Source organism: Nelumbo lutea, chromosome 3 (assembly GCF_056320005.1).
Source record: "Nelumbo lutea isolate HS-2025 chromosome 3, American lotus-T2T, whole genome shotgun sequence".
NCBI classification, from domain to species: domain Eukaryota; kingdom Viridiplantae; phylum Streptophyta; class Magnoliopsida; order Proteales; family Nelumbonaceae; genus Nelumbo; species Nelumbo lutea.
In genome coordinates, this window is record NC_142686.1 from 47,206,517 (window position 1) to 47,278,103 (window position 71,587).

The window sequence follows — 71,587 nt, forward strand, 5'->3', positions numbered from 1 at the left end:
TAATATATATCAATTATTAATTAATATTCTAATTTACTTCACATTAAATAACAACATATTAAATATTTACAAATATTTGAAAATATAATATTAAATAGAATCTATAAACTCTACCAATTAAAATTTATACAAAAAATGGTTTTTAATTTTAGAAAAATATAGAAACAAAAATACTAATAATGTAATAATTAAAAATTGCAACATATATAATATAATTTTTAATTTTTAATTGGTATATATATTCTGAAAATTTTAACAAATTTGATATATTTTAAATTGAAATTTTGAAATTATATATTTAATAAATTATTAATTGATATTTTAATTTAAAATCGAAAATTTAACATTTGGTTGATTTTTTTGTTAATGTAAAAAAGTTGGAAATTGTAAAATAAAAAATAATTGATATAATAATTAAAATACAATATGTGCATATTTTGTGTCTTAGACTCTTGATTGATGCATTATCTATAAAATCATATGATATTTATGCATCTTGACATATTAACTGTAATATACTTTTCATATATACATTTCTTAGGTATTATTTGATTTTAAATTTGATGTTATTAATATATTTATGAAATTTATATATATTTTCCTAACATATCCAAATCTTTTGTCCACATCCATATATTTCTGAAGTATACTCGTATCCATATCCAAATTATGCGATAGAATACTCAATACCAATACTTTTAACTTTGGTTGTAACATGTGTTGGTTTTTGAGTGAAAATATCTTTGCCAAAGAAAATACAAAATATAGCAACTAACCAACTTATATAATCACTTAGCACTACAATTTTAGAGCCTACTCTACTTACGGTACGCTTGAGATTTTGAAAAATTGCTTTCCATTCGACTCGTTAAATTGGACGAAAAAGACTCTTTTGTCCTTAGTTATTCTTCGAATTTGGAAAACATGACTTCATTAAACAAATCTTTGATCTTCAAAAAAATCCATCAAACGAATTGGGATGGATTATTTCTCCCGAATCGAACATCGAGTGAAGCTCATTTTACTCATTGAGAGGGAAGGGATGAGAGAGAATCGAATGAAAAAGAAGAGTTTGCTCATTTAGGTCGAGAGTCGAGACTCGAGAGAAAAGAACAATAATGTTGTAATTTTCTGTTGCTGTTTTTTAAAGCTAGGGCTGCAAGTCTGTAACTTGGGCGGGCTCGAGCTGAGAATTTGTCAAAATTTGAAGGTCCTGGACCTGACACTGTCAAATGCTGAAGTTTGTTTTCAATGCAAACTAAATAAAACAAAACCTGACGAAAAATAAAATAAAACCCAAAGCAAAATTACATTAGAATTTGCACTATTCTCACTTGTACAGTTGTACTCCATGGTTTTGTACTGGTGAAATGAAATTGCACTGCAAACAAATGGAACCGGAAGGAAAAATGAAAATGTATAGCATACTAATAAGAACATATTACCGATACCATCCCAGGCTTGGTTTTCTGACTTTCTCCCGTAACCTTATAATTTAGCACCAAACTTCCCAGGTAGTGTGCAGAAAATTTATATCGTCCCAGGTTAAGTTGAGACGCCAAGCATAACAACACTTTTTTTCATACCTGAAACTCTTAACATCCTGTACTCTTTGACAGGAAACTGTAATTATATTTGGACCTCAAATTTGTGACATGGGAGGCCATTACAATCATGGGAGTTGGGACATGTGTGATGGTTCTCAACAGATGCTTGGTTCAGCATCTGGTTTCTTCTTGCCTTCAGGCAATGAATTCCAAATTTTCAGAGCCCCGGTATCTCCCCTTCCTCTAATTCCTCCTCCATGGAAAACATTCCACTGTTATGAAGGGCATCTCTTATTCCTTCCAATTCCATTTCTTCATCAAACTGACCTTCCAGGTCAAGAAATCCATCAGGATTGGCTTGTTCTATGAGGCCTGAGTAAGCATCTCTAAGATCTTGGCTAAAATCAAAATCCACATTCTCTGCAACTCGCAAATCTTTTGAAATGGAATCAAAATAAACATCTTTACCTTCTGCTGTATACTTTCGTAACTCATTCCCCAATAAGGGATTTCCTTCTTGGGGAACTCCTGACAATTTTATTTCGGAAGATTGGTTATCTTCTTCATCAGACCCTCTTTCCTGAACTTGTGCAACATTAGAACTCTGAAAATTTTCCATAGGCTCTTGATTTATATACTTAAGAAGATCGAAAATCTGGGTATCAGAGGACATGCCATCTTCTTCTATTTCCTCTTCCCTGAACAAAACACCTTTTGGGCTTGGTTGATCATTGCTAACAGACTCTGTAACATCTACCTTCTGAAGAGATGGTTCCGAATCTCTAATAATATCAAAATCATAGCTATCTGAAGGTAGAAAAACATGAATAACAGGGTACTCCACAATAGTTATGCCAGCCAACTGTTCTCTTATAGAGGCTTTTATGTCCAACTCACGGAACGGTGACTGAGAACCCTATAGAAAATAAGACATAATAAGATTATGTTCCACATGGAGATGTTCTGATTTAGTATATTTAAAATGTATAAATAATAAAGTATACTCATCTGGCAGATGATGCCAGTGTTTCACTGATGTGTTCTGGACATTCAAAAGGGGGGGGGAGAGGGAACTGGATGAGCCACAATCTGACTCCTTGACTCCCCCAAAGTTGAACCTACTTCAAAAAGGGGAAGCTGAGTCCTAGTAATGAACAACACACAGAACTAATATGCACATACTTCAGCATGGCACCAACTGTGAACTGACTCCTTCCATCAGTTAAGAATTTTAATGAATGATACATAGCACAAACATGAACAGATTTAAGCATGTCATACCTACCTAGGCACAAAACTAATAATAAGTATATTGACATCCACAGCCTAAATGTGAACAAATGAAGAGTAATACCACCATCACTTCCTTTATCAGCATCCATACAAGGATAGTGAAGGATAACAAGAAAGATATATAGAATATCTAGCCAAATATAAAAGAAAAGAAAATGGTAAGGGGGACTTTACAGCCAGACATTTTCTAGGCGGAGCCCACTGAATAGTATATCAAAATTCCTAAACATATGCCATGTATAGTGGTAATGCATTGATGAATAAACCGGAGGTCAATAGAAAAGCTTCTTATTCCTAAAACATAATGGTACCTTTGGATTTATCTGAATGAGGAGCTTAAGGTGTTCCAAAGGCTCCTTGCAAAATGGTTTCAGTTGATGATTCAATGGACCAGATACCAGATGCTTCTCAATTATGGAGAAGAGGTTTGTGTTCTCATCTACTCTGAAATGAGATCAAAAAAGAAAAAAAGAAAAAAAGGGGAAAAAGATCAATTGTGTATTTTTGCACCTGAGATGCTACTGCCACACAGTAGCATGTTAAGCACAAAGGACAAATAAATACATAGAATTAGGACGAATTTGACAATCTTACCTGTGGTCAAGAAGAACAACATTTGTCGAATGAAACCGCCATTCAATTGTCCAGGAAATAGATTCCTTCCTGAAAAATAAAACACAAGAAGCAATTATCTGTGGTACATTTAAAACAAAGTTGCAAGAGTCCTACACAATTGCAACTATCACCAAAAGAAATTAAATTCCCTTAACAAATGCTACAAATGAATGTGGAGTATCAGTACCCATATCACCAAAAAACTGTTTTATCAATGGGGGTAATTGGGACATGCAATAAACTTAACTTCAGATAAAGAATTAGGTCGCATCTTACACAAATTTTCACATAACATGCATACCAAGAGACAGATACACTAGTTCAACAAATACCATTATCACATTCAAGTAAATACAGTAGAGGAACATGGAAATCTGGACTCTACAAGCCTAGAATGCTTGCATAGTACAGACACATTTTATTCTTAAATAATAAATAGAATGACCTTCACCTAAAAGAAACTTATGGAAATTAAAAGAAGTCAAAACTAAACATGTGTCTTACAGGTTACATGCCATGAACGGCTTAGGATTTCATATCTATTTGTAGTTTCACCCTTAGGAGCCATTGTTTGGTGTGAAGGTAAAAATCCTAAGCTGAATGTTGTGAAAACACAGGTTTGAGTCTTGGGAGTGGCCACTTCATGCTAAAAATACTAAAGGGTAAGTTCATATCCACTCCACTCCTCTTAACACCCTGGATAGATGGTATCGGAAATAGGTAATGACTTTTTATTAGTTTTTTTATAGGAAATGTTAACTTTCAATGATGATTTTAAATAAAAAATAAAAATTACAGTTATCACCACCCACAAGAAGGATGGAAAACCAGAACAAAAAACCTTATAAACAAGCCCAAAACAAAGCCTCCCTGATAAGTCCTTGCTTAGCTAAAGCGTCAGCCGTTCCATTTGCAGACCTTCTTACCCATTTAAATTGCACCCTAATCTCCCTTGCTAAGCTAATAATCTCTCCTAGAGGCTGTCTAAGCAACCATTCTCCCAAGTTTCTAGATTGCATCCATTCTATTAAACTTTTTTAGTAGTTTTACCCATACATATTGAACTTATTGATGGATTAAGACTTGGGATTGAACTGAGGCACTGAGCATTATCAGATTTTGAGGAATGTCAAGATGCATTTTTTGCATTTTCTACTGTATCAGGAACAGAATGCAGAGCCCAATATATTGTGCTTTGGGTCTTATTCAGAACTGAAATTGGTTATCTGAAACTTCAGTTCTGAATAGCCAGTAGAACTGGAGAAACTTGATTATAGAAGGTGATTGGCAGGTGGTTATTTCAAGGCAAACAGCAGCAGAAGAAACTGCACATATGTTCTGCTTCATATTAAGAGAAGCTAAATATCTTTAGAGCCACCTAAATTACTCATTCAGGTGGATGCCTAGGTCACCAAATGGGCTGGATGATCCTTAGAAAAAGTGGGGGTGTGAAGGTAAGAAACTTGAATGGGGTTTGCCAAGGCCAGGGAATGATCTATAAATTAAAAAACTAACCCTAAGCTCTAAGAACCCCATATTTGCTACTGTTGTTCATTCAATTTTTCTTAATACAAGATATTTCTAAAAGATAAGAAAATATAATTAAAATTATAAAACCATTTTTTGTACGGAGCAAGAATTTAAGACCCTAACATGGACTTGTTTGGGCTTGCCCCAAGAGGCTTGATACAAAAACACGTTGCAGAATTAATAATGAAAGTAGCTATTTGAAATAATATGATTGGGAAAAACATAAAGAGAGAGAAAGTTTGACATGCTTGAATATATTTCAATTGTTACATTTCATTTTATTTGTGTATTTTTCACTTTGTTAAGTGCTTGAAGACCATTTTAGAGATAGATTAACACTGAGTTGTAAGCTATCACTGTACTCCTTCCAGGGACCAAGAAGCCACATAACGTGATAAAAACCCTCATCTAAAACCCGCTAAACCAAAAACTAAAACCAGAAGCACCAGGCACTTGTATCTCCTAAATTTCTAAAATAACAACATTAAATTGTACACATTAAACCTAAAGACTGATAGCAAGAAACATAACATATTAAAGGGAAAACTATTGCCAAAGCAAGAATAAGCAAATAGACAAGCAAATTGAGAAGCACATTAGAAACTAACCTTTGGTCATATCGTGATTGGTTCTTCTCCCTCCTTGTCATTCCACTTGGGAGAAAAAGAAGCCGCGTACGACGCTTACTTGCCGCATTCCGAAGAAGGTAAAGTCTATAGGGTAGTCTGAAAGAAGGATACCCGACTGACCACCCATTTCGCCGTCTCTGAGAAGCTTCGGCTACTCTTTTTGCTTCCTCAAGAAGATTATAATCTACACAAAAAAATATAAATAAGTAAAAAAAAGTAAAATCAGAGATAAAAGCGAAAAGGGTATTGAATGAACAAGGAAAAAGCAATTGAGGAACAAATAAGCACCAGATATGAGGAGATTATCGTCGAACTTTGAGAGAGGGACGAATTGGGTTCGGTCCCTCTTGCCCGTACAGCTAGTACGCTTCTTGTGAGCTTTGACGCAAGGAAGGCTGCAAGAGCGAAGATGGCAACCCGGGCATCTGTATTTTGATGGATTGCGGCCACACTCTTGGCAGGTAGGAGCCTCCTTAGGGTTTGAAGTAGCTGCTGCTTCTTTCTCCATCACAGGGTTTTAGAGCTTTGTGCATGGAGCGTTCTCCGTTGTGTCCTGGTTGGGGGCTTTAAGTTAACCACTAAAACTCGAAAAGCTTAATCAAAGTATACTTTTTGATGAAAGGTAAAATTGAAATTCTAATAAATTAAGCATTTTGGGCATAACAATACCGGCGTGCGCGTCATGGGTCTTCATTATCTTTTATATATATTAATACAATTGGTGTATTCGTGGCACTCTATTATTTGAATAAATAGAATCTTTTATTATACACGTATAAATTTGCTTTAAATAATTTTAATATATGTATATATATATATATATATAACATGAGAAACAAGTGTTAATATTTTATATCTCTCCACTGGCTCATGATAAACAAGTGTCAGTATTCTCTCTCCTCTTTCCAACTATTTCATCTCACTAGTCTTGCTTTGAGACACTTCTTTCTCTCCCAACTTTTTTGTCAATCTTCTTACTCTCTTTCTCACCACTTCCTCTGAAAATCAGGATTTCCATGGCTTCTTCTTCAAGGTTTCTACTCCTGTTTGGCTTATGTTTAAAGTATTCAAATTTAGGTTGAAGACACGATTTAGTGGTAAACGAACGACTCATAGAAAGTGTTGAACCCTGATAACTTGGGTTACATAAATCTGTATAGTTTGTTCGTAGCTTCTGGGTTGTGTTAACGATGTTTGTATGGGACTGTCTAACAGGTCTACAATTTGGAAATGTTGCTACTGCAAGCGCCCAGCCATTCGATGAATCTTGGGGATGACCTAGAATCGCAACCTCAACCAATTATTGAGCCAGAAGTTGGTTTTGACCAAAGAGCCCAACCCCATCAAGCGATGTTGGGAAACGGGGTCACTGTAAATTTGGAGGAGAAGTTTTGAGGCGCATCTGAAGGCACTGTCTTTAAAACGTTATTTGCCCCCACTAAGTTTCACTGAGTTTGCTGTTAAGTTATAGGCAAATCCGTTCACAGGATACAATAGAGCCTTGAGCAAGAATCTGTAACTAGTAAAGTTGAAGAATCTCAGGGAAAACCTTCTATGAGGCTGTAGCAAACTGGACAAAGAGAGAGAGAGAGAGAGAGAGAGAGAGAGAGAAGGTGGATTTCAAAAATGTATGTTTTTGAAATTTGATTCATACTCATTAAATAGTTTATGAAGAGGTATGAAAAAAAAGGTAGGTGCTGGTTCAGATAAGACACCTTGAATAGTCTCAACTTCAAACATTGTGACTATTTAAAAAGCGATTAATAGTTAATGACTGTTAACTTTGAATTGTGCCTCTTGATCACACCCGATCGTCATGACCGTTGATCTCGTCAACGGTGATCAATGGTCAGCGAAGTACGCCTCATTGCGCCACATACACGCGCGCACATACGTGCATACACGTTGCACGGTATCAAACCCCCATACTCTCCTCTACTATTTATAAAGAGTGTAAATCATCTCCTATTAAAATACTGAAAACAAAGCTTATAATTTTCCAAAGTGGGACAAGTTCAAAATTGGGTTTTGTAAGAGAAAAACTATTTTTTTTTCAATCAAAGTGTGCATGTGCAATTTCTCATGTAATTGACCAATCAAACCCATTGGATTTAATCTCTTATGAGATTAAAATCCAATATCCCCCACATTGATTGATCAATTACATAGTTCTCTCTCAATCCAAACTACTATGACACAGTTATGCATACAAAATGTATTTATCAACTTAAACCTTTTGTTAGTATAGATATCTCAGAGCTTTGTCAAAGTTATTGGTGGTAAGACCTTAAACCAATTATTCTCAAGACAGACCGGAGACACCTATACACACAAAAATGTTCAGTCTCTGCAAAAGTTTCAAGTTTCGCTCAGCATTATTATGGCCATGTGCTTCTTTCCTGTTTTCATGAACAATTCCGAGAGCAAACCCAAACTCTCATGAGAAGCGACACCACTTCTATGTTCAAATAGGTGAAGTTTCACTATGTGTTCTGTTATTTGACACATTTCAGAACTTCATTAAGAGTTTAACTTAACCTCTCATCATAGCGGACAACACCGTTTATGTTGTGATGGAAAATTTCTCAATGTCAGTGCTAACAATCACATTGTTGTAACTTGTTGTTACCGATTAAACCCAATACTGATGGTTTTTCAGTTTAGGTTGGGTTACCATTACAGGTGATTAAGTAAAGGGTTTTAATCCCATCTCTTTGGTTGTCATTCTTACCAATTCTCTAATCAAGCCCATTTGTAAGAGGATTAACCAAGTTTTTACTTAACCTCACATAGGTTATAGTGATGATTCCATCTTGAATAAGTTGCCTAACAAATTCATGTCTCAGACTTATATGTCTGGACTTACCATTGTAGGTACCACTGTAGGCTCTTGACAGGGTTGCCTCATTATCACAGTAAATGGAAATTGGAGGCATAGGACTAGGCTAAAGTTTATATCCAATAATAAATTCATAATTCATTCAACCTCTTTTCCAGCAGCCACTAAGGCTATGAATTCGGATTCCATGGTCGAGTGAAATATACAAGTTTGTCTTTTGGATGCCTAAGAGATCGCACCCCCACCAAGGACAAAAATCCATCTAGAGGTGGACTTGTTATTTCCATTATCGGTAATCTAATTTGCATCAATGTACCATTCTAGTACAACTGGATAATCACAATAAAATAAGCCAAGTTCCAAGGTTCTCTTGAGATACCCAAGAACTCTCCCAATTGTCTTCTAATGCTCCGCACCGGAATTACTTGTAAATCGACTGAGTTTACTTACTGCAAATGCTATATCAGGTATGGTAAAAAGCATAATATACATTAAGTTTCTTATTGCACTAGCATATTCAAGTTGTGCAATTGTTCTACCAGTATTTTCTACTAGCTTTATACTAGAATTACATGGCGTGTTATATTCTTTAAACCCTAAATGCTTAAATTTTTCAAGTACTTTTTCAATATAATGTGATTGGTTTAATGCATAGCCCCTACTATGCTTTTTAACTTTTATTCCCAATATGATATCTATTTCTCCTAAATCTTTCATCTCGAAGACAAAGGATAAGTAGTCTTTAGTTTCATTTATGCCAACCATATTTGTACCCACAATAAGCATATCATCAACATAAAGATACACAATTACTCCATAATTTTCAGTGAATTTTGAGTAGATGCATCTATCAGCACTGTCATGTTTAAAATCAAAAGCTAGAATGCAAGAATCAAATTTCTCATGCCACTGTTTATGTGTTTGTTTTAATCCAAATAGTGATTTAACCGGTTTACAGACTTTCTTCTCATTTCTAAGAAAAACAAATCCTTCTATTTGTTCCATATAAACATCTTCATTTAAATCACTATTTAAGAAAGCAGTTTTAACATCCATTTAGTGAACAGATAAGTGATAAATGGGTGTTAATGCTATGAGTGTTCTAGCCACTGATGCATAGGTGTCAAAGTAATCAATCCCTTCATTTTGACTAAATCCTTTGGCTACCAATCTAGCCTTAAAAGTTTGTATGGTTCCATCAGTGTTGCATATTTTTCTAAACATCCATTTACATTTTATTGGTTTTGATTTTGGATGCAGGTCTAGTAATACCCATGTGTTATTTGACATTATTTAATCAATTTTATCATTTATAGCTTCATTCCAAAAGGAATCATCTCTAAAGGTCATGGCATCACTGTAGGTTTTTGGATCATTTTCAATGTTTAGGATAATGGGTATCTTATTTAAAATCTTCTCTCTATCAGCCTCAACCAAAAATATAATTGACTGAGTAGAGATAAAATCTGAACCTAAGTGTTTATTTGTTCTTTGTCTTTGACTTCTTCTAGGTCCTATTGTAGGTGTTACATTTGTGTCATTTATTCTTTCAGTCTCATTATTATCAACAGGTATTGAGATATGAGTTTATCTTTCAGGTTCTCTGCCATTTTCTGTAGATTCATAACATAATTTATTTTCAATGAATTCAACATCTCTAGTTTCAATTATTATGTTGGATTCCAAGTATAGAAGCCTATAGGCATTGCTATGTTCTGCATATTCAACAAACATATTTATCTTAGCTCTGAGTCTTAATTTAGTTCTTTTAGGATTTGAAACTCTATAATATGCTAAGCACCCCCACACTTTTAGATATACTAAATTAGACTTTTCTTCCTATCCATAATTCATATGGCATTTGTTATTAACTCTATAAGCAATACTGTTATGTAAATGGCAAACTGTTAGGAATGCTTTCCCTCACAGGTTTAAGGGTGCATTAGCTTTTAACAACATGCAGTTTATCATTTCTGTAATTGTTCTATTTTTTCCTTTCAGCCAGGCCATTCTGTTGAGGGGTATAGGGAGCAGAACACTGATGTCTTATTCCAAAATCTTCACAGAAAGAACTAAATTAATTTTTAAAGTATTCAACACCCCTATCACTTCTAAGGATTTTAATTTTCTTTTTTAATTGATTTTCAACATTAGTTTTATACAGTTTAAACATGTCAAATGCTTCATCCTTAGTTCTCATAAGGTAGACATAGGTGTATCTAGAAAAGTCATCTATAAATGTTATGAAGTATCTCTTACCTCATATGGTTAATACACCATTGAGTTCACAGATGTCAGAATGAATTAGTTTTAGAAGTTGATAATTTTCTCAACACCAGGGAAATGTTTCTTAGTCATTTTAGATTTTACGTATATCTCACATTTTTTAGTTGATTCATTGCAAGCAATTATATCAAGTTTGCTCATGTTCCTTATGAATTTAAAATTCAAGTGTATTAATCTATCATGCCATAAAGAGAAAGAATCAACAATATAAGCAGAAACGTTTTCTTCATTAATACTTAATTTGAACATACCATTACAATCATATCCATTTCCAACAAATATCTCATTCTTGTATAGGATTAGTTTGTTGGATTCAAAAACAACTATGAATCTCTTCTTACAGAAAATATTTACTAAGACCAAGTATTTTCTATTGTCAAGAACATCGAGAACATTCAGGAGAGTCAGTGTCTTTCCAATGGTGAAGTTCAACTCTATGCTACATCTTCCAACAACTTTGGCACATGTTTGGTTTCCCATCTATGCCTCTTGGCCATCAGTCACTTCTTCATATGTCTTGAACAAGGACTTGTCCTTGCAAACATGGAATGTGGCGCCTGAATCAAACCACCATCCAGAAGACGATTATGCCATGTTGACTTCAGTAATCATGGCCACTAGATTGTCTTTTACCATGTTTGCAGACTTGGTTACGCCTTTTCAATATCGGTAGATTTGGGCATAATGTCCATTCTTTCCGCAAATATAGCAAGATTCTTTCTTATTGTTGCTCTTCTTGAAGTTCCCATCCTTCTTGTTACTTGTAATGTATGGTTAGTTTTCTTCGATCCATTTTCCAAAAAAATGACCTTAGAGTTCAGTATACCGGCCAGGGTCTTATCCCTACTGTCTCTAATCCGAGACTCTCTTCAATACGAAGGTGTTGCTGAATTTGCTCCAAGGTAAGTTCTTCAGCCTTGTGCAAAAGTTTCTTCCTGTAATCCTTCCAAGAGGGTGAAAGTTTGGCAATGATTGTTCGCACTTGGAAAAATTTAGGAATGATGATGTTAAGGAATCAAATTTTGTTGACTATCACCTGTAGTTCATGAACTTGATCCAGTATGGGTTTATGGTCGTTCATGGTGAAGTCAGAGTATTATGCAAAAGCACACTTTTTCGAAATCCACTTTCTCTCTCTCAGTTCGGTCTGCTACAGTCTCACAGAAGGTTTCTCCGGAGATTCTTCAACTTTGCTGATTGCCGATTTTCGCCCAAGGCTCTGTTGTATTCTGGGAATAGATTTTCTTGTAACCCAACAGCAAACTCAGTGAAACCGAGTAGGGGCAAATAACGTTCTAAAGACAGTGTCTTCAGACACGTCTCAGAGTTTCTCCTCCAAAGTTACATTAACTCCATTTTTCCAACAAATTTTGATGCTTTTGGGGTCACAAAGCTGGTGCTCATGATCATTGAGTACATATTAGCCCAGCCTTGGTTCAGACTCAGGTTTCCGAAACCCCTCAAGAAGCTTATTGGTTTCAATGCCTTCTGGTACTCCCACCACCTGTTTGATGCGAGCGCTTAATTCGTGCCTTCAGGTCTGGCTATAAGACAATGAAGATTTTGAAGGTCATAAAACCCAAGATTATATTATCAATTGCAAGATATTACGATGGAGATTCATTAATTCCTTGCGCATACTTCTGTTCATTTTCAATTCCTCACGTTGCTATCTGTCCAGGATATGTGCTGGCACTCCACATGTCTTAACCCCAAGGATTTGAGTACAGAAGTGGGCAAGATATCTTTGTCAATTGTTCTGTTGTTTCTTCTTTGCAATGGTACACACATAATTGAGCAAAATTCTGTTTGGCTTCTACCATATAAAAATTCTGTAGTTGGTTGAAGTTGTTACTGTTGATCATGCTTTGTTTCTGCTATGTTCTTTCTTCAGGCATCCTTTCCCTATTACACAGCCCCCGGAGATGATTATCTGAGCATTCATATTCGCACATTAGGTGACTAGACATCGCAGCTCAAAGCTGTATTTTCTCAGGTACATGATGCATGATCAATTCGATTGCAACTTAACTCCTCTCTCTCTCTCTCTCAGTCTGTGTGTATGTGTGTTTTAGCAAGCAATTAATAATCTTTCATGTCTAAACACGTGCAGGTGTGTCAATCCTCGACCGAAGACCAGAGTGGGCTTCTGCGAACTGATATTAAAACATGCTCCAACCCCCCAAGGTAAAGTTTTCTTCAGTACTCCATGAGTGTTCTCTATGCTTTAATTTTCAGTTTTAACTCTGAAACTCACATGATGTCTGTTAATCAAGCAGGTTGCCGAGGCTGTTGATCGATGGCCCATATGGAGCCCCAGCACAGGACTACAAAGAATATGATGTCCTGCTCCTTGTTGGGTTGGGGATTGGAGTCACACCACTGATCGAGTGATCAATATAGTTAAAGACGTTTTGAACAACATCAAACAGCAGAACGATGTTGAGGAAGGTGCCGTAGAAGCTGGATCCAAGGCCAGACCATTGAATGTGGTTAACGCACATCACTGTTAACCACACTGGTACATATAAAATTTGTATTTCTCTTAGGAATTATATGTTTAATAAATTTGTATTTCTTAATATATATTTTTCATAGATTAATTGGTTCATTACATTATTGATCCGGATTCGGATTCCACAACTATAATTTCTATTGTTTTTATTATTCTCCCACATACTTGGTATTATTCACGGGCGCCTCTCGCTAGTGTAACGTGATTATCAATGGATAGATTAAGAGCTCTTATGATAATATCAATTGGGCAAGTGGTATCACGTCAAATTCAAACTATTTTTAGGTTATATGGTATTAGATGAATGTATGTTGATTTTTATTATTTTTATTACATTTTATTAGTTTTGTTATTCTTCAATGCACGGACTTTGTTAAGTGACATTTACACAAGAGTTTTAGGAGACTTGTAATTGGGCAAAGCTAAATCCTGTCCATCTTAACATTAATCCTAGGTTATTTATTGTCCAATGAGTTAAAGAAAAAAAAAAAAAAACTAAAAATCTATAAGGAATTAGGGAGAGGGAGTTGCTTTTTATTAAGTTAAATTTAAAATTTATTTTTAAAATTTTAATTAAATTATTTTTATTAATTTGTATTAATTTTAACTAATAGATTTTTTTTCTAAGTTTGCTAACAATTTTTATTCATAGTTTAAAACTAAGTTATTTAATTTATTTTAATTAATAACTTATTTAATAAGTTAATCATGTAAAGTAAGTTGTTGGTTTTTAATTTTCCATTGTTTTTATTTTTTAATTACTTGACATTTTCTTGACAAACAATACTTTTAATATGTTAAAAAATTCTTTTATTTTTAGTGAAATTTTAAAATTTCCATTATTTTATTAGTTAAATAAAAATAAGCTTATAAGTTTTTTGTTATTTTCTGAATTTTTAGAATATTTCCCTTATTTTATTGGTTTTCTATCTAATAATAAAATTGTTAATTTTTTCTGTTATCTTCCATTTTTCTAATTTTCTATTATTTTCTAATTAACAAAATTATTTTTAATTAAAATTTTCATTGTTTACGCTTTCTGTTATCAAAATTGCATAATTGGGTTGAACTAATTAAGATAGCCAGGTCGGATGCTTTTCGAGTATTCAAATTACTCGACCCAACTCTTTGTTTTGATAATTGCATAGCTGGATTAAATTGATCTAACCAGATTGGTCTATTTGATATGAGTTAGTAATCGGAGCTAATTGTTTGTATAGCTTTCGGGTATTCAAATAACTCAACCCATGAACTTCATTTTTTTTTTATGCATAGCGATTTTTGGGGCCTTGGTTAATTTATTCTTCTACTTTCTTCCTCTCTTGGGAAATTAACAAAGTTGGGGAAACGATATATGTAATCCATTAGATATACCACTCAATGCTTAAAAAAATTAAGTTCATCACAATTGAGTTATAAGACAAAGGAGACAATTCATGAACACATAAAATACTTTTAAAAAATTAGCAGTGAAATTTTTATCAAAAAGTTTTCTTAAAATATAGCAGAAAAAATATTCTATTAAAAATTTAATTGTCATTTAAATTATAATTTTAACAAAAACATGTTAATTAATAGTGCTTCTAATATTTATTTAAAGATGTATTTTCTACAAATTTATATAACAGATTTGGCAAGCCAAACCAGATCAACTAAGATTTGTTTGAATCAGTATCTAAATAAATTGGGACAATCACTTTTTGGGTTATGTAATGATCCAACCCATTAAAGTCATCTTCTTGTTACAGTGTTCACTCAATGAACACAATAGTGTTTTGTTGTCAATACAAATAGTGATATGTGGGCCCCAAAATATCACATGGATAAAGACAATTCTTATATCAAAATATTATTTATAATTGTAATCAGATTTATAATTAATTGTTAGGTTTTATTATTTATCTTATTGTATTATTTATTTTTACTTATATTATTTCAATATTTAAGTTTTAGCTTAAACATTAGTATTTTAATAGATTGATGAAAAATTAAGTGCGTGTACATGAAAGGGGGAGAGTATAGAGAAAAATAAAGCGAGATATGAAGAAGGGAAAGAGACATTAGAATTAGATGATTTCTTGGACATGTGAAATAGACTATGATATGTTTTAGGTGTATATATATATATATAGAGAGAGAGAGAGAGAGAGAGAGAGGATTAAGGAGGAAGCACGAAAGTGGAAAGGGAGAAATGAGATGAAGGGTGACGTGGACAACCTTGATTTATATATAATATAGATAGTATAGAATACGTATATGTTTATATTGCAAAAATACCCCTATCTATTATATATTTTTCTCATGATATATGTAACATTATGATGATATGATGTCCAAATGTGCCAATTTAACAAACAAGTGAATTCTATCATATTACATGTTAAAAGTATGATTGTTGATGAAGGAAGATTTGACCCGACCTCGTAATTACGCAACACGTGGCAAAGGCAACAGCTTCGCACAACAGCGCGCCCAAGGCACGAGCACCAAAGGGAGGAACCAGCGGTCCGAACTCCCTACCAGCAGTCCGAACTCCCTACTAAGAGCCCGAACTCCCTACAAGGAGCCCGAACTCTCCCTTAGGCCTGAGGCTCACACAAGGCAACGATTCGAACTGGCCCGCCCCACGGCAGTTCGGGACACTCCCCTATCCGAACTCAAGACATCACCTCACCCACCACTCCAGTACTTCGCCTCCAAAATGCCAAACTGAACAACCGTACCTCGCCTGACACCGAGGGAATTCGTACCCAGGGGCGGCGCACCTGACTGACCTGGGATCTGACGCTTGACAGCCGCACTCAAACGGCCACCTGCCACCGCCATCTGCTACTGCCATCTCCAGTTGCAGAGACGGCTCCGACAAAGAGAGCAGTGGCGGTTCTATCCCAACAGAGGTGATGACACCCGAACTGGCAGGAGCGCAGAGATAATCATACCCGACCTGACAGAAGCCTCGGAGTGAGTGCGCGAAGTGGTTATAAAAGGCTCTCTACCCCCAAGAACAAGGTATGTGAACTTTGCGCCATCTGGTTTTATTTTGCCTTTGAGAGAATACTAACTTGAGCTTCGGAGCAATCTCACCGGGTTCCCCCCGGAGTTCCCTCATCTTCTCCATTTCAGGTTCCCTGTAGCTCCGTTCAGAGGCAAGGCCATCGACAGTTAGGACCGGCCAGATTGCACACCATCAATTCTCAACTATAACTATATCTTATTTGATCATATCTCATGCCATACTCTCAATTAATAATTGGGTGGCTGTAGGTCTTGTTATTATGGATCTTTATCCTACAAGATCTGGTTCAAAATTGATTCTATAGGGTTGAGACCACAATGGCCCTGGAATTGGTACAAACTCTGGTCAAATTGATGAGTGTATTTCCTTTCTACTTGGTTTAAAATGTTGTTGAAGCGTTATAAAGCAGACACGCGATTGCTTGGTTTAAAATCTGGTCAAAATGAAGTGTTCCAAGGAAGGCATCAAGGCATGTTTGGAAATTTGGAATGATAGAAATAATTTCTGTTTCAATGATAAAGAAGCGAATCTAGATGATGTGATTACCTTGATTCACAGGCAAACAACGGAGGGATCTCAGACCTGGATGCTGAGATCCGCAGACTCTTCACCAGATGAAGATCAATCAAGCAGTAGCTATTTTTCTTTTTCATTGCCACCGGGTATAGGGTGTTGAAGGCAAGTATGATCGTAGTGGATAGTGATATCTTCAGTTGATTTGATAAACAGCTTGTTAAACCCGTGTAACTCATGCCAATTGAAAGTAACCTTTTTGCGAGAAGACTCTCATTTCTGCTTGAATTGGCCTATTCAATTCCAATGGATCAAAAATCCAAGAAATGCAAACTCGGCAGCTCATGGTGAAAACCGGATTTGAATCCGAATTCTTTTTAGAAGAACAAGTGTTGCAGCGAAGTAGTAGTTAATTTTTGACCCACTGCCACTGGTCCAAGTGGTTTGAGCAACAGCTATCTGCTTTTCAATTTTCAGTTCCAATTTTGTAAAACTAGGTATGAGTTTTATTGCAATGCATGTGAACTTTTTGCTTCACGGATTTATTAATTCAAAAGTCTAAACAAATAAACGATAGCTGAGTTGCTGGAAGCCTGGAATAGCGCCTAATTTTGAAAATTCAGAACTTGGTGAAAAAATTAACTTCCAAAAATGATTCCTTCTGTGTGAGAGGTTGGGACTTGGGAGTCATGAAAGTGAAAAGCCACCCGTCTCTTATCTCTCACCCGTTCATGGAGCAAATTTTGTTTCAGCAGGCAGCAAACCCAGCCATGTGGCTAGACTAAGCTTACATTTTGCATATTGAAAAAATAGTTAAAGCTCTTAATGACAAACATAACCAAGGATACTAAATCTCCTGTTTCTTTCTTCCAGTCGCTTATTCCTGGTTGAGGATGGAACTTAGGGTCTGTTTGGTTCAGACAGGAATAGGAATGGAAATTGGAATCAGCAAGAATGAGTATTTATTCCGGAGGGTCAGGGAATGACCATTCCCTCAAATGGGGAAATGCCATTCCAGCAGGAATAAGAATGAGATGGAGTGGTATTTCCTTCCCCAGGGAGGGGGAGGGAATAGCCAGCCATTCCCTCAAATGGGGGGAATGCCATTCCACAAGGAATGGGAATGAAATTCCGATTCCACCCAACCAAACAGTTGAAATTGGAATGGTCTGTTCTGATTCCGATTTTAGATCCCTGTTCCCACGAACCAAATGGGCCCTTAATATGCCAATTATGCCACTTCAGACATGGGATTGGTTCCATCAACTCCGAAAAGAGAAGCTAAAGATAGTACCAATCATACTAACCAGATCTTTGTGCACCAAAGATGGATGGTTCACCAGTGGTCATCCTCCTCACTCCCCCGCTAGAAAGGATAAAAAGGAACCTTTTCAAGAGGCTTTCATACATGCAAGCTAGTAAGTGTATATTAGCTTCATGCTGAAAACAAGAGAAGAGAATACAAGAATTTCATGTCAATGTCAAATTCAAACTTTTCCATCTGGTTCCAGAAAAAATTAGAAGTTTCAATTAGAAATGGAACTGATGATCCAGCAACCATGAAAGTCTTACAACAGCATACTCATCCACCTTAAAAAGTTGGAACTGTATAAAAACCTAAAAGCCTCAGAGAAACTGCCTATCCAAGGAAATTCATAATCACCAGATGGAGCACCAAATTGCAGAGCACAAAATCAGCAAATGCACGTTCTGGTGGCAAGTCCTGCAGATGGTGGAAGCAATGTCAACAACTACAAGGGCATGGGATTTAAATGTTAGACGTTACTACCAATTCCTCTTATAAAAGGAGAAGAGTGTCACCTTAAATTCCTTGTTCTCTTTGTTAACTTGAATGCGGAGGCAAACTGCAACAAAACAAACCATTCTCAACCTCCAGTTAAATAAGCATCTATTCCGACAAAAACATCACAGACTACTTCCTTACCAGCAAGGACTGCTGTCCCCACACAAGAAAGGACTCCTGAAAGGAAAGAGTTGAATGGGAAAGATCCAACAATTGCCATGTAAACAACCTGCTCATCATGGAAATGAACATGAAGAATTATTATTAAGACCTGGATGATGCATAGGTAGATAGATGATGCTCGCCAGGAAGCAATCAATTCTCAATCATAGCAATCAAGGCATCATTCAAGAAAATCGAAAGAATCCCAAAAATATTCTCCCCAGAATTTATTGGATACTTCTAAAAATCATCAATACTAATTTAAACTTTATATCCACATTATACTTTTTATCTGCTCATATTTTCTAAATCTGCATTCTGCAAAAGCTTTTGGCAATATAAGAATAGATCAGAAAAACCTTGCAACTGGCATCCAAAAAAAAAAAAACCTTGCAACATGATAAAAATGGGATTATCATGAATGCTTTGTTTCAGCCAAATTTATTTTCCATGAAGAAGAAAAATGGAAAAATATTGTGGAGATGTACAAGAGTAGCCATCTTGTGGACAATTTTGGAGGGAAGGAATTCTAAAGTATTCTTGAACAATCATCAATCTAGTGTTCTGGTCCCTATATATAATATTATGAGAAGATGGACTACGGTGGCAGAGATGTTGGTAAATAAGGGTCAAGGAGCATATACTCAATTCCATGGATCCCTCCCTCCCTACAAACACAAACACACAAAACAAGATAAAGTTGAATTTTAGTAGACTGAATATGGACCTATTTTTTTGCACAAGTATCTTGTCACAGACTTGATTTAATTATAAAAGCAAAGAATTCAGACAAATAGATATCATTTGCAGCATGCATAGTTGCATACAGGAAACAGAGATTAACCCTCCATTTCCTAAGATTCTGGATAGAGGTATCAGTATTATATCCCCTTTAATATGCTTACATCATTCTTTTATTTCCAGTTCCTGAAGCTAAGCATCAATTATGATACTTGTATCTTTCTGAATTTGATTAAATTTCTAATACATACATATTTTTTAGTACTATTTGTTAAAACAAATCACTGTACATATTTTAAAAATGTTAATGCTCTAAAGTATACTCCAGAAGTGCTCATGGAGTATCTGGTGTCATATCAGATACATATATGGTACCAGACACCAGTACCATTTCATATTGCAGGTTCAGTGCCACTACTTGGGTTGCCCCTGGTGGGAGCCTTGTGCAATGTGCTACCCTTTTAAGTATAGTACCACTACTTCTCATTTTTTGGAAGTCTTTGGCAACAACTGATGTCTTCCTCAATCAGTCAAAGATACTTATGAGTCATGAAAAATGGCAACTTAGGAAACTAATCAAAATAGGAAAGGCATTAGGAAGCATTATGCCCTTAACCACCATTTGGGCCATTCAAGGTGAAATGACTGCCAGGATGTTTCAGCAGACATCTTTGCCAGTGAGATAGTTTCAAGGAGGCTAACAGGTTCTATTTTCTTTTGGAAGTTGGAATTATATTCACAAGGATTTCAGGAAGTTTCTCATGCCTCCTACTTTTCTTTGAATCATACATGTGCTTTAATGCCTTCAATATAGCGCGACTTTGTAGCATTTGCGCTTGGAAATCACCTCTCCCCCATTCAGATTCACTTAAATCAAAATCACAGAACATACTGCAATTAGGCCGCATGAAATAATATTTTATATCCAGTCAATGTGAAGGACAGTGGTGGATGTTGTGGATCGAACTTTAAGAACAAGATGGCAGAGAGCTTGAAGATGGTGCCAGGAAAAGACTGGGCTGGAGAAAAGGCTAGAAGTTTTGGAAGAGGGCAGGCGAGTCAAAGTTTCATTTGCAGTGCGGTTCATTGGAGGAAGTTTCTGATTACTTTCTTTCTGAAGATAGCTCTTTGAAGGATCCTCGAAATGTTGGCAATGAGGTTAGAGTTACTGGCAGTGATGGGGAGGCCGCTATCATTACATGTGATTTTGGGGGCTGCAGTGGTTGTGGTAGATGGATTTGGTGATTCTAATGGGTGCCAGAAAAAACAGGAAAGTTGAAAATAAGAGAGAAATCAGCTATGAGGTGGACAGTAGCAGTTGGGTTACTGAGATAAGGGGTGTTGAAGATTCCAAAGAAACTGAAAGGAGATTGGTGTTAGATGGAACCGTTCCTTCAGAGTTAATAGTGGTTTGTGAAGATAACTGTGGGGGAAGAAATGCGTGTTTGGAAGGTGTTGAGGAATTAACTTAAGGGAGGAATTATGTTGAAATCATAATAGGAAAATTGGGTAGGGATTTGGGGAGAAAGAGACCAGAAGTCTGTATGGATGGTGCAGTAAGAGGGGGATAAAATCAAAAGTAAAATCCCTCTGAAGTCAAAGAGATTAAAGGGACCAAGCAATGGTTAGTTCAAGTAACGAAAGTTTTCTCTCAGCTGAAAGATTGTCTCTTTGGAGCAGGTCCTTGCAACAAACTTAAAAGGATGTATAAAAGGAAGAGGGCGAAAATCAAAGCTAAAAATAGTAGTGGTGAAGATGAAGGATCATCACAATAAACCTCTTTGAAGATGGGGGGTTCAGTTCCTATTGAAACACAACCTGGGGAACTAGAAACAGGCAATAGTAAGATTGATTCAGATCAGGATGAAGGTTCAGAGTTGCAAGGCAGTGGTGATGATCAAATTTTGGATCAAGTATGTTGAGAAGAAAATTAGGTTGGAAGTGGAGGTGCAAGCGAGCAAAATTATGGGTCTTTTTTCTTGGGAACAGAAGAATTTGCAAAAAAGCTTTCACGTAATTGGAGAAGGGAAGGGATGATAAGGACAGTGAACAAGGAGTTTGAGGAAAGGGGAAGAAATTAGGGCTGGTTCTTCTAAACGAGTTGGAGGTATGTTGTTTGGGCAAGAATTGAGGGGTTGGGGTGGGTTGAACTGGGTTTCCTTTTTTTGTTGTAATTGGCTTAGATTTTGTGGTCGGTTTTAAGGGGTTTGACGGCGATCTTGGGCGATTACTCATCACCTGGCGATGTATGTTGCTTATCCTTTTTAATAATTTTTGAAATGTAGATGAAATGTAGATGTGGACTTGTAATTGACCCTCCAGATTAGGGATATGGTTCAGCCAAATCTAACATTCTTGTCAAGAGCTCATTTTAGTACCACAAAAGCGTAATATCACTAATGTTAATCATACATTCACAAAATAAAGAAAAAAATGAACCAGAGCTTGCAATATATTAAACAAAGAAATAAAAATGTACCAAGCAACCATAATTACTAAACATTTACCATAAATTCATAAAAAAATACCAAAAAAATATCTCTTAACATAACTAGAAAGCGTAGGTTGAAGGGAGGTTTAAGGATGTTATCGATCTAGTATTGGACATTTGGATTATAAGCACATTGGCATTTCAAAGTTCAAACATCATAGGAAAAGAATAAATTATCAAAAATTAACCAACTAAATATACAGAATTACAGATACGGATAGATACGAACACTTCAATTAAGTGTGGAAACATCAGTGTAGCAGATTCAATGTCTATACAGAGAGAAGACAAGGATACCTGAATCAACGCTGTGAAAATCGCAAACATCACGTAGAGATCGATGATCTGCAATAAAACGGCTTAGGTTAGATCTTGATGCTGACTTTCTTACACATGGACGCCCAGAGAGAGAGAGAGAGAGAGAGAGAGACCTTGAGATTTGTAGGAGTAGCAGCGTAAGCCGAGCGAAGAGACTGGAAGAGAGCTTGAGTATCCTTGGATGTCGACCTCGCCATTATTTTCTTCTCAGGTTAATGGTTTTGCTTCGACAACGACGACGATACAAAGACCCCTCGCCTTTGCTGGTTGGACCTAAGCGAGAAGTTCTTATTTCGTTCTTGTGCAACTGATGGGCCGGTTGGCTGAGTCAACCCTCGAGTCTCGAGCTCTGCCACGATGGAAGCGAGAAGCATCAAATTTGAGGGTCATTTCAGTAAATTCACAACAATCGAAAACCATCTACCCTCCCACCATAACACTTTCGGCCTTCATGGATGTGTCCTCGCTTCTCAGCTGCGAAGTACAGAGTCACAGACAACAAATGTCTTCTCTTTCGTCCTTCACTGCCGTTTCCAAACCTCCAGCCTTGCTCAAGAGATTTTCTGTTCCGACTCGTTCGAGTTCGTCTTGTCGATATTCTTCTATGAATCGGTCAGTGTTCTTTTTTCTCCCTTTCCATCATTTTTTTTTTCATTTTCTTGTTTTAATCTCTCACCATCGACTGTTCCCCTAAAACGTTGTTGTGGCTATTGCTAATGTTGGCATTTCTTTTTCTTCCTTTTTGGGTCTTCTTTCCTTTAATTAGAAAATTTCCCTGAATTCTGGTGTTCAGTAAGTTTTTCCCTCGGTATAGAATAGTTATTGATGGTCAAGTTACTGGTTTCGAATCAGGTTTTTTTTAATAGAAAAGTGTCATTGGTGGTTTTAGAACTTAGGTTCATAGAAACAAGCTCGATGTTTCACAGTTTTAGAGTGAGACAATACTGATTGAGAACCTTTCACTGAAAAAGTAATAAATAGCAGTAAAAAAGAGGCACAATCTACAAGGTTATTAAAAAGAATGTGCATTTTTTGTTCTTCAAATAGCTAGATCCTCGCTGAATTGTTATATGGTTACCGTTAATATTATTAGTCACTAAAGCTTCTTTGGAGAACAACTCCATTTTTTGGTAGACAATCAGCAACACATTACCATATGTGCCTTGAGTTAGGTAATCTTCCTCTAAGCGGAGAACAATTCTTCTGGTAAGAACATTTGGTACAATTTTACAATTATAACAATTCAGTTAAAAAGGCCATTGCCTAATGTTGGTCCCCGCTATCTAGGGGCTTGGGAGAGTGGATATGGAAGTAACCTTTGGCATATTTTTTTTGCACAAAGTGGTCTCTCTCAGACTCTAAACTGCGTTTCCATGCTTGCTAGCCTGACAGTTTACCATTACACCAAGTAATGGCCCCTAAATACAACCATTCAATTGGCATACACAAAAAAAAAAAAAAATGAATAAGAACATTTATTTGCAGAAAAGAGGAAAAATAATGCGGAGTTGGATTTTCTAGTGCTATTTGGAGTTGGATTTTCTCTTTGTTTGGGTGCAGGTGGAATCTGACCATGTATTTTTTGATAGATAGAATATCTTGACCATGTTGGGATCAGTTCAGCTGAAATTGTTGGTGGTTGCTTGCCCATTTCACTTATTGTTCCTTTTTTTAATATGTATATTGTTATAAAACTGAAAAGGATGGTAACTTTGATGCTTCCTTGCTAAAATGTATTCCACTTCTGTCATATAGCTTGTGTAGGTTCAGTGTAAGCTGCAATTATGCTGGGCCATACATAAATGAGGACTATGCAGCTGCACCAATAGATGTTGTGGCTGATGTGAAGACCGAACGGGTTTGCACTAAATAGAACCATTTCAAATTTCACTTATTTTATTTTATTTTCTATAAAAAAATCACTTATTTTACCAATATGTCGTTCATTTTATCCATCTTAGCAAATCTGAAACCTCACTATGAAGTTCTCCTTAGTAGATTGCTGTTTTGGGAGGAAGTGGTTTTGTTGGTTCTGCAATATGCAAAGCTGCAGTATCCAAGGGCATAGAAGTTGTAAGCCTAAGCAGGTACATGGAAAGCTTTGTATGGAAGTTATATGTTTCTTATCCAGATTGTTTTCTTCATTTACTCAAGTACTAAATTACAGGTCAGGGCGGCCTTCTTACTCAGATTCATGGGTCAACCAGGTCTCATGGATGGCAGGCATGTTCCTGTTCTTTAATTTTAACTTGAAAGTGGAACTTAAATATGTTGTGTTATAAGCTCTCGGTTTTAAAATTCGGTAACATTATAAATGAATAGATGCTCTCCTCTCAAAAATTTCACAGTACAAATTTATTTTTTCAACAAATTGATAGAACAAATTATAAATTAATTATAAATCGATAGAACAACTTATAAATTATAAATTAATAATTTATAATTTATTATAAAATTTCCTTTTACTTATCAACAAAAAAAAAATTATAAATCATAGCATCAGATGAGATGTATATTCTGAAAGTTGAGCATAGTTTATTTGTCTTTTTAAATTTGGCATGCATAAAGTTAGAAAGTATTCAATGGAAAACTCTTGAGTGGAGACAGATATCCTTAGATTCTTTCTCACTTTTCTGTTACATTCTCCTTGACTTTTAAGAAAGAAGAGTCTAATAAACCAGTGGGCCCTGTGAGGAGTCTTCTCACACAGTTTGAAATGGATAGGAGACTCTCTTCTGGTAGGGATAAATTGATCTTTTATAGCTCTTGTAGACCATCCTCAGGGTCCAAATTTAAGCAGTTCAATACTGCTGTAGGACAATTCTGGGCATGTCATATTCCATGGTGGGTTTTTTTCTGTGGCCCTCCTCAACCCCCAAAACTAGTTCAGAACTTGGTGAAGGGTTGGTGCTCAGTGTGGATGGGGAGAAATCCCAGGTAGAAGAGAAGATGCATTAGGCAGAAGTATGGCATATTTGGAAAATTTATGCCTTCTTCTATGCAGGGAAAGGATTTGGCCTTGTCTCCCAGCCATTGTTGGGCTTTGTGAATTTGTGAATCTAATGTCTACAGGGAGTCACCATTGGAAATGTTTCTCTAGAGTCTAGAGCCAATCAGGTGATAGGTTCCTGAGTAAATCGTTTAGTGAAGAGGCATCTGGTTAATTGCAGCTGGTTCTTTTGGAGAATTAAGCTGTTCAAGATTGTACACGTTTGAGAAAGAGGTAAAGGTTAACAATATAAAATAAATGAAAATACAGTAAATATCTCATAGAAATAGGAAGTTTTGTGAAGAACTAGTGAAATGTCACTGCATTAAGCATTTTTTTTCTTTAATAAGTAACAGTTATATTTCATTAATAGAAAACCACCACACATCATCGCAGTAAGTATCATCAGCCATCAATATATCACTTTAAAGTTGCAAAACAAAATTTCAGAATTAACAATTCACATAAATTGTACAACATTGACATAAACAAGTGTGTCATCTTATATTCCAATGAATTGAATGCATTAAAAGAAAACGAAACTATGGTGCCTCAACTTCTACTTCAAGTTATTGCATTTTATCATAATATTACAATAAAGGGGTCATTAATTGGTGTAGTGGTAAAATCTCTGGCTAGCAAACATGAGAATGGGGGTTCGAGTCTGAGAGCTGCCACTTTGTGGCAAAAAAAAAAGTGCTAAAGGTTAGGACTGTGTCCAGTCTATCCCTCCCAAGACCACAGATAACTGGGACCAACATATTGAGTAATTACAATAAATGAATTTGGAGGGCTTTCATCCTTTGTATTTTATTAGTGTATAATTGGGAACATGATAAAACGGTGCCCTCACTTCTGCGTATAATATTTTTTTTATAAAAAGCTAGCTTAAAAGGTAAGAGCAATTAAGATGTATGCTTCCTGCATAAAGCACAATAGAGGCATATGCCTAAGTGTCTCCATGCCTCCACCATCTGCCTTCAGCACCTTTTAAAACATTGGGGACAATCTGAGGTCTTTTATTGAGTTGTCAAGAATGCAGTGTAAGAGATTTTCATGGTGTCTTATATGACAATAGGAAGGAAGCTGAGAAATTTGGCCTGCTCCAATCTCTATTAACCATGACTCAAGGGATTTAGCTTCAAAAGTTTTAAGAGATGTAAAATCTATCACATGAGAAATGTCTTTTTCCTGGTCAGCTCATTGGCTTGGAGGTTGGTTAGTCTTATGATTGGTTCCTCTAAGCACAGACTGAAGAGCGTGTGGAAATGCACAAGAACAACAATATTTTGGAGTATTGTAAGTTTGTAGGGAGAGGAAGTCTAGATTCTTCAACCATAGAAAATATAGTCAACATCATTATTGATTTGGTCATAGTAAGAGTAATTAATTGAATATCCACAAGGAAGAATTTCAAGGGTATTTTCATGGGTTCAATTCTGAGGGGGTGGCAAGTGGTGGTTGATCATACCCACAAAAAAAGGTAATCCAAGCATGGGAAGTTTGGAACTTGGGAGGCTTTGGCTAGTGGAGTGACTAAAATGAATTTTGCTAGGTGAGTATCACTATCTGACTGAAGCTTGGGATTCTTTGGATGGTTTGAATGTTAACTTAGTTTGGATTCCTAGGGAACACAATCATACTGCAGATGGCCTAGCTAAATTTGGTGTGTATTTGGAGCATCTGTATAGCGACAAGCTTCCTCCTTTGTAACTTGTAGGGGTTCCCCCTGCTTTGTATATCTCCTCTTGTCCCCCCCCCCTCCCCCCTCTCTTAATAAATTCTGGTTAAATTTTCTCAAAAAAATTTTTTGCTAGGTGTTATATAGGAAATTAAGGTCCAGCGGTATAAGAAGTATTCTTAGAGGCCACTCTAGCAATACCATTGTTAGGTACTGCCTAACTTAGGGACTCTTTCGAGGGAGCCTGCCTCCTGAATGCGAGAGAGAGAGAGAGAGAGAGAGAGAGAGAGAGAGAGAGATTGTATTCCCAAATCGATAAATCCCCTCCTAGCTTCCTTTCCTTATTTATATACTGCTGTTACAATTTTGTTATACCTGCCTCTCCACTTGTCCAGTTTGTTAGTTAGTTTGTTCTAGTGGTTGGCTGTTAGTTACATTCTTTAAAGGCTGGCATGGCCTTTTCTTGTACACTTGTATTCCCTTTATTTGTGTCTCAACAGTCCCTCCTCCCTTGAAAGCGACCTTGCCCTCAAGGTCAAGATGTGGAAATCTATTCTGTAAATCCAAGTAAGTTCCCAAGTTGCATCCTCAATTGGGAGACCTGACCATACCACCAATGTCTCTGGTTCGATGTGATTCCCTTTGCGTATCCACCTGAAATCTCTTCCTTAGGTTCTTGGAAGATCACTGAGAACTTCTGAAGTAGCTGTTGTAGTTGTGTGCGGCCTTCTTTGGATCTGCTTCCTTGGGCTAGAATGGGGTCGTTCCAGTGGGGGTCTATCTGCATTAATATGATGTGGGCTGGATCTGCTGCCTGTTTCCTTAGGGAGGCGAGACTAATGGGTCCTGGACCCTTGGACAACTGCCCTTGAATATGCACCTGTGAGCTGCCCACTTGAAAATCCATGGTGAGGCGGGCCCAATCACATATCACCGGCCCTAGTCGCCTTAACCATTGGACTCCGAGAACTACATCTGCTCCACTGATTTCCAGGGGGGTGCAGATCTACCTCGAACTCATGTCCTTGTATCTTCATCTTTAATTCTGTGCACGTACTGTGGCACACCAGGTTGCTCCCATTAGCTTCGTGCACTTGGAAGGTTGTACATGGTTGGACCGGAATCCCTAGTTGCCTGACCAATGTTTGGGTAATGAAATTGAGAGTGCTGCCACTGTCTATCAGAGCTGACACATGGTGCCCTTGTACCAGTCCGGTTACTCTCATAGTTTGAGAAGAAGCAAGACCAGTCAAGGCTTGCAGGGATACTTCTGGGTATTCCTTTGTCCATTTCCCCCATTCTTGGTTGTCCATTGGCTCTTCAATGTCTGTTGATTGCTCGACATATTCAGTTTCAGGTTGAAGGAAGAAAACTTGAGGGATCTTACAGCGATGGCCCGACCCGAATTTGTATCCACATGCATAACAAAGGCCCTTTTCCCGTCGGGCTTGCATCTCAGCCCAGGTTAACCTCTTGGCTGAGCCGGGGCTTGAACCAGAGTTGGCGTCCTTGCCTGTGATTCCCACTTCTGATCTGGGCTCCGGTTTACCCAAGATACTTGGTTCTGGGTTTGGTATACCTAGTATGATCGCAGCTCCCAAAGGTTGATTAATCCTTCTTGCCCGATTCAGTTTGTCTTCATGTAGTTGAGCTAATGCTGCTGCTTCAAGAACGGTGGTGGGCTGCATGGCTTTTACCTCTAGCTGCAATTCTTCCCTGAGTCCAACAAAATTGTCGACAAGCGCGTTTTCTGGCCAGCCTTGCATGCACACAGCTAATCTTTCGAACGCCATTTGATAATCTTGGACGGAGCTGGTCTGTCATAGCTTAGCGAGGCTTTCATCATAGTTCTCAAAGGCCGAGACTCCAAATCGCATAGTTAAGGCGTCGGTGAAGTTTGCCCATGTGGCTCTTGGGTGTCGTCGCTGGTACCACTGGTACCAGATAATCGCCTCTCCTTCCAGGTGTGCAGAAGCTAATGGGACGCGATCAGGTCCCTGTGTGTCGTTGTTATGGATGCATTCATCGGGAAGACGTACCGTTGCCACCGACAGCAACAGGCACCTGACCCACCGCCAGCAGCAGCAGCGATTCAATGATTCCCATCCTACCCAGTTCGGCAACAACAGCCTTATCTAGATTAGATTAGATCATCTTGCTTGTTCTTATCTTATTGTTCTTATCTTATTCTATTGCTCTTATCTTATCTTGTTAGTAGCTTATCAGATTAGGATTAGCTTATCTTATCCTTAGCAAGATAGAATTGGAAGTCTCCCTATTCAGCAAGGAGACTCCCTTTGATTAGGACTCTTGTAATCTCCTATTTAAGGAGACCCCATTATTGAATGAGGATATTGAATATTCAGTTTAAGAAGTGAGTTAGGAGACTTGGTGATCTCTTGGACAAATCACCCTTTAGGACGCCAAGATAGGTTCGGTCAGGAAGGGGAGGAACAAGGGAAAACAGGAGCTTTTCTCAGTGGACCGACCCGTGACGCGATCCTATTCCCGGGCCCATAACAGTCGTGGTAATCGAAGTATCTTTCTGTTCGCAGAAGCCAGGATGTGGGATCTCCCCCTGCGAAGATGGGAAACTCGATTCTTGCTGTTCTTGATCCGCTTCGATGACTGGTGTCACTGTGCTCTTCTTGATTTGACGCAGGTGGTGCCTGTGCCAGTCATTCAAGCAAGGATGCGAAGCGTTCTTTGATTTCTTTGACGTCAGCCGATATTCTTTGCATTTCTCCTTCCATGTTGTTGACTCTGTTCTCCATTGCGAATGACCTTGTACTTGACATCTTGGCTTTGATACCAACTTATTAGGTACTGCCTAACTCAGGGACACTTTCGAGGGAGCTTGCCTCTTGAGAGAGAGAGAGAGAGAGAGAGAGAGAGAGAGAGAGAGAGAGAGAGAGAGAGAGAGAGATTGTATTCCCAAATCAATAAATCCCCTTCTAGCTTCCTTTCCTTATTTATATACTACTGTTACAATTCTGTTATACCCGCCTCTCCACTTGTCCAGTTTGTTGGTTAGTTTGTTCTAGTGGTTGGCTGTTAGTTACATTCTTTAAAGGCTGGCGCGTGGCCTTTTCTTGTACACTTGTATTCCCTTTATTTGTGTCTCAACAACCATCATGAGCTTTTTGGGGCCAGTTGGGGAAGGCAATTCTTTGAGGTCTGAAATTTTGTTACTACTAGAGAGTCCAAGCTGGTCTAGTTCTCAGGTTGGACTGGGTTGATTATAGAAAAAACCTGTTTTGTTCTTAACGAATTTTCTTTTTACTATAAGAAAAAAGAGATTGTCATGTTGCTGGTGGTGGATGCCGTGATTATCTATGGTCCCACAGGTTTCTCATTTGAGATGCTAGAGCTTTAGCTTCTAGGGTGAACAGCTTGTTCAGGTGGGCCCTTAGATCAGTCAACTCTAGCTCACTATAGCAAGGGGAGGAGTAAGGTCTGAAATCTGAATTGGCATGTGTGTCAGTGTGTGTAGGAGGATTGCTCCAGACCTAGAGGTGCAGCAAGGAGACTAAGCTGTACTATTTTATATTATGTTTTGTTTTATTGTGTTTTTAACTATATATGGGACGACCTTGTGCTGTGTTTAGTGCAATGGTAAAACCTTGGGGTAACAAGAATGAGAATACGGGTTTGAGTCTGAGAATGGCAACTGTGTGCCCCAAATCCCATGGATCTATAAATTTGCTAAGCAATTCAGATTCCACAGCTTGGAATTGGAAGGGGACTCTCAGGTGGTCATTTCATGGATCTATACACACTTTTTGGGAAATACAAAGCATAACAAGGGAGCTGAATGTTGTCTTTAAATGGGTGAGAAGATCAGAAAATGGGATTGTGGATGTTTTGGCTAAACAAGGGACAGCTAGGCACCAAGTGTTTTGGGCAAAATTATAAATTATAAAGTTGTCTTTGGGGTGGAGAAAATCCCTACCTAATTTTAATACTTGAACTTGATATTAATGAAATCTCTTTTAACTGATAAAAAAAGCGACTATGTGAGCGAAAAAGGCTAAAAGTCCATCCATATCTTTTATATGCCTCCGAAGGACCTGGATAGCCTGGGCCATCACTGGGTAATAGCCAGTTGGCTTTGTTAAAATATTCTCTCAAAGGGCCATAAAAGCAATCATGGTCCTTTTTGTGTCCCTTTAAGAGATGGTGTAAAAAGAAGATAAAAAAAAAAAAAAAACAAGTTAGGAGTTCTAGAAGTGTTTCGGGTGGGCATCTAGTGGTTATCAAGATAGTTTTGGTGGTGGGGTGGTTATTTGTTTTTCTCACTTTTGTTGTTGTTGTTGTTGTTGTTTTTTTTTTTTTTTTGATTCACATCTGCATCCAAGTTATTTGTTTTTTTTAAGTGATAATTATCTGATCTCTTTAATCTAGTTTTACATGCTTAGTAGTTCCTCTAAATCTTGTGTTATTTGTGCAGGAGACGTCTTCTATGCAAAGTGGGATGAAGTATTGGTTGGAGCTACTGCAGTTGTTTCAACACTTGGAGGTTTTGGAAGTGAGGAGCAAATGAAAAAGATAAATGGAGAGGCTAATATCTTGGCAGTAGGTGCTGCAAAGGATTTTGGTAAGGACTTATCCAGGTTCTGTTTTCCTATTAGATATGCTATTCATAATTTCATACAGGAAAAGAGGTTTTTCAGAAAGTTGGAACGTAGCCAGCTCAATGTTGGTATTAGTGCCAATTTCCAACAAAAAAGGCCATTACTCAATGTTGGTCCAGCTATCTGAGTCTTGGAAGGGGTTGACTGGATACAGACCTAACCTTTGGCAAGCTTTTTTTTCACAAAGCAGCTGCTCTCAGACAAAATCTCACTGCCCACTTGTCAGCTTGAGATTTTACTATTACACCAAAGAATGGCCCCTTGGTGCTACACAACCAATGCTTTATCAATTCATTGACTAATCTATTTGACTACTATTCTTTTCTTCATAGATTCATGGCGCCTGCATCTTCAAATCTCCTAATGTAGGGCAGCCAACAGAAGCCCAATCTCTTCTTAAGAATATCACCTTCCTTGACAAGTCCCATTGGTCAAATTGCCTGATGTTTGATTCCCTGAGTAATTATGAGACTAGTAAATGTGCACATGCGTTGCACATGGAAATTTTAAGTTATAATAACGATTATTATTATTAATATTTTATTAAATTTTGTTATACCATTTTCATCATTAATAAAACACTTTTTACATAACATGCTTATTTTCATTTAGTATAATGAATATATAATATTAGAGATATGCCCAATTCTTTTTATTTTTCTGTATTTTTATATTTTATTTACTTTTATTTTTTATTATTTAATTATGATATTAATGATTAATCCATTTGTTCCAAATGGTTGAATTGCTTATCCACCACCACGAGGGAAGAAAATGGCTTTGTTTTCAAATTACTTTTCAAAATATTTATTTTTATACTATTGAAATTAATATTGTGGATTTAATTAGTAGAATTTAATGATGAGAAGATATATGTTAAATCTAGGATTTAATGAGAAAACATACCTTAGATATGAGACTTGATGAGAGAGAGAATAGGAAAATAGTTTTATTTCCAATTGGTTTTAAATTTTATATTCTATTTCCATCATTAATAAAAATATTCTGTATTTATCATACTTACTCTTGTTTAATATGATGAATATATGATGATAAAGATGTTTCCAAATTTTCTTTAATTTTTATTTTTTTTTTCATTTTATTTATTTTTGAAATTTTATTATTTAATTTTGTCAATATATATTCCATTTCTATTATTAATAAAAATATTTTGTATTTATCATACTTATTCTTGTTTAATATGAAGAATTTATGATGTTAAAGATGTTCCCAAAATTTTCTTTACTTCCTATAATTCTTTTCATTTTATCTATTTTTTAAAATTTTATTATTTAATTACGACAACAAGGATAGGCCAATTTGACCCAAAATGGTTTAATTTCTTACCACCACCTAGATGAAAGCATTGTTTTTTTCTAGGCTCATTTTGAAACTATAAGTTTTTATTTTATTGGAATTATTATGTATGGATTTAATTAGTGGAATTAAATTAGAAAATGTACTAATTTAATTAGTGGAATTTACTAATAATAAGAAACAAAAATGCCTAAAATATATGATTCAATGAGGTTAAATGGGAGTTAATACCTTAAATGCAGGATTTAACGAGATGAAATTAAATGCACCTTAAATGCGGGATTTAATGGGCATAATCAGGTTAGAGTCATGGAGGTGCGGAAGACTGGGAAGTGGAAGGAAAGGGTGGAAGTGCTTCGTACAAGTCTAGTAGGAAGAATTGTAGGTACAAAGGTGGAAATGAAGGGGTTTGAGAAATGAGCAATGTTAGAATGGGGAAGAGAGAAGGTTTTGGGGGTGAGAAAGCTCAACGCAGAACTGTTGCTAATTATGTTCAAGAATAGAAACTTCTCAGAGCAGGTTTTGAAGGAGGAGAGAACAAAGGAAAGAAATTTCGATTTAAGACTGGGATGGTGGACACCAGCAGCCGGAGAGGTGAAGAAAAGGAGGGGAGTGACGTGGATAAGCATAGTGGGGATACCTCTTCATGCGTGGTGTATAACAACATTTGAGGAAATAGCAGCAACATGTGGAAACCTGATTAGGTTTGATGACAGAAACAGGAAATGGGAGAAAGTAGATGTGGCAAGGATTTTGGTGGAAGTGGAAGATGTGAGTGAAATTCCTCAAGCTCTTAGACTGGTATTTGCAGGAGAAAGCTACGAGCTGAGACTGTGTGTGGAAGGAATGGACAGAACGTTTAGTGGGATAATAGAGCAACAAGAGGCAAATAGTTTCCAGGAAGAACGGAGGAAGGAGGATGAATCAGGGAGGAAGAAGAAAGAAGAGAGCTCAATCGGTGGTGCAGAGGAGAGGATGGAGAAGAAGGGGAAGTTTAAGAGACGAACAGAAGAGGAAGAAGATGCTGAGCTGGAAAAGGCAATGAAAGGAAGGCTACAAATGGACGGTGGGGATGAGAGAAGAATTGAAAAAAAGAAACGGGTGGGAGTCGATGGGTCAGGGGATAAAATAGGAATTACATCAAAAGAAAAGGGGTAGAAACTAGAGAGAGAGGAACCGGTGCCAGCCGGTAAGTTAAAGAAGTTTAACAGTCTAAATAGGTTGGCGGTTAATCTTAAAGCAAAGGCGAGATTTAAAAAGAAGGGACTAAAGAGGGGCATTTCTGGAAAAAGATACATTCGGCTGGATGAGAAGAAGTTCGATTGTCTGAGAACAGATCGACTGCTCACAGAGGGAAAAGAAGAGGAGAACTGATATGGGTAGTGATGAGATATGATAATGGAAGAGAGAAAAGAGGACAAGGAGGTGAAGAAGACAAGAGAGGGCCACCAAGAAGGGGGGAGGAGCTCCAATCCCAGAAGACAGAGGCAGCGGAAAAAGCCCACAGTGCGGGGAGAAAAGATGGAGGAGTAGGAGAGAAAAAAGTAGATGATGGATGTCTTGATCAGGCGAGCTGTAGAGAGTGTGAACTGCATAAAGAAAAGGGACATAATAGGGAGGAAAAATTTAATGACGGACAAGGAGAAGTGACGGAGTTGCAGGGGAGTTCCTTCGAACAGGGAGAGGAGCATATCTCTTCTCCAAAGAATATTTTTCGGAGGAAGGAGGGAAGGTAAGAAGAAAAACCGTGACTCCCGTGACTCTATCTATACTGATTCGACTCCAAGATCCAAGGAAGTGAGTCAATACTTCGTACTGGACACTCCTCTACTATAAGGGTTAAATAAGGAGATTAGTGAGGGTGAAGAGAGTTTAAAAGGAGGAGAAAGGGAGAAAACAAAGGCAAATAGAAGACAGAGAGCAGGGGAGGAAGGGGGAGAATCTCAAAACAAGGTTTATAATAGGATAAGGAGACAATCGGGTCTACTACAGAGTCAGGAAGAGGGGAAAGGAATGAAGTTAACAAAATAAGGGAGGTGGAAGGAAAGGAGGTAACTGTGTACTCTCCTCAAATTGTTCGAAATGATTCAGAGGTAATACAAGGTGGGAAGGTAAATATAGAAAAGTTGGTAGAGAGGGAGGTTCAGATTGGGAAATCACTTGGGTTAGTCTTCTGGGGAGGGGAAGGTTTTGCCAAAATAGCGTTCGAGAAATTCGAGCAGAAGAAGAAAGAAGAGAAAGAGAGAAAAAGAGAAATCCTAGAGAAAAACAAGGGGTGGAACGAGGAAGAGGAAGAAGAGGAAATTTTGGATGAGAACAAGTAAAGAGGAGTAGGATAGTTGGGGGAGGGAGAGGGATGAAGATTCTCAGTTGGAATGTGAGAGGTTTGAGGGATGGAAAAGATGGAAAGTGGTAAGAAATCTAATTAGAAACATCAAACCAGATGTGGTATTGTTGCAGGAAACAAAACTGGAAAGTTTTGACTTGAGGTTGAAGCTGGATATTTGGGGAGAGGAGGGTGCAGAATGGGTGGATCTACAAGCTTCGGGATTGGCAGGAGGGGTTGTCATAATTTGGAGCTCAGAAGTCTCCAAAGTTGGTTTATTGGAAATTTTCTGGAATTCATTTGAGTTACAGCCTTGTAATGTTCTCAGTATAATGTTCTGGACATGTAATTGAAGTATGTTCTCGATGTTGTTGGTGTGTCATCTAGACAACCAATGTGATCGGATGTAACCTTTTCTTTTAATAAATTTTCTTTCTTATTGATTCTTCAAAAAAAACTTAAATGCACTGAATAATAGTATTCAAATTACATTTTCTGCCCTCACAATAAAGAGGGACCATATATTTAAAAAAGGGGGATATTTTAGTCAAGAAAATTTTCAGAAATCTTATACCCTGTTCGAACTTGTTATAGTAGTATACACTAGGACACACAATGTTGTATTTTCTTGATAGCATCAACCGTCGATTATACTTTCTGTGTATAATACTTGAAAGATATCAAAAGTCATGTTCTTTATATTCTTCAATGCAGGAATTCCCAAATTCATCTTGATCTCTGTGCATGATTATAATCTACCATCATTTCTACTTTCATCTGGGTACTTCACTGGAAAGAGAAAAGCAGAATCAGAAGTTCTTTCCAAATACCCAAATTCTGGTAACCCCATCTTGATGGTCTCAGACTCAGTCCTCCATCTATTTTTTCTTTCTTCACCACACGTTACTGTGTTTTTGGCTTTTGCTGTTTGTTGCCATGGGTTCTCAAATTCAAAGATTCTGCAGGTGTGGTGTTAAGACCAGGTTTCATATATGGGAGACGGAAAGTTGATGGCCTTGAGATTCCACTTGATCTGATAGGGGAACCAGTGGAGAGAATTCTTCGTGCAACTGAAAATTTTACAAAGCCATTGAATTCTCTTCCAGCATCTGATATTTTCTTGGCCCCACCCGTGAGTGTTGACGATGTTGCCCTTGCTGTGATAAATGCAGTAGTAGATGATGACTTCTTTGGCGTCTTCACAATTGAACAAATCAAGGAAGCTGCAGCTAAAGTCAGGGTGTGATTACTAGAATCAAACATTGTTAGAACAGTTTCACTTGAGAAACACCAAACTGTACACTGCCTTAGATTTTGAAAACCCATGTCTGAGATATTATCAAAAAAAAAAAAAAAAGGTGTGGGATCTCCAGTACAGTCCCCTAAAGGTTGTTGTATGGATGCCCTCTTCAGCTATGAAAAATTTCCTTGTATGATGATATTCTCAAGGTAATTCTGAAAATATACAAGGTGATTTTGACTGTTGGAAGAAAAGTACCTTGTCTTGCCCCTTCAAACATTTTTTTTTATCAATCAGAGGAACTTGGAAATTGGAATCCAAAATCAGGCCGGGGTGGGATGGCATACGAAAGATTTCATGCTGGACAACAAATTTGTTACTTCCAGCCTACCCTGCTGAAAATCAGGGGGGCTGCAAACTGATCAAATCGGATCAGATCTCATCAATCAGATTTATGTCGATTTATGTCGATTTATGTATGATTCGTATCGAATTCAGATTTTCACCTATTATACCGAAAACACTTGGAACCAATTAACCTATATCATAAAAATGACAACCAAGCAGGTGGTTGTTTATCAAATTCAGGATTTTGATTGGTCAAAGCCCTTTCAGTTATGCCTTTTTGGTAGCAAAGATTTTTTTATAAATAAATTAAATTAAAAATGATTAAAATATTATATAATTAATAAAATGAACTTGAAATAACTTTGACATTATATTTAATGAACAAAACTAATTAAAATTTGCTTATATTAAAATTGAGCCTATGAAAATTTATTAAAAACACAACACAAATCAATATGTATAAAAGGACCCAGCTCAGGAGAGCACCTCTTCACTGTCATAGACCCTTCTAATTCTTTTTATTTTTCTGAATTTTTAAATGATAGAAATAACTCAAAGATATTGGTAACTCAATTGTCTTTAATTATAAGAGACTTTAGGAGTTCAGCTGTCATTAATTGAAATGTCTATTAAATATCTATTAATTTAATTTGGAATTAATTCTACTCTATTTATAATATTATAAATTTTATTTAATATAAAAACTAAATACAAATATTAATATAAGATTAGGTGCCTAATAATATTAAAAATAAATAAAATTAATTAACTTGTCTGACTCATTCCTAACCAAAATGGTCTATATTATTACTAACTCAATCCAAATTTAATTTTATATTGATCTTACACCCTACAATTTAACATAGCATTGATCTATATTGCATATATATAAAAAAAAAAGATTGGGTCCATGTTAAAATTCAACCTTCGTGGAGCATGGTGAGTCAATGGTTCAATCATCTCAGCCTGACATCATAACTATATATATATATATATATATATACCGGACTCAAATTTAATTTAGTTGTGCTTTATTGTGTTTAAAATAAAAAATAAAAGATTAATTAGATTTTAACTTATACATATAATATAAATTTATATAAATATTAAATATTGAATTTATTAATTATAAAATTTAATTAATTATATATAATATCTATTTAAATACATAATTATATCATATACAAACAAAACTTACAGAAAAATTGTTAATATCTATGATATTATTTATTAACCATATTAAACAAACAAAAAAAGAGATTTAATGTTTAATCTATGACCTATTGATTGGGTCTAAAGGTTTGATGGTTCAACCAAATGGACCACTAGGTCATTGATTAAGTAAGTTTAAGAGGCAAATACCTCTACTCAAGCTTATATTTGTCATCAGTTGAAACATTTTGTTTGATGTTTGAGCTTAATTAGTTTTAAAATCTGAAAAAGAGATATGTATTATCAATTAGGGACTCCTCTTGAAATAAGTTAATATTTTCTATGTAGGCTCAAAATGGAAGGAATACAAATACAAATATGTAGAGTGCAAAACCTATATTTTACATTATTTTTGTATGTATTTGTACGGTACATATTAGCATTTGTACTCTTTCCAAAGAGAGCAATAGTAAATTTTGTTATGTATTTCTACCATTACCATTCTCCAGCCTTGTTAACCCTCACCCTCTAAACCCTATTAAAGCTTCCAAAAGACCACCTATTACTATTAACTATACCAAAAACCCCTTCAAAATATTCCTACAAAGATTTTTTTTTTTCAAGAGATTCCTACAAGGGAATCATGTGCAAAACTCACTTTCTCACCTTGAAGCCCAAAAATATTGCATAAAAATACTGCATTTTTCCATGTTTGAACTGGGCCGTTTAAGAAAATTATATGGGCTCCAATTAAAGACAAAACCATAGCAATGATGTCGTCAACCCATTACAGAATGTCCACAAAAAAAAAAAAAAAAACAGCTATAGATTTTTTTGGTATGAATCAGCCATAAATTCAATAATTTGATTGTTGACTCAAGGACCAAGGCATGCCCCTTTTTCCATGACATAATGTCTTGTGACATTAATATACATAATCCAGCCCCACAACAAAAGTCTTTAAATAAGTAAATTACCAAAACCTCTCCTGAAGTTTAGTAATTGCAATTATTTTCCCTGATTTTTTAATACAGCAAGTAGACTCCCTTTAGTATGCTCTTTTAAAAAGAAGGTATGAAAATTTTTAAAATACTCATGTAGTTACTATTGAGGCTTGTTTTTATGGGAAAAAACAATACAAACTTTATGAACAACAAAAGCAAAGAGAATTTAAAGTTGCAGCTTTACTTTGGAGTGATTGTTATGAAGGGAAAATTTGAAAAATAAATCAATTTCAGAAAAGAGACCAAAGGGTTTGGGATAGTGATTCATATGAAGAGAAATTTTGGAAAATAAACATTTTTGTTAAAAGTAACTATATGGGTATTTTGGAAAATTTCATGCATTTTTTTAGAAGATTCTACATAGGGGGTCTATTTGTAACGATGCCAGAAAGTTTAGAGGAGGCGATTACAATTACCAAACTTCAGGGGAGGTTTCAGAAATTTACCCTATTTAAAAAGAACTAAAAAAAAAAAGACAATTAATCAATATACCATATTTTCTCCATCAAACTCGTTTTCAATTTAATGGCTTTATTTAAACCCAATTTGACATTGAAATATCTTGAGATATCAAAAGGAGAAATCTGATGTCGACACCACAAGAGAAATGGCATATAGTAAAGAAAAATGGGTTCCTTCAACCCAACCAACAGGCCAACACTGACTTAATGTCTATCAACTGATTTATTTGGTTGATGAATTGTAATTTCCCTATTCCATTGTAAAATTGCAATTTCCCTACTTTCTTCACGATCAAGAAACAAACCCCATTTGAACAATGGTGATCCGTTATTTTTATGATCAAATGTACCAAGACTGACCTATAAAAACAGGTAGGGCTAGCCCTCCTTTTTGAGAGTATTCAATTTTTATCTTATTGCGGTGGTGTTTGTGTGGTGGTTAATACTTTGTGGTATGGTTGAAAATTTGGACCTCACTTTTTTCAAAAGTTAAGGCTAGCTTTTTTCAAAAGTGAAGCCTATTTGATGTTGTTATATATATTCTGTTGATAGGTTTTTTACCATTAGTGGAAAAGCATATGCGAAAGTAAGAATTAATCATATATGATATATTGTATTTATATTTAATTTTTATGATTTACACAAAGCTTAAGACAAGTATTCACTTGATATATTACTAGTGTAATATGTGTATTATGCACATGAACAATATATGGTACTTTGATTTTCCAGTCATCACCATGGATCTTTGGTTAAGCCATTGGCTAGGTAACTTGCCTTGTGATACTAGTAATGTTGATTGTGGGTCAAGTAGCTTGCCATGCGGGCGTTATTACATAATAGGTGCAAAACAATGAATGTTTCATCTAAATTTTGAGTACACATTGGATCATCCATAACATCTTATGTTTATATTAATTAAAACTATTTGGTAGTTGGGATTTGAGAAATGAGAACATTTGAATTCCTAGTATTCAAAAAATTGGAGTTTTTGTGTATTTGAGATTTGAGAACATCCAAATTCCTAGTATTCAAAAAAATGGTGGACTTTTGTGTTTCAATATTTGCACCGGTGACATATAACTTTTTATTCTTGTATATATATTTGGGATAAGTGGACTGCAATCCACCTCAGAAATATGAAATTGCAGCCCCCTCCTAGTCTACTAGTAGTCCCCCCTATAAACCGCATCCTGCTCGTGAATTTGACATTAATCCACGGGCAGGATTCAGTCCACCCCTAAAAATCTTAGCTCCACCCTAGGTGTGGACTGAACTATAAAAACCCCTATATATTTTGGTCACCAGTTTCACTGTGGTGAAACATGAACTGCCATGGATGCCCCTTTGTTTTGGCTCTATGGGAGGCTACATGACAGGGAGTAGTTCATCCCCCCAACCCTAGTGCAAGTGAGATTCAATCCCAAGTCTCTGCTACAATCAAATGGAGACATTACCAACTAACTAGTTGGCATTTTTCGCATGGACACCCCTTGGAGTTTTATTCTTTTCATCATAATATTCATCCTTAGCCTAAAACAACACAAATTAGAAAACCCAAAACTGCTACAAGATCTTACTAATCTTTAAGCTCTTTTTAAGTCAACTAAAAACAAACTACTATTTATATCAAATTAATGTTTTGAACATTTCAAGCTCAAAACAGAAGGGGAGAGTTCTATTCTTTTGCATTAAATGCTCAAGTGAAGAAACTTGATGCTCTTTTGTTTATTCTCTCCAACTATAATAAGTAATTTTACCTTGTCCATCTTGTATTTTTTCCATCTCTTGGTTATTTGTTAGTTTTTAATATTATTGATTACAAATTCTGTTGCTGATTATTATTATTTTTTTCTACCTTTTAATGTCTATTGTTTGTTTCTACCAATTTGTTCCCACCTCCACCTTAGATCCATTATAAAGTACTTGGGTATATTACATGCATGAAGTTTAATCTATTCCTACCTCCTCCTTGTATTGACCCTATTTCTTTTCCAAAGCAATGGAAATTCAAGCCATGTTTTTTTTTTCATTTTTTTTTATTTTGATAATAAAGCCATTGAACTAGAACTTTTATAGAAGAATTCACATATTATATACTAGTGTAAGAGCACATTGCTATGCATATGTGCAAGTAAAGGGTAAGGATATAAATTGGCATTATACTTAAAGAGTTGGGCTACTTTTTATTCATCCAAGTGTCTAGGTGGTCTTCATTCAAGGACTTACAATTATTAAGGCTGTGTTTGGAAGCGATACAAATAAGTGAGAATGCAAATATGTAGAGTGTAAAACGGTTCATATAAATTGTAAAATTGAGTTAGTTTTGCATTGACAAATTTATCTTTACCAAACAGACTTTCAGCTGTAATAGATGCAAACATGAATTCCAATAAAACATATGTTTTTTTTTTTTTATCAAATGCCCAATTGAATACACATTTACTTCTTTTTTATTGATGTACTTTTACATCTTATTGTCAATATAAAGATGCATTGATCTGTCATTTGTCAATGCATAAATGTAATGTTGCCAAACACAAGTACAAATGAACCAGAGTGCAAATTTACCCTAAGCTGGATTTATATTCCATTTGCATCATTTCCAAACACAGACTAAATGGGGCATTATTATTTAAATTATGCATGGACAATTTAGGGTCAAAGTACTCTCCTCTAAATATCGATCTGCATGCTTATGATAATTTCTGGATGGTTAAAGCCAAAAGCTCACCAATCCATTACTAGGTCAACCATGCTTAAATGCCACAACTACTCTCATAGATGGGTAATTGGCAATGGATGATCAGTTAATCGGTATACGGATGGACCCATAGCTTCCATTTGGAGAGGCACCAGCCTTGATGTGTGATTCCTAGGGGTGCAACTTGGGCAGGCCCAGCCCGAGCCCGAACTAGCCCAACCCGGAATTTTACACGGGCTAGACTTGGTCCCAAGAAGTCGGTTTTTTTATTTTTCGGTTTGGGCTCAGGCCTAGCCCTTAGGTAGCCTGAACCTGGCCCAATTATATACATTTTATACATATATATGTATATATATGTAAATGTTGTATACATATTTGTATATATAACATTTGTATAGATATTTTGCATATATATATAACATTTGTATAGATATTTTGCATACATATTTACATAAACACACACACACACACATATATATACATGCATTTGTATATCTATAATTTTAGAGTGGGTTCATTGACCAACCCGAGCCCGGCCCGAGCCCGAGCCCAACATGAGTGCATCAAATTACAGGACAGGCTGGACTCGGATTGGAAAAATCGGGCTTGACCTCGGGCTCGGGCCTTGAGCCCAAATTTTAGGGCCAGGCCTAGGTTGACCATAAACCCAGCCCAACTTGCCCGATTGCACCCTAGTGATTCCCCTCCATGTTTTATGAACAAAGTGGAAGCAACTATGGCTCTATCTAGCTTTCAATTTGTGTTGAAAGTTGGAATGATTACTTCTGTAATTCTGTTATTATTGAAGGAGACTCTCATGTTGTTATCAAGAGTTTTGTTGGAGTCAAATTTTGCTTCTCCTTGCGTAAGTACTCTTATTGTGTAGATCGGAAGCTACTAATGGTTGCTCTCCCTCACCGTTTACTCCATTGGGTCCCTAGGGAGTGCAAAAAATTTGTTCATGTTCTATCCAAGAAAGCGTTTTGTATACCTAGAATGTGCACCTAGGGTCTAGACCCACAGTTCTTGTCTCAAACTTTATTACACAATGTATCGAGTAGTTTATGAATGAATTGAGGTTGTGCATCCTATATAGCTAGGAGCCTTATTTTCCTTCGAGAAAAATTAACTTTTATGATTTGTGCCAAAACCAAATAAGTATCGACTTTATAGTAGTTAGGTATTATATATATATGTGTGTGTGCGCGTATATTATACTGTATAAACATCCTATTGTGGGATTAGAAATGATCACTCCTAAGACCATATTTGGTTTGATAGAAAATATGAGAAAAATAGAAAATTATGGAAAGTTGAATTGTGGTCTATGATAAGGATTCTGTTCTATTTTTGTGCTTGGTGATTGGTCTCAAAATGCACTCACTGTTCACATTGCCTTTTGAGATTCTCTAGAAAAAAAAGATGCATGACTTGATAGTACCTTACTCCTACTTATTCAAATGGTTTCTTCATTATTCTGTCTTATTGGAAGGTCTGTATTCAAGGATTATAAATGGACCTAAAGACTTGGTCAGGTTACACCAACCCAGAAATTAATTAGTCATACACAATGTTGTTAGATATGAACATAAACCCACCTTCTTCATTGGGTCATGTGTCAAGTTATCCAACAATTTAGTTAAATTCTTCAACTTAACTAAAAAAATAAAAAAAAAATGTAGATTATCTCTTAAAGATTTTTTATATCAAAATAAGTTTAAAAATAAATGTTATGGGTTTAACATCGATTTAAACATGTACACAAGTTAGGCTTGAGTCAACATTTTTAAGAACCAAGTAACCTAAAAACTATTTTGGCTATTTGTATCCTTGTTGTTAAGTGCGGTCTATTCCAAACTTCAAGCTTGCATTCCGTAGTTTTTGCATTCGTGATAGAGGAAGGGCTATGATTGATAAATGGAGTACCTACATAGAGGAGACCAGATCCACTCCTCATACCACATTGCAATTGAACATCGTGAATATCTCCGTATTTGTATGTTGTTATTCATGGAGATTCAGAGATCTTCCCAATGCATTGGTGAAATGTGCTATGAGGAACAGTCTATAAAGAGTATATCCGCCCCCTCCACCCACCTTCGCCTCCGCTTCCGCCTTTGGCAACGTTGCCAGAGGTGGTGGTGGTGGTTTCTCTGTCCAATACCACCACCTTTGTCTCCGCCTCCGCCTTCGACAATATTACCGGAAATGGGTAGAGATAGAGGTGGTGGTGGCGGCGGGGGCGGGCAGAGGAATGACCACCAGTGCCGCTGCTTCCACTTCTGCCTCTGACCACCTTCGGCAACGTTGCCGGATGCGGAGGCAGTGGCGGGCGGCAACAGATGGTCATGGTGAGCGACGGTGGACGACGAATCTAGTGAATAAATGGCAAGAAAAAGAAGATGGACATTGTTTTTATCCTTTATTGATATTTAACTTATTTTTAATTTTTTTAAATATATTACTTTTATTGATATTGAACCGCAAAAGTTGCCCTTATGAGGTATCCCGTATCATCATGTCGTCATCAGATGCATTGCCACGTGGTATTTGACAGAAAGAAAACGGAAAAAGAATTAGAAACCCTAGAATATACACAGTAATATCACTTATTGCGGCTCGAACGAATCCTAGCCGTCGGATTCTTCTCCGATCAACACGATGAGGCGGCTGCCTATGCTCTTTCTTTCTTTTGCCGCAAGAAATGACGCGTGGTCCACGCCTCGCCTGCCGACTCACGAGAGCCGTTAGCACCTTCGGCTATTAACGGCGTCAACCCCATTCACTGTTTTCGTTTTCGCGAAAGAGAGGGTTTCAGAGTTTTGGACGAGCCGGATTCCCCCCCTTCTCATGAAAATCATCGAATACCAGTTTTAATGTGCTAACAGGTGAGATTATATGGGCTTTTAGTATATTTTTAATCGGAAGTCTTACTTTACTCTGAGAATTTTAAGCGTTTTTGCCCCTTTTTTTCCTGATTATCCGGCCTGGATTTCATGTATTTTTCCTATCATCTTTTGAATTTGACTTCACATTTTTTCTCAAATACTTTTTGCACTTTTTATTTGGATCAGTGTTATTATTTTCGTTTCAGTTTGTATTTCTAAAATTGATCGAATGCCAGTTTAGTTTTCTACCTTCTTTTTTGTTTTGTGTTATCCTACCGATCTGATTAGTTTCCTTTTGTCTTACATTTAAATTTTCAGAAGTTTACTTAATTTTCGTTTTTCCCCTTATTTTTATATAAATATTGGTTACTGGGATCGGATGAAGTTCCCTTAGTTTAATCGTGGTTCTATCAGGAAGATAGTCTGTATTATGGATTGAATAGTTAAGATAATTTTAACATATAGTTTCTGATGGCCGGATTAATATAGTTATTTTTTTTCCTGAAAAGGCTGGATTTTTCTGAGCCCAAAGAGCAGGGTAATAGTTTTTTCTATTTAATTATTTATCATTCTTCTTTTTTGATAGTAATCTGCACTCTTATCCTGAACAATCCTTATTTTATTTATTCGTAGAGGTTTTCGCTTTGTTCTGAATTCTGTTTAGGAACAAAACTATTCGGGTATATAGGATAAAAGAGGATGCTTTATCCTTGGTGACTTTATTTGACGCCAGGGAACAGAATACTTGTACAGAATGGCCACTAATAGCAGAATTCGGTATGTTCTTATACTTTATGAACGAGTTTTTGTTAAGACTCTGCAATGATGGACGACGTGTGATTTTTGTGTATCTATCTCGTAAAGTGAACACGGTTGAACAATTATTCGAGTATGTTTTGGTTGAAATGTCTGTTCAAATTACATGCAAGTCCTGCTCAGAGTCACTGGGAACACGAGAACAAGGTTCAAGTCATTCAGTAACATGTGCAACATCCGATACAATTTTTAGAAGCTAACTTGGTTGTAGTTGGGTGAGGTCACTTGTAACTGATAACAAGTTTGAACCTTGTATACGTACTCCCATGAATGTGGGAATCCCTTCCCTGGTGATATGTTTCCATTTTTTCCTTTCTTTCTTTCTCCTTTTTTTTTTTTTTGTGTGTGTGTGTGTTGTGTGAATTTGAAGCTTATTACAACATATTTTTTTCTCCCTCTTTGTCAACATGACTCATGCACGGTAATTTTTATTGGTTTTGGAACTAGCTTCATTTCTTACTGGATGATACTTTGTGTTTATCATGTGATATTGTATCTTTCTCAATACATATTACAACCTTTATTTACCTTTTGTCCTAGTATTAAATTCTAACCCTCTTGGTTAACGTCCAAAAATATTTGTTGCTGGAGTATGTGTGCTACTTTCTTAACTATTTTCATTTTTACTATTTATAGAAAAACTATTTACTAGATGCCATTTTGTATTTATCATGTAGTATTTTTCTTTCCTACTCATATGTGAACTTTCTTCTTGTTTTAGTGTTCAATTCATACTCTTGGTTATCCTTCAAGATCGACTCTTGCTTGAGTAGATGCTATTACTTTATCTCTGTTCTCTTCTCCCTGCAGACACTCTCTTTTATATTTGTAAAAGAAAAATGTTATTTTCTGATTGATAATTCCTTTTTCTTGAGTCATTATAAACTAGATACCAAGGAATGAACAGTTTTCTTGAGTGATATTTGGGGGACTAAAGCATCCTGATTGGATAGATTAGTGGCTTCTACTTTTCCTATTTTCAACAGTTCTTTCATCTATCCATTAGGCCAAATACATTGAAGACCAAAGGGTTTTGATCACCTTATTAGATTGATTATTAATATGTAGAAGAGTTGGACAAGCAGGATTTGTCTCTGTTGAAGCTTACCTGATTTTGCTTTTAATTGTCTAAAAATTAAATGAAGTAGGTTTGATTGTGGTTCATAACATCCCAATATATTGTACTATTCCAAATTTCCCATTAGGGTCAGTTTGGAAAGAGTACAAATACAAATGTGTACAGTGCAAATACATACAAAATAATGGTTTTTGCACTCTACATATTTGTATTTGTACTCCTTTCAAACTGAGCCTTAGGTTCAGTTAGGAAGGAGTACAAATACAAATATGTAGTGCAAACCATGTATTGTGTATTATTTTGTATGTATTTGCACTGTACATAGTTGTATTTGTACTCTTTCCAAACTGAGCCTCATTGTCAAATGGGAATATGAAAACTACTTGGAGTTAGAAAATTCCAAATATCATATATATAACCTCAAGTTTCGTGTTGATGCTTTTTTATATTGCAAATAACACTGTACATATTCTTTTGACTGCTAGCAGTAGCAGAGTAGCAGTTAATATGTAATCATGAAACATGTAGTTAGCTTTTATTAGCACCTAAATAAATATTCTATTCTCATAAATAATGCAAAATGATTTATTCCAGTATTTCATATATATATATATATATATATATATATATAGAGAAAAAGGTAAAGTATTATATTAAAACTGAACAAAACATATACAAGGCCCTATGCAATAAGTTACTGAGTAGGGAACATTAACCTCTTTGTACAGCACCTATTCTGTGCTCATAGATATAAGAAGATAAGAAATATCAATAAAAGATTTGTAAGGTGTATCCTTGAAGTATTCTCCTCCAAAATCCTTTCATTGCTGTATCTTTAGTACTATATTTATTCTCAAAAAGCCCCCCATTTCTCTCTGTCCAGATTGACCAAATTACTGCTGGTGGCACTACTCCCCATATGATTTCCCCCTTCTGGACAGACCTCTCTGTTGCCAAGGGCCAACCCCATAGAGCCTTCAGGTCCTTCTAGAAGCATAGCTGAATCTCAAGAGACTCAAAGATTTCACCCATAACTTTCTTGAAAATTTGCAGTGGATAAAGTTAAGCTATTTGTAAGTTTGCAAGTGTTTTAGAAAGAGAAAAATGACATATAGGCAAATTGACAAAGAAGTGGTCATTCCTAGCCACAAAACTCAAAACAATGAGGTTAAAGATAAAAAATTAAAGGGAAGAGACTTCTACACTTGGATTATTGATGCATTTTTTGTTTCAATGATATTTCTGTACATGCAGATCAAAAACATTACTTATGTAACCAAAAGCATAAAAGTGGTAGAATTACAGCAGTGTGAGACATATGAAGGTATTGTAGAACACGCTGGATTGTACTACTGTGGTACTGCCATACTTAAAATTAGTATGGAATACACAATTAGAAATCATTGTTTTTGGAACAATTAGTAAATGAATTGCCAGATAGGACACGAATCAAGTTAGTTATTCTTTTTTTTTTTGTTTTGAATCAGGTAAAGAAGAATCAAGTTAGTTATTCTTACCAAAAAAGAAGGATCAAGTTAGAAATAATTTGTTAGCTATAATACCTGAATTGTTGTACAAGGGAAAAGTTTTCATTCCTTGAATGAAGGACGTAAGGTTGCATGTCCTTCTGAGTATCCCAGTGATGGACATGTAATCAATATTGTATTAAGCCTTTTATTTATTTATTTATTTATGTATTTATTCAGGCTGATGTTCAACCTGATTATGCATCCATCAGTGGAATGCTTGGAAGGACGCAAGCATTTCCTTAATTGAAGGAGCAAAGTAAGCTCCTGTACAAGGGTGTGGTATCATGTCATATACTTCATTTTTTAGCATAAATTTCACATCCTACACCTTGTTCAACTGTGCCATATATTATTGTTAACAATTTGACCATGGTATGACCCTTGATAAAGTGTAATGGCGAAAGGGGATTTGTGTGGTAGTTAGGCGAGGCTTTATATTATTGGCTTTTAGAGCTTTCATCTTAAGGAGATACCATGTTGTTAACCTTACAATTTACTACAGGATTTATTAATTTTTATGTGAATAGCAAGGGTTTCAGTTAGTGTCTTACTTTAAATCCTTTGTCTGGAAAGAATGGACTAGATTTTGATAAATTCTCATTAATTTGTTATTCTATATGTGAATCTTATGAATCATTCAATTCATGCTAATGATGCTATTAAGATGAATTGACTGGGAATTAGTTGTGTTTTATTAAATGTTTCATTTTCCTTTTCTCCCCAAAGTTCTTTAAAGGTTTTTTATTTTTAAAGTGTATTTCAAAGCTTCTCTTTATGTCTTATTTGAAGATACTGAAGCGATTTATGGTTTTTGACTGGAACGTGAGAAAAATCGTTATATCTTCTTTATTTTCTAAGTAATATAGTTGTGGATTTTCTTTCATTCTAAAACAATGGAGGACAAATTGGATGAATTCATTTTTTAGGGGAGATTATGCTTGAGGGAAAACTATGCTGCATGTGACTCTTGTTTGTTTATTTGAAGAACTGCCTGTGTATGAATATGAATATTGTGGGGGAACATTTTACATGGAGTTTTTTAGTATGAAAAATGATGTTTCGCACTTGACATATGGATGAAGACACGTGTGAAAATTCTGTGTTTAATATGGTCTCGAAGCGGTGGGAGTGAAAGTATTTTCTATTTCTTGTGTTTAATATGTGTTTTTTAGTTGAATCTTATTATTTGCACACTTCTTGCTATTTGCGGAAATTGACTAGCATTTGGTTGTGTATCATATAAAATGCTTCATATTTTCTGTCAAGTTCTTTTCTGATTTTGCACTTAAATTTTTTTTTTGTACTTTTATTGAACTGACTGAAGGGATTTGGGGATTTTAAGTCTGTGAATCCTACTTCATAAAATTCTTGATATCTTTTCCATTTTTAACTGGAAAGTGGTTCCAACGGTTTCTTTGTTGTTCTACATCAGTGGAGGGCAAAATGGATATGGATTTTTAGGCTCTTTGTTGTTCTACATCAGTGGAGGGCAAAATGGATATGGATTTTTAGGTATATTGATTGATTGCATGCTTTGGAAGAGAGTTCATATATGTATTAAAGGAGGCCTGGATTTTGCTGATCTTTTAATTTCCTTAATTATTGCTTTAGGCTTGCCTTTTCTTTTAGGGAAAATACAAGGGATAAATAGGTTGCATAGGATGTTATCGTTAATTTGTCTGAAGAGCTACATTTATATGATTATTGTGGATAAATATGTTGCGTAGGGATAAATGTGAATGAGCACTCACTCAAAGGACACAGAAAAAAGTGTTTTCTTTTTGATAAATTTCTTTGAAGACATGAAAATCTTAATATATATGATTGGATTTACATGCAGTATTATCAAAATGTTAATTAATCGGCTGCTGAGTTGGTTGAGGGCATGATTGACTGTGCCACTAACTAGTTGTTCAATACTCATGATGCAGTCACCTGGGAAGCTGGGGCAACTAAGTATTTACTAGGTTGACTAGTCTATTAACAACTAGTCAACTTAGGCAACCACAAAGCTAGTCTAAACCTGTTTTTGCTTTGTTTATCTTTATTACTAAAATAACATATTATAGTTTTTCTTTCAAGTTTTCTTCTAGTGAAATATGTGCTGACATGGAGTTGCCACAGACAAGGGTACATCAAATAGTCAAGGTTGATGTGACTCTTTATTTGAAAAACAAAGGGTGTAGATTAAATGTTCTATACCATTCTTTTGTTTCATTTTTGCAGTCCATATTAATTGCATCAATATATTAAATATCTGAATTTTTGTCGATCAACAATGGTTAGGCACTGAAAAGCCATTGTATCAATAATAGAGGCCAAGACAACTAATCATTGTTTCATTGCCTTGATGACATTGTCTACATTTTGATTTGATATTGAACTTTGTGAAATAATTATTCTGCTATATATATATATATATTGATCAGTCTGGTTATTATTATTGCTTTCTGGCACTCTAATTTTGTGGTTGCCACAGTGCCGCTAATCTGATACTATATCAGGGCACTAGCTATTGCGTACATTCCTTGTGTCTTAACGTGATCACCCTGCATTTTGTCTTGGTTTAGGTTTTCGCAAGGCTGATTCTTGTTTGATTTTAACTTCCTGTTCTACTGGTTATTGTTTTAAGATGCTTTATATAAGGAAATATATATAGAGGATTAGAGGTCTTATCTGATTGCCACCACTTTTCCAGAACCTGCTTATTATCTTCCCTGGCATGGTCTCTTTGAAGTGCACAAAAGAAATAAGGGTGTTGTAAACTGTTGTACCATTTAAACTTTTGGAGTCAAATCCGTGGTTAAGGATTGGTGTTGTAGATAACAATGGAAGCAAAGAACGCAAAGGAGTTGGATAATGGGCGTAAAATTATAGTTGATCTCAAGAGAAAGTGGGCATCCCGGTGTGCAGCAGCACACTTTACTGGAGCTGCTCAAGTGAAAACCTTTGGATCACCATCTAACAAGCTTGCCAAGCGGGCAGGATTAAATGGAGGCAAAAGCAAGAACCAATGCAGGTCTTTCAAGAAATCTTTACTGAGGAACTACTTGAATTTTATGAAGAGTGAATCACCAAAACGCATAATGTTTTATCAGAATGATGAGTGGATTGATTTTTCAAATGAGTATCTTGGGTTGGTTAGGGCAGGTTTCCAGGCAAAGAAAGTTGCTATTGAAGTAGAGTTCAATGGCCGTCATTCACTTTTTGATTTTTGTCACATGATTGAGGTTGATCTCAGAACAGGCGCTCGGAGGCCAATTGCATGGATTGATGAAGTAGGGGGCTGTTTCTTTCCTGAACGTTTTTCTGAGGATGAGGAGTTATATCAATGTTTTAAACCTGATTTGGGGAATGATCAAATACTTCTGTATCCGGAGCCCAATGGTACCCGTGAAATCAAGTTGCAATTGGAAATAGAAATAAAAGGGGCTGAAAGTTCAAGTCTAGATGAAGTTAGTGAAGAATCAAATACTTGTGTGAAGCGGCGTAAAATTGAGGGATCTGCTTTCAAGCATTTTGAGCTGGAACAACATGGTAGTAATGTAAAATCAGATGAAAAAGTTGAGTGTTTTGGAGAAAATCAACAAACAAATGAAACTTTTCTTTCTCAACATCATATATGTGAATCCGTGGGTGAAAAGCTGACACATGATGCTGTGCAGCACATGTTTCTTACAGGTAGGATTTGTTCATTAGTTGGGGCCAATGACATAGTTGATATTTATCGTGGCTCAAGTAATTTGTCAGAAGCTCGGTTTGAGCTTTTCCTAAAGCAAGTGGAAATAACGAAAAAATATCGAAGTGATGCAAATGTTCGATATGCTTGGCTTGGCTGCTCTAGAGAAGTGGTATCTAAGATCTTGGTGCATGGAATTGGGATCAGTGGACTGCCTAAGCCTAATCCTTCACATGGAGTTGGTGTTCATCTCACACCATCAAACTGTTCCCATATCAGGTGATACTTGGTTTTATGGCTATAATTATATTTGTGCTTGCAAATGTCTATTATAATATTAATATGCACTATTATTGGAAAACTGAAAAAAATGAAAATTAGGTAACCTTTCAAGATTTCAAGTAGAATTTTAAGGGTACAATTACATGATATTTCAATATATTTGGGCATTAACAGCCTTCTGTTTTCGGGATAATTTCCATAATGAGGAATGCTACGGTGGATTTTGTTGTTGTATTCCCTTTGACCTATGGGTTATCTGTTGTGGACCCAGGCTAGGGATTTTTTTTGTGGGTTGAGGGGTGTAATATATAATGTTAATATGTTTGACAAAGTTGTAAATAGATTTGGCTTTAAGAAGATGACTAATGGTTTTCTTTGATTAGTTACTTTTTTGTTTTTAATCACCATTCTATATCTTGTCTTTTTCCTGGTAATCTGCTTGTTGAGAAGGATTAACATTTTGTTTACCTTACAGTGCAAATTATTGTGATGTTGACGAAAATGGAATACGGCATATGGTGTTGTGTCGTGTTATTATGGGAAACATGGAACTCATTCATCCCGGATCTGAGCAATTCTATCCTAGTAGTGAAAACTTCGATAGTGGTATAGATGATTTCCAGAATCCAAGTTATTATGTTGTGTGGAATATGAATGTGAACACCCACATTTATCCGGAATGTGTTATAAGTTTCAGGGTGCCTCCTAGTGCAAAAGGTGATTCTTTTTCCCATATATTTAATATGTTTCATCATGGAATATGTTTTCTGAAATTGAAACTCTTTTTGAAATTTAAGAAACTGTATCATATTGGCTTACAAATGACCTACCAACTCATTTTTTATTGTTGGAAGAGTATGTTCTTCAAAAGTTGATGGGGACAAATCAATTAATATAATTTCTTTCTCAGAGTTTGTAAGGTAAAATAGCAAGTTAATTAGTTGGGAGGAAAGGATCCAGACGAGCATGAGAAATACTTCATTGCTAATTTCTTTTTCTTTTAGAGAGAAGATGCACAAATTTGACCTATTTGTGTAGTTTGTTGGTCTTATATGTGGGCTATGCTTTTTTCAAGAGATGATGTACTTGTTGAACTGTTTGGATTGATGAGTTGGTGGACCATGTGTACTGTAAACATTGTAGAATTGCTATAATTTCTTTTCTCGTTTGGTTTTAGTGATTAATTGGTTCTATTATGTAAGATTTAGTTGCTAGTATGTTTTAATGTTCTCACAGGGCATGCATTTGGAAATGAAAGCAAGTTTGATGTGTCTGGTATAACGAATTCTACTTGTCAAGTTCAACCACAACTGGATTCCTCTCCTATTGATTCTGTAAGCTTCTTTCTGTCTTTATGTATATATTCATGTTTATTTTTTTATTTGTATGTATTTATGCATTCATGCCAATAGACTGTATCCATGATATAGTTTGTCTGTTTTATCATTTTATGTCTGGGCTTTGCTAAGGCTAATTGCAAAATGGGATAATTATTAAATACCATGGATCCTTGAGCCAAATTGGCTCTACCGATCATCCCCTTGCTAGTCAGTATCCTGTGCAGACCAGAGTTGTTTTCATGTGGATAAAAAACATCACATCTCTCTCTCTCTCTCTCTCTCTCCCCTCTCTTCTCTCTCTCTCTTTCTTGTGTGTGTGTATGTGTGTTTTGAGTATATGTGGTTATGTAGATGGGAATGTATTACTAAAATCTATGATGTTGGAGGCGGTCATTCTCTTTTATTATTCAGCACACAAGATCTGCATTGTGGGATCCTTGAGGGTCTGCATTCAATGTGTACATTAGCAGAGATATTGTGCTGCAAGGATTAGCCTGGTCTATGAATTCTATGCATCCGATCTTACCATAATTTTCATATTCTGGGCCAAAGGTTACCTTTCTGTGGAGCAAATAGGGCCCACATCTTGGGGTTTGTGGTTCACCAGTCAGTCTACTGACTGAAACTGACCAAGATTCCTGTCATTCAATCTCACATAGTTTGCATTAGTTTGTGGGTAGGATTGTTTGATTGTGACAACCTTATTGTTGGTTGTTATTGAAACCGCTGATGTATGACATGCCTATGATTGCTTGTGTACAAAGCTCCCCTGCTTTCCAACTTTTTCATGTATCTTAGCTAATGTAACAGGGATGTGATCTTTGTCCTGTCTTTCAAGCTTATTAATGTTGTTGTGTGTGAGATTTTTTTTTTTCAAATTTATTTGTAACATTCACCTGCTACTCAGGTTGGGCCATGTAATATGCTTCCAGATTTGGTGAATCAATCTCATGGGAAAGCGTCTGTGCTTGGTCCATGTGTTGCAAAGACTCCTCAATCACCATGGATGCCTTTCCCTTTGTTGTTTGAGGCTATTTCCAGTAAAGTGCCTCCTAAAGATATGGCATTAGTTAACAAGAAATATGATCAATTCAAGGTATGTTCTGTAAAGATGTAGATTGGTCCTTCCCCTGCCTACCAAAAAAAAAAAGAAAGGAAAAAAGATTTATCCTACTTCCAGTTTTTTAGCTCTAATGTTTTTCTGATTTTCCTAATTTTTATCCTTTTTTATATGTTTTATCAGCACAAGGAGATTAGTCGGGATGATTTTGTTAAAAAGTTGAGATTGATAGTTGGGGACACACTGCTGAGGTCTACGATAACAAGTCTTCAGTGCAAGGTAATCTTGTTTTATTTGTTTGGAGTGTATTTGTTACATGACGGATACTAGCTCTTCTGTCCTCACCATTTTTCACCTGAAAAATGCATTTAATTTAATAGTCTCTGTCAGGGCTTTAACTTGTTACTATGTATAAATGGATTTTCTGAGACATTAATGTAGGCAGTTGGGTCAATATATATTTTTTTGATAAATAGTTGGGTCAATAATTAGTTGGTGTATTTGACACCTTGTTGGTTTAAAAAGGTTTTGATCAACTGTCTGGAAAAGAAACAAGAAGCTGTTTTTTTTTTCTTGTCATAGTACTATGTCTTTCCGGCAGCATAGACTGGAAATTTTTTTTCTGAGTTTGACTATGATGCCATAAAGACATGATACCAGAAAAACTTACAACCAATCAATCAGCATCAGTGATTTAAAAGGCGCGCCTAGGCGCACAGGCGAGGCGCATTTTGGGGTATGCGCCTCGCCCAGGTCCTAGGCACACCTCTTTCAAAAGGCGCGCACCTGGTGCACCTAGGCGTGCACCTCAGCCCAGCCCAGCCGAAGCTCCGAGAACCCCCTATTTGCTTATGTTCATTCATTCATTGCAATAAAATATCTTCTTAAAGGCAATGAAAGTTGTAAAATCATTATTTTTTATGTGAGAAATAAAAATATCAGACAGACCCTAACATAGACTTGTTCGGGTTTGCCTCGAGGGGCATGCTACAAAGGCAACTCATAGAATCAAGAATGCAGTATGTTTTACATCACATTAACTACTTGAAGCAATGCAATTTAGGAAAAAAAAAAAGAGATTGTGGGTTTTACATGCTTGAAAATGCTTTATATGTTTGCTTTTATTTTTAAATTTTCATTTGAATATACTTTACATGTTATGCTTATGTATTATAAATTTAGATAATAGGTTTTTTAATTCATTTATTTTAAAATTTAAGTTTATACTTTTATTAACATTATGTTTAATATTTTTAAAACTTTTTGCATTTTCTTAAAATTTTTTGGCATTTTTTTGGAAATTTCTGACTTTTTTTTTTATTTTTTAGCTTTTTTTTTTTTGTAATTTGGCACCTTTCTTAAAAAGGCGCGCACCTCACCTTACGCCTTGCGCCTTGGGTGCAAATTGGCCCTTGCGCTTTTTTTGCGCCTTGTGCTCTTAAAACACTGATCAGCATCATATAAGTTCTAACTAATCAGGTGGGTTTTCATCAAAATTCATGGAGGGTTTTGATTGGTCAAAGCCTTTCTGGTATATGACAGAACAGTCACATCTTATCTTAGGACATTTCAGCAAAAATCTGGTGCCTGGTATTCCCCCAACTAAAGAATCCCTGTTAATCTTTGACCTAGCCAGTGTATTGCATTTGCAGACTGAGGAGACCATCTGAATTAACTATTTGGATTGTCTTAATTCTGCTTTGTTTTATCAAAGTTTTGTATCTCCTGGGTATTTGTTATTGTCTCAACCAGCTTAATTTGACTTGGCAATCTTCAATCATAATTTCTGTTCACCCTTGTGAGATTACAAACTTAAAACCCTGCAATATAGCTTCAAACCATTTAGTGCTTAATGACTTAGTCATCAAATTCTTAGCTTCTTTAAGGGGGTAACCATCACCATGTTCCATAGGAAACTCAAGGTCCTACACAGACTAGCTTCGCCTTCAATATGTGAAAGAAACTAGAGTTCTGACAGGCTCTTATCTGCATGATTCTAGCTTACTCTAGGAAACTGTAGTAACTTTTCCTGTATGATGGACATTCGAATCTAACTCTAGGATATACTTCATCTAACAAGATATTTCAAAAGCCACATTAAAATTAAGTTATTTTTAAAATGCCAGTTATGTGCCAAAAAAAAAAAAAAGCTATGCCTGCCAGTTATTTTGCCATCCACTTTCATTTATCCCTCTCTCTCTCTCTCTTGTGTTGTTTCCTCTATCTTCAGATATCTGATATCCTGATTCTATCCAATTCAGATCAGGCACCAACAACCAGTCTCAACAGCCTTTGCAGTTTGTCCATTGGGAACATCTCTCCTGTCCTCTATGGTGATATGTTCCCAATGTACAGCTGCAATGGCTGTTGGAACCCTTGTTGGGACTAGGTCTTGATTCTACCATTCTACCTATCAGTGTTTCAGCAATATGTATGCCAGTTTTTCCCTCATGCTGAGCCATTGTTTCCCAATATGATTTTCATTTCCCCCCCTGGTCCTTGGCATTTTCTGCATGCTTTTCTTGTTTGTAACAATGTAGCTGCAGCGTATATCAAAACTTGACTGTTCTTTGTTTATTTTAGGGTTCTTCAAAATTTTCTCCACTAAATTCTTTCCTTTGTATTTGCAGCTAGCTTCCAAACCCGTCTGTAAATCAGAATCTGCTGACCACGGGCAGGGATTTATCAAACCTTAAATGTGCAGTATACATTTCTACATCTAATTTGTGGCAGTAGGCTATTTGCACAGGGATTGGTACATGTAAAAAGAGTTCTGCTGCTACTTTTGTATGCCACATAGGGAATGTGTCGACATGAAAGTTCTAAATAACATCGTGAAATCTAGTTTTTCGATAAGTTCAAGATTTAGGTCAATGGAATTGTTACTTGTTTCACATACTTTTTTGTTGATGATAGTATTTTGCTCGGCAGGTTCTGTTTTGCTTCATATATGGTGTTATGTCCTTTTTTGCCCTTTTCTCCTCTCCCTCCTTTTTTTTTTTTTTCCTTTGGTGTGGGGAGAGGTATGAATAACAGAAAAACATTGATATTTGGTTAAGATCTTTTGTTTTTGGAGCAGAGGGCTAATATCCCTGGTGATGTACTTATTTTCTTTTTCCATGTAAATCCTAGTACTATCCCTGTTATGATTCTACTTCATTTATCCTGATTTTAAAGAAACAAGTGACTACCAGAATAGGTGCATTTGCACTACACAGGATGAATCTTGCCTTCAAGATACACTTGGTCTGTATTAGGTTACCAAACCTTTTGACATCTAGAGTGCATAGAATTATCTGTCCATGTTTGGACCCTTTTGATTGCATGAGGTGACTTCTATCCAATTTAATCTCATATTGATGATGTGCTATTGGATGGTCGCTTCAAGTATGACACTCTGTTACTGTCTCAATTTGGAAGGGGAGTACAAATACAAATATGTAGAGTGCAAAACTATGTCTTTTGTATCATTTTGTATGTATTTGTACTGTACATGTATTTATACTCCTTCCAAACTGAGCCTTAATGGCGTTGTGGCTTGGATGTAGCCTCCTTATCGTGTATATTTTTGACAAGCACTTATTTGAATTAATAAACCCATTGTTGTTGGTAGATAAGCTGTCTCACTTTCTTGGAGTCGCATTAGGAAGTCAAAAAGCCAATATGATGCTTGAACACGTTCAATGATTCAGTATATTGTATTATTTATTGCCTTTTGTGAATAGGAAAAGGAAAACAACTGGAGGTCATTCAACCAACGCCCTCTCAAGGAAGCGTATAATTGACAATGTTGATTTAATTTAATGTTTTTTTTGAAGGCAGGAAAGGTGATAGTTGAGGTGGATCTGCCGCCTATATTGATTTTTTTTTTTGGGTTCTTTGATTCTTTCAACAGCAGTCTTTGTTGAATGATTTGACTGCACTTTGAGTTTTGAATGGTTCAAGAGGGATTAACTTGACTTTTAAGTTGTATTGATGTTGATAATGTTGAGAAAACCTCTTAGGTGGTTTACCGAAGTTTCTTGTAACGTTTAAATGTTTCTGTAATTGGGTTTCTGCTTTACAGGCGTTTTGAGAAGCTTTTTAAAGGGAGCAGGAGGGAATGAGGGATCCTTTTCGTAAAGGGCTTGAGGTATTGTAGTTAATGCCGTACTTAAATTGTAGCTGTTCAGTTTGGTCCAGTCTCGTACCGTCGGACGAGTTTGTAAATTGTAAATTTGTAACAACTAATATGCGTAACAAACACACTAAAAAAGAAGAAAACATGCGTAGCAATGGGCGAATACGCTCAGTCAGAAGTACGTATTAACAATAACTGATAAACAAACAGTAAGAGTAGAATTATCTTGTCGATCAAGATGCTATCATGATCTATCAAGATCCAGACTATATATCATGCATTTATCACATGCCCATATATTCATGGGCGGTGTGGTTTGGTAGCTCGTTTTGAGTAAAATGTACCATTATCATGTGGCACTTGTGGAAGGCCTGCTGCAAAATAGCAACCCAGGGAAAGGATGTGGATGCCCATACAACTATTACCAATACCCATTCACAGATTGAAGAATTAGAAGCTCACATTGGTATAGTTAATGCACACCCTATTACAGCTTCTGTACCTACTTTTTGGAGCTGGTGTTGTGATTTGGAACCATTTTGGCGACTTGTACTAATGAAGGCCTATCCATGTGTTCTTAATGAATTTCCCCTTGAGACCGGATCTGCTTCTCACACGGTGCCTCACACCGATCTCACCGGCGCATCCCAGTGTATTGGGAACACCTCCCATACTTGTGTGTTATTATTTAGGGAGATGTGTTTTGTATCAAGGTCATGTAGGGTTATTCTCTACATGGTTCAGTGTTTTTCTACCGTTTACACAGTTTGTAATGGAAAAAATGTTATTCGCACCCGATAACATTGAAAAATGTGCACATAACCCAGTATTTTAATAAATTTTAAGGTGATGGGTTATGTGCACATAACCCAGTATTTTGCTTTGATATCAAACATGGCTTTATGCGTGAAGCAAAGTTAATATATCGTACCCTTCTTTGAAGGAAAGGGCAGAATATCAGTGCCGCAAAGTGAATACTGCATTATAATCAATAGATGGGATTGCAAGGTTCAAAGTATCGATATAGGGTGTATCGGCCAGTGTCTGCCCTTTTTCCTTACTTTCAGTTCTCTTTTTGGTTTTGGTTCAAAGGGGCCGGTTTACTTTCAGGCCCTGACCTGATACAATCCCTGTAGGGGCGTATCGGGAAGGGCATGATATGATACGTATCGGCCAATAGGGGTCAACATGTAATGATTTTTTGAACCTCGTTGCAAGTGGAGTTGCTTGATCTGAAGAGTATCAATTACATCAAAATTGGGTTGGGGGTTTTAAGCTCATTTAAATTTCAACAAATTCCCAACCCAATTTGGCCTAAGTTGCACCCCTAGATATAGGTACCATACCAACCTAAGAAAGGTAAGAATTATATGCATATTAGATGTAACATGAACCTTATCTTTCACGCGGGTTAGGTTGGGCTTAGGCTATATAAATTACCATAGGTGTAAAATCAAACACAGGCCTGGCCTGACCTGATTCATGATCACCTCTAAATTTAATTAGTTAAACAAAAGAATGTATATGGGCATAATGGGTAATTTTCTCATAAAATATTTATTAAGCTTGACTGGCCAATAAGGGATTGTTTGGTTATGTAAAATATTTAAATTCTTAGTTGACGATTTCTATTAATGATCACTAATGGTGATCAAATGGAAGGTGATTTTTGGACAAAAACTCGTTGACAGGGCGCTCTGGAGGTTGAGAAGTCATACTGAGATTAAAAAATAGTGTTTTGTTTTGTTCTTTTTTTGTTTTTTTTTTTTTTTGCTTCCAGCTATAAGTGTCTTTTTTTTTTTTAACCTTTCAAAGCTTTCATAATAATGAGAATGCTTCTATTGCTCGTGTTAGAAGAAATTACAATAGCTACGTTGCTTAATAACTGCCACATGATGGTGTAATCAGACTTTATATGCAAATTGTTCATACATAAAATAATCTCGCTCTTATGGCAATAAGATATGGTTAGACTCCAGAAGCATCAAGCTTCAAATTTTCAAACATCACACACCTCATTAGTTTCCCAACTCAAATAGAAAACTCACTCACAAGGCATCCAAACTGTAGAGAGCGTTAGATGTAACAGAGCTACATGCCTTGATAAAACCTACGACCAAGCCCACACACGCACAAACAAGCCTATGCACACCACACACACGTTATAAAGCTTACGTAGCTTATACTTGCATATGTGGATATCAAGTGATTAAAAGATAAATATTTCATTATCTTAATTTATAAAGAAGTAGTGGGGATTCGTGTGATGCCCATGCTTTCAAAAGGAGTTACGGGTACAGCTTAAGTAGGCTCTGATCCAATTCAATCAAAGATTTTGCATAGGTTGGGCTTGAGTTTTCAATTTTAAGCTGGGCTTAAACCAAAAAACTCAGGCCTAACCTAAGTTCAGGTTCGGTTTGAGTAGCCCAAGTCCGATTTGACCAATTTGAATTTGCCCAACATTTTGTGATATGCATATATATATACATGTTATCAATCTATTCTACCTAGAAATTGGGCTGTAAATCTCAACATGCCCAATTCGAACCATAGCTCAAGATGTTGCGTTAAAGATTGGGTTAGGCAGAGAAAAATTATTGATAATTTACTAATATACAACAAAAATAGAATGACAATACTTACTGATAATTTACTAACCCTAGGCCCGAACTACTAACGTAGGCCCAACCCGAGTTTACCTAACATCTTGGGTTGGACTTGGGCATGGGCGTATTGAGCTTTATAGCCCATTACATGTAGAACATATTAATAAAAGGGAGAATGACCAATCAGCCCAGATCAGAATTTTATAGCCCCATAGTACAGGGAGAATGCATGATGACCGTGAATTGATGCCAAATTCACGGGTAGGATGTGGTTTATAGGGGGGAGAGGGCTAGTAAGGGGGTGCTGGAATTCAGAATTCTGCATCGGGTGTATCCGTACTTCGTCGTTAATAAAATTGGGTTGGTCGAGCTTAAAGTACTCGAGGCCTCAACCCAAACCCCTGAGTTTAGGTTAGCCTTAAGTTTTTGGGGTTTTTGCTGTTCAGTCCACCCCCAGAAATCTTAGCTCCACCATACAGGTGAGATCAATCTTGACTATGGATCGATGCCAAATCCAGGATGCAGTTTATAGGGAGGCTACTAGTAGACTAGGAGGGGGTTGTAATTTAAAAGTTTCGAGGTGGAGTGTAGTCTACTTATCCCTAAGTTTTTTTTTGGCCTAAACCTAATTTGAAATTAAAAAACTCAAGCCCAACTTGTGCAAAAGCTTGGGTTGAATTGGATCGGGCTCGAGTTAGGCCCACACAACCCAAGGTACACCCCTAGCTCCTTTTGCCTCAAATTCTTTTGACAAAACTCCTGCATCGTAGGGTCCCCCCTAGTAATTAATAGCACTAATTTTAATTTATAGTTACTAATAGTAATATTAATTACTAAGAATAGTAATATTTTATGATATTTTTTAATTATTCACAAAATAGTTAATAATTATTTTTAAATTTTATAATTAATATTTAAAAAATATTAATAAATTTGTAATTATAGTTAATGATTCTTGATGAATCGATTTTTGTTGATGTATCAATCTTTTGGCTAAGTACCTCGTCATTTGGTTTGCTTCCAAGTGGTCGATGACTCAGGTCGAAGTGGAGAACTTTGGCTGTCGAGCTGAGTCAAGTTGGGCAGGCTAGGTGGCGAGCTGACTATAATGTTGAACTGCCAATGAGGTGTCGAGCTGACCAGGTGGCGAGCTATCTGTGAGGTGCTGGGCTAACTAGGTGCCGAGCTACTTGTAAGGTGCTGGGTTGACCAGGTGCCGAGCTGCTTGGTGGCGAGCTGAATTGATGAGATTCATTGCTCTTTAGAGACCTGCAAGGAACCAAATGTCAAAGGACTTGAGGTGGCTAACCAGGCAAGGTCGTTCCAATGCTTAAGTCAGTACTCTCATAGTAGACTGCGAGCTAAAAATCACGAAGTCTGAGAGCTACAACTTGCTTACTTGCCTCCTTGCCTCCCCTTTGTCATTGGGGTTGGTGCCTTTATAAAGGCATTGTTTGGCGTGGGCTTCACGCACCATATCCGAGATTTTCGCGAGGTTGTCTAAGTGGTTCGAGATTCCTAGAGGTAACCGCCATGCACATTGACCACCCTCCGAATCGTTCGGCATGTGGGCCAACTTCTAAGGATCGTGGGAGTGTTTGGATATGCATGCCGAATTTGTCGCCGAGCATGTCTCCCAGGCCGCCAGGTCGGAACATGTGCCAGACCGATAGGTCGGTGCCTGTGCTAGGCTGCCAGGTGGGACACCATTAACTTGGCTAAGGCAAATTGTTGCCAAAGTGGTTTTGGGTGTTACCTAGTTGTTCCGAGGTGCCATGTGTCACAATGTCATTGGAGGGCAAAATCCACCCTCATCAATTCTCAATTATGATTTAGTAAATTTTATAATTCTTAATTTATAAAAATACTAATATTATTAATGGTAATAATAGTTAATTTAATTATTCATGAAAACAATCATTAACTTTTAAATTTTGATATTAATAAAATAATTAATTATTATTGGTAATTAATTAGTTTGTTGGTAATATATCACTAATTAATTAATCATGAATTATTAATATATCACTGATATTCATTACTAGAAATAGTAATATATTTTGGAAGCTTTTAATAAATCGTGGATATAAATAATAGATTTTAAGTGAATTTTGGTATTTTTCAATTAATCCTGAAAAGAATTAATTAATTTTGGTAAAGTATTAGTAAATTGTTGACAATATTAATAATTAACCGCAAAAATATTATTAAAATGAAAATTATTAATTATTAAAAATAGTAATATTGTTTGAGAATGTTTAATTAATCAAAAAAATAATTAATTTATTTTGGTATGAGTTATAATAAAATAAAATAAAATTATTAATTATAAACAGTAGGTAATTCAAGTAAGTGGGTTATTGGGTTGGATTAATGAAAGCCAAACCATACTTGATCCAATAAACCACATCACTTTATTGAATTGGATAGGAAAGAGAGAGAAAGAGCGTGCACGAGAGAGAGAGAGAGAGAGAGAGAGAGAGAGAGAGAGAGAGAGATGTCTTAGTTAGAAGTGGGAAAGTGGGGATTAGCTAAGAGTATAAAAAAGTTGGTTATGAGCAATATTTTAGGAATGAGGAGAGGTTTTAGGAATTAGGGCTTTAGGAGAGAGGGGATAAAGAGAGATTTTAGGTTATTAAGAAGATGTTTCAATAGGATGTGAATGCTCTTAAGGGGGGAGGGGGGGCAGAGAGAGAGAGAGAGAGAGCTAATTAAGGAGAGTAGTTATTTGGGTAGAGAGAGTGAGCTAGGTGTAGACATTAAAATTTTCAGGCTACCTCCCATAAACTTAAATTTGCTTGTGGGCCTTAGTATGCGTCCTTCTTTTTGGACCATACCCCATACTCTCAAATAGGTGCATGGACCTTAACATTTTGGGCTTTGCTGTTATAAATCCATTGCATGAAGGAATGGTCCATGTGGGACCCACTTTGGAGTCAGACAAATTAAAATTCAAATGTGAATTACAAAGCTTTCTAATTTATGGAAATAATCCAACTAGAAACCATCTCAAGTCCCAAAGATGGAAATCTAGTTAATAATTAAAGAGAGAATAATTGATCAAAAATCATTCTCTCCATAAGTGGAAAATTGCCAATTTCCTTCTTTATAGAAGATAACTAGAACCAATCAAATCTTTAGTCAATCAAGGCATATCTTCCCATAGATGGAAATTATCCAATGATTGAAGAGAGAATAATGGATGGTAAATTATTCTCTCCAACAATGGTAATAATTACAACCTTTCACTCTCCAAAAAAGTAAAGAGAACTAATCAAGTTCTTAATTAAGGGGATTGAGAGATATGACTAGGAAACCTATAAATATGGGTTCCCATCAAGAGGGATGGGACTTTTAGAGTCAAGAAAAAACTAAGTGAAGTTAGAAAGCTCTTGGGAAGAAGGAAGCACATACACCGTCTTCTTGAAAGCAAAGCAACAACACTCTTGAAGTCTTGCAAAATCCTTCTCTTGATCAAGCTTTCAAAGTTCAATTGAAGGAAGCCATATTCATCACTGTTTGAAGTACGGGAGCACGTCATCCGACCTATGGCTTCAACTCAAATCCCAATCTTCAAGTTATGAGAAGCACTATCGAGAGAATCATAGGTTTTATCCCTTTTGTAGAAGTTTCAAATTCAAAGGTTTTGTATTCCATTTATTTTAAATATATACAAAAAATCAAATTTTTTTAATTTATCTTCATTTTTCTTGTATTTGGATTTATACACGAAATTTGTATCAACACTAGCTAAATGAAGATAGAGGGTGATGAGTTGGCTTAATATGAGTGGTGGGAAGGGGAGAGGAGAGAGAAGACTCAAGGAGAATGTTGGGTGAGGGTAATGGAACATGGAGAGGGACGGTGATATGGACAGTCTTGCTATATATATATAAAGTATGAGTAGGGTATGTTATTAGGCTAAACCTAACCCTCCCCAACCCACATATTGTTGGAAGCTTGTTTATTAGATATAAATTTTTATATGAAGAATAATTGATAGTTTGTGTATTCTACATGTTTTAATCAAATAATTAGAAGTTATGATGATTTTATATTATTTTACTTATTTATTGCTTATATATAACAGTAAATAATGGGAATTAGATGCGGATTCTAAACTCAACCTGCCAATCCAACCCATCTCATCCTCAAATGCTGGGAGGATTTTACATTTACACATGCAGGGAGGATTTGAATTCTGAAAATCAACCTGGGAAAATACAGGTCTAAAATTTACAAAATCCGCCCTGTTGCCGTCCTGGATGATGACATTTTCTTCAAACGAACTCTCTCATGGCTGATATCTGATGCCTCATATCAATATGATCTCAGTCATCTCGCAATGGCGTCTTCTCCAAGTCTCCAACATCTGGTGCAGTAGTAGGCTCTGATATGGAAGACTCTAATGGCTAGGCTATGGCCTCCCAGTCTTCTCTTACGGAGGTTGTTATGGTGAGCTGCATCACATCTCAAGAAGTTTGGTGTACCCTGGAGGTTCTGTATATATCATCATGAACTATACAAATTTGCGGTTTTGCTATGTGAGCTGCATCACATCACAAAGAGGTTATTGCACAGCTTGTGGGGCTTGCTATGTGGGGAACCATCTGAACTACTAAAATTTATTTAATTGGTATACGAATTTTGAGAAAACTTTACGCACTAGCAAAGAAGGGGAGTGATTAGGGCACATCCACTGTAACTCAAAAACAAGTAGGTGTTTTTATTCTGTAAGACATCTATTCTTTAGGGGTGTATCTGCTGCTTTATTAAAAATGGGTGTGAAATCACCTCCCCCTCAACCCTCAAAGAATAATCTCCTTTTCTTTCATCTTAACTTCTTAATCATCCCTGTTCTTACCAAGTTAAAGGTAAGGAAATGGGGATAGATAGAATCCATTTCTTCCACACACCCAGCAGAATATTTCTTTATCTTTCCGATACTGTGATGCATTAAAAACCCACATATTCCTAGCCTTTTCTTTCTTTTGATTTTTTATTATTGTGAACATTGCTTCTGCAAGCATTTTTAGTGGTCAATCAGCTCCTAGCTAAGCTAACCGAATAAAGGTTTTTACGCTTTTCAATTCTAACCTTCCTTACCCTGTGTTATTCATGAAAGTATGAATTATGAAACCAATGGGGCTACTAACTAGTTGAATTTGTTATATTGGAACTTGGGACAAGATGGGAATTTCCACATTAAATCTTTCACCATTTATGGATGTACTTAATTAACAGCCAAGAATGTCGGAAATATGTAGTAAACTTGGCACTTAATCTTTCAACTTTTATGATAATTCTACGATCAAATTATGCTATTATTAGGATAATTAGGATTATTTCATTGCTACAAATTTTGGGTAGGTTTGTTTATGTTTTATCCAAGAGGCAATTCTTCCATTAAGATGTTTTTATCCAACACTTGCAGACAAATGGTTACGAAAAGCTCTATTCCTTAGTCATGTATCTACCCACTCAAAAGGAAAAACAAAAATAGGTAGCTCCACTCTCGAAAAAGTTAGTGTAATTACCTCCACTAAAAAGAACTCGTGTCAAATGAAAAATTGGATATCAAGCAAAATTTATCAGAATACATGAATAAAAAAATTTTATCAGAATATTTACCTTGTACTTACGAGGAGGGTCATTCTCTAGTTTTTACTAAAAATAAAAACAAAAAATTGAGCCAACTCAAACCCAAACCCATGAGGTTATCAGGTTGGGTTAGGGAAACCTCAACCCAAACTAACTGGTCCACTTGCACACCTACTACCCAGAAGCCTAATTCTACTGCTTGCACCGCTGTGTATCACTTGCTACATAATCAATCACAACATACTGCACACTAGCATATGAGCCCCATGTATGCAGAGCATTGAGGTATTTACTCATGATTGGTTGCATATCTATACTACCTATAAAAGAGTGAATGTCCCTTCTTTCTGGAATTTTTATTGGACGTTTTTTATCCCCCCTTGTCCAAGCATACAATGGGCATAAAGAAAACATATATGCTGTTTACTCTCACTTCATAAACTGCCCATGAATTATAAATAGTTTGTCTTAGAGATGCTGCCGTGTACAAATGCACATACACGTTTACTTGTCAAGTGGAAAACAGATCTGAGGTGCCAGCAGCAAATCCCTGTGTGACTGACTACTTTGTTGTATAGCACCAAATTAATTAGGTTTTCGGAAGTTGATTATTAAAAGTAAAGAAGAAAAAACATAGGCAAAGTTGAAACATGGGATTTTTTTGATTACTCCGGATCGTGAGTGAACACGCCAGTGGTCCATACATCTGGGTATGGGTCCAAATGTGCAAAATACAACTGGTTCAAAGAATTTGATTCTAAAACATGGGATTTTTTTTCCATTATTCAGGATTTATAACCAATCATGAGTGAACATGCCAGTGTTTCATATATCTAGGTATGGGTCCATATGTGCTACATACAACTGATTCTAAAACATGGGTTTTTTTTTTTTCCATTACTCGGGATTTATAACCAATCATAAGTGGACACGCCAATGTTCCATTAGTCTGATATGGGTCCAAATGTGTTACATACAACTGATTCTAAAAGATAAAAGAAAATGGGGCCTTTCTTTTCTTTTCCTCCTGCTCTTTTACATTTATGGGTTGGCCCCTAGTAAGACCATATTTACAAAAGTATTGCATCAATGAGCATGGATACGGATAACTTTCCATGGCAACTCCCCTAGTAACACCATATTTACAAAAGTACTCGAAGGCTTTCTTTTTCTTATTAAAAAGTGAGAGAAGTTGCAAGGAAATCCTCTCCCCTTTACCATACTTGATGAAACTGGTTTCATGGTGATAATGATGATGGGCGAGAAATTACCAAATTGCATACAAACTATTTTTCTTCTTTAACTCCAAATTTTACTCCAGGTGGATGGGTTGAAATATTTAGAAAAAAAAATTGAAAAGAGAAGAGGGGGAGGGGTTGATGACATTGATGAATGTGGAGTAGAAGTAGAGGTAAGTGGGCTCTGAATGTGGTATAGAAGGTATATATTGGAATGGAAGAAGTGAAAAAGTTAAGGGTGAATTATTGAGAGTTGGGGCCACTCTTTTGATTCTTTTCTTTTCCTTTTTCCTTTCTTCTTCATTTCTTCTGTGGTCTAAGTCTCTAAGAGAATCCTGAACTTCACATTATTGCAGATTGATCTTCATAAAAGTGAACTGACTTCCCATCTTCTTTCCTCATTCTCCAACGAGAAATTGAGCACCTATAGAGAAGACAGGGAAAGCACAAACTCGTTATTGTTTTTCCTGAAATCCCGGTTACAGAGTAATTTTTTCCTATAGTGGACGAGGAGATACTTTACACAAATAAGGGATCGATTTTCTGTAAGTTCTCTTGTCACAAAACAAACAATCTTAACCACTTCATCTTGATTAATCGGTCCTTATTTCTTTATTTCTTTGTTCTTTGTTCTGTAGGAGGAGGAAACATGGTGGAAGGAAGCAGAGAAGATATAATTGTATCTCTCCGGCTTGCATCTCTGCTGGAGAGATTAAACTCTCCTCTTCTGAGAGAGTTCGGATTTGTGTGGGGTGTTGAGGACGAGTTGGCTGAGCTCTGTGATGCACTTGAGAGTATTCAAATAATGCTGGATTTTGCAGAGAATGCTCAAAGAAGGAATCACGTAGTGAAACGCTGGCTCAAAAAACTAAGAAATATGGCTTACGACCTGGACAACGAGCTGGACGAGTTCATCTATGAAGCAATCAGAGAGAAAAATCAGGCAGGTCAAAGTAGAAGGAAGAGAAAGGAAACAGACTATTTTTCATTCGATTTCAATCAAAACCAAATTTTACATCAGCATGAAATCGCACCCCGTCTAAATAAATTTCAGAAGAAGATATATGAGATCAGAGATAGAATTGAACCTTACTCCTTGAAAGGTTCAGAAATAAAGCTGCAATACCATTTAACCGAGGAACCAAGGACTAGTTCCTTAATGGACCAATCTCTTATTCTTAGTAGAAATGAAGATCTGGATGCTGTGAAAACCCAGCTGTTGTCTAATACTCATCAAACCAACAATCGAAAAAATGCTCCTGTTGTTGCCATAGTGGGTATGAGTGGGATTGGCAAGACAACACTCGCTCAGCTTCTTTACAACGATCCAGATGTGAAGGACTACTTTCCAACAAGAGCATGGGTTTGTGTGTCCAACGATTTTAACGTAGAGAGATTAAGCAAAGAAATTTTAGAATCAACATCTGGGTCTGCTTGTAAGCTTGAGAATCTTGATCAAATTCAACGTAAACTTGAAGAAAGGTTGGGAGGGAATAGATTTCTACTTGTCTTAGATGACGTTTGGAGCGAGAAGTCACGATATTGGGAGGCCCTAAGAGTTCCATTCAGAATTGCAGAGAAAGGGAGCAGGATTATCGTGACCACTCGGAGTCGTAAAACTGTTTCATCCATCAGAGACACTATTTATGCTCATGATCTGCAAATTTTATCTAATGAAAGCTGTTGGGAACTGATAAAAAGGCGTGCATTTGCGGAAGAAACAATGCTTTCTGTCGAACCTGGCCTAGAAGCAATTGGGAGGGAAGTTGCAAAGAAGTGCAAAGGATTACCTCTGGCAGCAAGTACAATCGGAAGCCTTCTGTATTCATCTAAGCCAGATGTGGAAGAGTGGGAGAATATATTGCAGAGCGACATGTGGAATTCAGAAGATGATGAATTGCCAGCTTCTCTTAGCTTGAGCTACCATTATCTCCCACCCCATCTTAAGCAGTGCTTCGCGTATTGTTCTCTATTCCCCAAAGATCATGAATTTGATAAAAAAACATCTGGTTCAAATGTGGAATGCAGAAGGCTTTGTTCTACCTGCTAAACAGGACAAAAGATTATTGGGAGCCGTGGGTGGTCAGTATTTTGATGATTTATGCCATCGATCTTTCTTTCAATACATTAATGGAAAGTTTGTGATGCATGATCTTATACATGATTTAGCAGAATTAGTCTCAGGAGAAATATACTGTAGAATTGGCAGTACTGGCAAGTACTCGTTTGAAATCTCTAAATATACTCGTCATTTGTCATTGCCAAACGATGAAGAACATCTGAGGAATGTGGAATCCGCCCATGAATCTAAAAGTCTATCCACGTTGATGGTTGGGATTATTGAGAGTGCTGGTTGGACTGATAAAGAGAATATAGATATCTTATATTCCATGCTCCCCAAGAAGGCCCCTGTAGGTCTATGGGAAAACCTGAGATGCTTACGCGTGTTAAACCTGAGTCGTGCAGGGATAAATGAAATACCCGATTCGATTGGCAATTTGAAACATCTGCGCTACATTAACCTTCCGTCGTTTTGGGTAACAGAATTACCCGAGTCAATATGTAGGCTCTACCATTTGGAAATATTGATACAGGATGATTGCTTAATGAAAATGGCCCGCTTGCCACAAGGAATCGGAAGATTGAGTTGTCTCAAGACAATGCCTCATTTTCCGGTGGCCAAAGACGGTGGCGGTGCAGGGTTAGGAGAATTGAAGGGGTTGCAGTGCCTTGAGGGAGCCCTCTGCATCCATGGATTACATAATGTGTCAAATGTTGCGGAGGCTACGGAAGTTAATTTGAGGGATAGGTCAAGAATCCACGAGTTGGAGCTTTGCTTTGGTGATGGACCTGCCATTTTCTTGGAGCGTTTTGATGAAGTTCAGGCCCGTGATGTTCAGAGTGACAAGGGAATGGATGTTGAGGTGCTTAAAGCCTTGCAGCCTCACAAAGAGCTGAGGCATCTCGAGATAGACCGTTATTGCGGTGACAATTTCCCCCTGTGGATGATGAACGGCCTGTCGCGTTACAGGAAGCTGGTTTCCGTGCGTCTCGGAAGTTGCTACAAATGCCGCTCTCTTCCACCTCTAGGCCAGCTGCCTCTACTAGAATCCCTCCCTCTTGAGTGGATACTTGAAGTGGAGGAATGGCCTGGAGCAGAGAGCGGTGAATTTCTTTGCCTCCAAAGGTTAAAAA

The 71,587-nt window shown here is 36.4% G+C and overlaps 5 protein-coding genes across 10 annotated transcripts in view; 3 read left to right on the forward strand and 2 right to left on the reverse strand.

Annotated features, from left to right (window-relative positions):
• Nucleotides 1–1,290: 1,290 nt before the first annotated feature.
• LOC148864745 (HIT-type Zinc finger family protein) lies at nt 1,291–6,289 on the reverse strand. The gene is made up of 5 exons (XM_088980556.1): nt 5,903–6,289; nt 5,594–5,798; nt 3,435–3,503; nt 3,152–3,284; nt 1,291–2,463 (listed from the first exon to the last, which is right to left on the reverse strand). The coding sequence occupies exons 1-5, from the start codon at nt 6,120–6,122 to the stop codon at nt 1,765–1,767; spliced, it is 1,326 nt and encodes a 441-aa protein (XP_088836682.1). The 5' UTR covers nt 6,123–6,289; the 3' UTR covers nt 1,291–1,764.
• An 11,899-nt stretch (nt 6,290–18,188) lies between these two features.
• LOC148864746 (dolichyl-diphosphooligosaccharide--protein glycosyltransferase subunit DAD1) lies at nt 18,189–22,553 on the reverse strand. Its single transcript, XM_088976084.1, has 5 exons — nt 22,413–22,553; nt 22,279–22,326; nt 18,729–18,816; nt 18,605–18,648; nt 18,189–18,506 (listed from the first exon to the last, which is right to left on the reverse strand). The coding sequence occupies exons 1-5, from the start codon at nt 22,494–22,496 to the stop codon at nt 18,423–18,425; spliced, it is 348 nt and encodes a 115-aa protein (XP_088832210.1). The 5' UTR covers nt 22,497–22,553; the 3' UTR covers nt 18,189–18,422.
• A 56-nt stretch (nt 22,554–22,609) lies between these two features.
• LOC148864747 (uncharacterized protein At1g32220, chloroplastic-like) lies at nt 22,610–36,740 on the forward strand. Its single transcript, XM_088976083.1, has 7 exons — nt 22,610–22,911; nt 24,055–24,157; nt 24,298–24,386; nt 24,467–24,522; nt 31,420–31,566; nt 35,961–36,086; nt 36,212–36,740. Exons 1-7 carry the CDS (start codon nt 22,610–22,612, stop codon nt 36,490–36,492), a joined length of 1,104 nt encoding a protein of 367 aa, XP_088832209.1. The 3' UTR covers nt 36,493–36,740.
• Nucleotides 36,741–43,968: 7,228 nt separating this feature from the next.
• On the forward strand, nt 43,969–58,040 carry LOC148864748 (inactive poly [ADP-ribose] polymerase RCD1-like). 6 transcript variants are annotated; one of them, XM_088976736.1, is made up of 9 exons: nt 44,257–45,043; nt 45,708–45,820; nt 49,899–49,978; nt 51,165–52,424; nt 52,903–53,144; nt 53,664–53,761; nt 54,675–54,863; nt 55,011–55,106; nt 57,458–58,040. In XM_088976736.1, exons 4-9 carry the CDS (start codon nt 51,295–51,297, stop codon nt 57,521–57,523), a joined length of 1,821 nt encoding a protein of 606 aa, XP_088832862.1. In that variant the 5' UTR covers nt 44,257–45,043; nt 45,708–45,820; nt 49,899–49,978; nt 51,165–51,294; the 3' UTR covers nt 57,524–58,040. The 6 variants fall into 6 exon arrangements, with proteins under 6 accessions (XP_088832860.1, XP_088832862.1, XP_088832865.1 ...); XM_088976738.1 differs by having other exon boundaries at nt 44,950–45,043; nt 45,677–45,820; XM_088976734.1 differs by lacking the exon at nt 49,899–49,978 and having other exon boundaries at nt 43,969–45,043.
• Nucleotides 58,041–68,803: 10,763 nt separating this feature from the next.
• The window catches only part of LOC148864749 (putative disease resistance protein RGA3), a 3,589-nt gene continuing 805 nt past the window's right edge, over nt 68,804–71,587 (forward strand). Inside the window, 3 exon segments of the mRNA XM_088975858.1 lie at nt 68,804–68,937; nt 69,031–70,397; nt 70,399–71,587. The exon segment at nt 70,399–71,587 is cut by the window's right edge and continues 556 nt beyond it. Of these exon segments, the coding sequence (XP_088831984.1) occupies nt 69,042–70,397; nt 70,399–71,587 (2,545 nt within the window). The 5' untranslated portion in view covers nt 68,804–68,937; nt 69,031–69,041.

Coding starts and splice junctions, on each gene's coding strand:
- LOC148864745 (XM_088980556.1), bottom strand. CDS start 6,122: ATGGAGAAAGAAGCAGCAGCTACTTCAAACCCTAAGGAGGCTCCTACC. Junction 5,799..5,902: donor CGATAATCTCCTCATATCTG/GTGCTTATTTGT, acceptor TTTTTTGTGTAG/ATTATAATCTTCTTGAGGAA. Junction 3,285..3,434: donor GTTGTTCTTCTTGACCACAG/GTAAGATTGTCA, acceptor ATCTCATTTCAG/AGTAGATGAGAACACAAACC.
- LOC148864746 (XM_088976084.1), bottom strand. CDS start 22,496: ATGGCGAGGTCGACATCCAAGGATACTCAAGCTCTCTTCCAGTCTCTT. Junction 18,817..22,278: donor TTTTCACAGCGTTGATTCAG/GTATCCTTGTCT, acceptor CATGATGAGCAG/GTTGTTTACATGGCAATTGT. Junction 18,507..18,604: donor AAGAGAACAAGGAATTTAAG/GTGACACTCTTC, acceptor CACCATCTGCAG/GACTTGCCACCAGAACGTGC.
- LOC148864747 (XM_088976083.1), top strand. CDS start 22,610: ATGGGCCGGTTGGCTGAGTCAACCCTCGAGTCTCGAGCTCTGCCACGA. Junction 22,912..24,054: donor CGATATTCTTCTATGAATCG/GTCAGTGTTCTT, acceptor TCTGTCATATAG/CTTGTGTAGGTTCAGTGTAA. Junction 24,158..24,297: donor CTGATGTGAAGACCGAACGG/GTTTGCACTAAA, acceptor TCTCCTTAGTAG/ATTGCTGTTTTGGGAGGAAG.
- LOC148864748 (XM_088976734.1), top strand. CDS start 51,295: ATGGAAGCAAAGAACGCAAAGGAGTTGGATAATGGGCGTAAAATTATA. Junction 52,425..52,902: donor TCAAACTGTTCCCATATCAG/GTGATACTTGGT, acceptor TTTACCTTACAG/TGCAAATTATTGTGATGTTG. Junction 55,107..57,457: donor TAACAAGTCTTCAGTGCAAG/GTAATCTTGTTT, acceptor TTGTATTTGCAG/CTAGCTTCCAAACCCGTCTG.